The sequence below is a fragment of the Lepisosteus oculatus genome, chromosome 8, assembly GCF_040954835.1.
Source record: "Lepisosteus oculatus isolate fLepOcu1 chromosome 8, fLepOcu1.hap2, whole genome shotgun sequence".
NCBI lineage: Eukaryota > Metazoa > Chordata > Actinopteri > Semionotiformes > Lepisosteidae > Lepisosteus > Lepisosteus oculatus.
The window spans coordinates 48,121,317-48,186,341 of record NC_090703.1 but is presented as its reverse complement, the minus strand read 5'-3'; the positions used below and the strand labels follow the sequence as shown (position 1 = coordinate 48,186,341).

The 65,025-nt window shown below is 48.2% G+C and overlaps 2 protein-coding genes and 1 long non-coding RNA gene across 5 annotated transcripts; 1 reads left to right on the top strand and 2 right to left on the bottom strand.

The window, feature by feature from the left end:
• The first annotated feature begins 22,283 nt into the window (after nt 1–22,283).
• Nucleotides 22,284–30,081, top strand: LOC107077890 (uncharacterized). The gene is made up of 2 exons (XR_001478868.2): nt 22,284–22,390; nt 29,872–30,081. It is a non-coding gene; the product is annotated as an uncharacterized lncRNA (long non-coding RNA).
• Nucleotides 30,082–43,222: 13,141 nt separating this feature from the next.
• LOC102694418 (transmembrane protein 182-like) lies at nt 43,223–49,558 on the bottom strand. Of its 3 annotated transcripts, XM_069193659.1 has the most exons (6): nt 49,321–49,557; nt 48,539–48,655; nt 46,753–46,897; nt 46,304–46,402; nt 45,498–45,635; nt 43,223–43,545 (listed from the first exon to the last, which is right to left on the bottom strand). In XM_069193659.1, the coding sequence occupies exons 1-6, from the start codon at nt 49,477–49,479 to the stop codon at nt 43,322–43,324; spliced, it is 882 nt and encodes a 293-aa protein (XP_069049760.1). In that variant the 5' UTR covers nt 49,480–49,557; the 3' UTR covers nt 43,223–43,321. The 3 variants fall into 3 exon arrangements, with proteins under 3 accessions (XP_069049760.1, XP_069049763.1, XP_069049762.1); XM_069193662.1 differs by lacking the exon at nt 45,498–45,635 and having other exon boundaries at nt 49,321–49,558; XM_069193661.1 differs by lacking the exon at nt 48,539–48,655.
• Nucleotides 49,559–52,242: 2,684 nt separating this feature from the next.
• On the bottom strand, nt 52,243–64,742 carry LOC102694221 (sodium/hydrogen exchanger 2-like). The gene is made up of 12 exons (XM_015351795.2): nt 63,067–64,742; nt 61,796–62,259; nt 60,500–60,750; nt 59,514–59,731; nt 58,736–58,932; nt 57,821–57,910; nt 57,428–57,498; nt 56,662–56,814; nt 55,966–56,062; nt 54,287–54,397; nt 53,410–53,476; nt 52,243–53,082 (listed from the first exon to the last, which is right to left on the bottom strand). The coding sequence occupies exons 1-12, from the start codon at nt 63,278–63,280 to the stop codon at nt 52,871–52,873; spliced, it is 2,145 nt and encodes a 714-aa protein (XP_015207281.2). The 5' UTR covers nt 63,281–64,742; the 3' UTR covers nt 52,243–52,870.
• Between the last annotated feature and the right edge of the window lie 283 nt (nt 64,743–65,025).

The following is a 65,025-nucleotide window of genomic DNA, read 5'->3' as shown; positions in this document are numbered from 1 at the left end:
AAAGCTGAACTCCCCTTGTTCAGCAGTTATACTTACTCAGGTGAATATCTTGACTTGATCTATTGTGATGGGTGTGTATTACTATGACGTCCTCTGTATAGCACCAAAATTCATTATGGCATTATTATCACTTTAGAAACACAAGCATAAGTATAGATAAACACTGGACTGTATTGTGTGAGCTAGTCTGAAGATGAACAAGCCCCTTTCTCTTCTTCCCACCATTCGAACCCATGACCTCCTGGGTCTCCTGAAGTCCTAGGTTCATTCAGTGTGTCTCCTGCTTTTCCTACAGTTCAGTCCAATGGATTATTTTTAAAATCCCCTTTTTCCTCTTCCTTCATATGTTGGAAGGTCTCAGATCTTCAGTCCAGGGAGGTAATACCCAAGGAGCTAAATGTGTTCCTTTCGCTCTCCGCCGCTGGAGTAATAAATACACTGAAAGTCAGAGCCATTTGATCTATCTCCTCCTGTCGGCTCACCCCCTGTCCCACTGCACTCCTCCGATCCGGGCTGAGGTCGTGGTTCAATGTCGATGGCTGTGCCCGCAGGCAAAGGTCGGGAACGCTATTCGAGTGCTCCAGGTTTCACAGGAGCTCATTTGGAACCAATCATGCTGCTAACCTGCTCTCTGTCACGGGACGTGTGGCAGATGCTATTAATTTCTCACAACAAGAGTCCTCCGGAATACCTGGGCTAACATCTGGTGCGGACATTTGCAATTAAAAACCAAAGTGTTGTGTGTCGGAATTGAAATTATCTGTGCATTGTACGCGTGGGATCAGTGGTCAGAGGGAGAGGTAGCATTGATTACCGGAAAAAGGAGAGCATCCCTCAGCCGAAGGCGGCGTTGCTGTAGCACTTTCTGTGCGTGAGCTAATAATATTAGTAATCTCCTTGAATGAGATGGGTTTGAATCTTCCAGCCCTGCTTTGATCCCCTCATCCCCAGTCCTTCCCCTGCAGTGCGGTGCAGAAGGATGACCTGAGACGGCTGGCCCGTTGACCCCGAGCTGACCTGGAAGATGTTTCTCGGAGGCGGAACTTCCCCTCACACCGTTCCTCCTGCACTGAGGGTGGATGGCAACGTACCAGAGCTGCAGGGATCCCCTGCCTCCCGTCTCCTGAGAGCTGTTTTTTTTTTTTCCCTTTGCTGTCTCAGAGGGATCAATCATCCGGGGGCATACCCCGGGCCTTGTGCCAGGGCGATGAGGTTAAGCCCCTGCTGAAAAGAGACCAGGCTGAGGGGGCTCTGTCCGCCCGTCTCAGGGTGATTCATGGTTGGACAGGAGGCCCGCTGTGTCATCTGGGATGGATATAAACCATGCGGCCCGAGTTACATCATCGGGAGTGTGTGCATGGTTTTCCTCCCGCGCGCTGGTTGCCAGCTTCACTGTATGAAGTGCTTTAGGGGTCATTTATAATGATTTCAACTTCCATTATTGAAAAGCACCTGTGACCTGTGTAGAATTAGGCCATCAATTCAGTGCCTGGCGATGATCATGTGTAGCTGGGAGAACAATGAAAAGACTGGAAGAATGAAAACAGAGGTAAAAAATCAAGAAACACAGGGACTTCCTTGCTGGGCCTAGAAAACCATAGTTCTTTAGTCTATATGTTATGTTGTAATACAATCTTCTGTTATTGAGAAGTTGATATATGGGAATTGTAACTGCTAACCCGTCCACCTCCAGCTTTCCACCCCCCTCAAGTGATGCAACAGTGTCCTTTTGGAGCTTGGTCCTTCATAGACAACGTGACGTCTCATGTCGAGCTGGAAAGGGACGTGGTCACTCTGACCGTGTCGTGTCCAAGTGGTTACATGTCTTCTTCGGTGTTGCAGCGTAAGGCTTCATGTACAGTAAACGCCAAAATGTTTGGGAGTGTTGAAAAAACGGACAAAAAGAATTACGTCTGTACTTCGTATTTCAAGTTAAAGTGTAATATTGATCTGTGTCTATGTAGAAACGCTTTGGTCATGTAGTTAGGGCACTCTGCTAGCTGAAATAAGCTCACTAAATATGATGAATTGCTTTGTGTGAGAGTGCTGGGCTGCACTGTGCTCAGTAACTGGGTGAATGTGCTGGGCTGCACTGTCAAAAAGCTGTTGGAGCTGTTGGAGTGCTTTTCAGCAGTGTGTTCAATAGCTCGGCTTCTAAGTGTCGGGCTACACTGTATTCAGTAGCTGAGCTTCAGAGTTCCTGGTTGCAGTGTGTTCAGTAGCTCAGCTTCAGAGTGCTGGGCTCAATTGTGTTCAGTAGCTGAGCTTCAGATTGCTGGGCTGCAGTGCGTTCTGTAACTCACCTTCAGAGTGCTGGGCTGCAGTGTGTTCGGTAGCTGAGCTTCACATTGCTGGGCTGCATTTTTTTCATTAACTCACCTTCAGAGTGCTGGGCTGCAGTGTGTTCAGTAGCCAGGCTTCAGAGTGCTGGGCTGCAGTCTGGAATCTCATAATGAGGAGACGTGTGTGGTGGCAGTGTGGATACCAGGCTACTTCTACAAAAAACTGTGTTTTGGTCATAATCAGGAGCAGGAAAGGTCTGCGGCAGTGCTTTTGACCTTCACCTCCATTACACTACCAGAGCTTGGCCTAGTATTGATTGAATTGTTGAAGGGAGAGCCAGTCAGACTGAACCACAGTGTCAGCTGTGCTGTCCTCCATTCTCTGCTCTCTGACAGTGATGTGCCAGTGTCTCTGTGGAAACCTCTGTTTCCATAATGAAAACATGGGCTCTCAGATTTCACCTTCAAATTCAGGCTCTGGGCTCCTCTCCAGACCTGGAACGTGGCGTCACAGAGAGTGAAGCAGGCTGCCAATCTACATCTCTGAAACATCTCTCATTAAGGAGCCCAGGCACTTCTCATTAACATCTGCAGGCTGACGCTCCAGCTGAAATGTTGAGCGATGGGCGGCCAGCATCTCATGGCAAGAGCAGAATGCCCAATGCGTGGCTGCTGGAGACAGAGGGGGGGTGTGGCCGGGGGTGAGCTTGGCTGCAGAAGAAAAAAAAACCTGGGTTGTCAATTACACCACGTGTGTGTCGTGCCAGGTTTGCAGGCTCCAGGTGATGTGAGGAATCTCAATCCTCTGACTGCAAGATGTACTGTTTCGGTGCCCAGAGGGCTAATTTGTTTTTGTTAGTCAGAAGGGTCAACTGCTTTAAACACATACATTACAAGACTACCGGTAGATTGGATTACATTATTTAAATAAATACAGGGCAATTTGTCAATGTCATGTTAGGCTCAACTCCCCCCACCACCACCTCACAGCAAAACAGCAGGAAATGGTAATCTTGATTGCATTAACCTCTGTTAGAGAGAGCTGACCTGTGTTCTCGGTTTAGGTAAAGATAATGTTCTTGAAATGCTTTCCACTGTATTGTGTGCACTGTGTGTGACTGTGATGCTGTGATTTTTACAAAAGAGAAAGAAAAAGAACAGATACTCAATCTTTTACGCTCTGGAATGCAATGTCTCTGCAAACAGGGACAGACATCCCAGAGAAGTGTAAATACAGAACATATGGACTCATGGCTGTTGATGTTGTTTTTGGCTCTGCTCTTGCGAAATATATCCTTACAGGTTTCTGTTTTTTAGGCATAAAGGCATATTTAGAACTTGTGTTGAAGTATTTTTTATGGTAGTTTTTATTTTCTACAGGGCCTTTCTCTTCTGGTGCATTTGAGCTTTATACTCTTAAAGCATAACAATTCATTTGTGCAAATTCAGAGCAGGAAAAATAGTTCCACATTTGATGTGCTCTTGCCTGTAAGGTTATTGTATTTGCATCTGGAATATCCTCGAGTTTGGATTAACTCCAGATCAGACAAATTTACTTAAGCAGGAGCCCAGCTGTCTTTTCGTTTTGCTTTATTTTCCCTGCCACTTCAAAATTGTAAGGAAGTGGATCCTTGCTCTGTAATCACTGGTTTCTATTGCACAAGCATACATGAATTTGGGGTTTTTTTTGCTCACGACCAGAGGAGACAGGTGATGAAGGCTGGAGGAAGTGATCTCCAAGGGGCTGTAAGAGTTTTATTGCTGCCCTTATTTTACACAGGGGCTTTTCTCACTGTGTTGGCTGTTGAAATGCTCTGTCACTCTTTATTTCAGTTTCTACCTTGCGAGTTCATGACTGTTGTTCACATGCTGCTATGAGCTCAGGCTTCGTGCTGCCCATCGGTAATGTAGTCTGAGATCATTCTCGACATATTTAAAAGGCAAACATGCCAGCATCTAGCTTTCAGTGTTGTTTTTAGCAATTTTCCTGTGCACAAAGGGGCATGCAGAGAGCAGACTTAAATTCAAAATAGGAAAAGTGACGAGATTTTTCAATATGCACCTAAATATAGTACATCCGCCTGCAGACATCAAATTGGGATATTTCTGGTATTTCCAAAGGGACTTTCCCTATTCTTAATACAAGACAAGGATCATGCCTAAGATATACAAATATAACCACAGAGATACATCAGAGAGAAGTCACGCAGGCAAAGGAAATGCCTCCATATCCACCAAGCAATAGGCTTGGTTTGCTTACCTTTCATTGCTTAAGGATTCAGCTGCAGTTCAACAGTTCTTTCTTCCCCTTTCTGTCTGTCAGTAAAGGGTTAAAACATCATTACACAATTGCTATATTTTTAGAAAGAAGTAGAAAGCGCATAGTTACTGGAAAAAACTGTTTGATGCAGAGCCTTGGGACTTAAAGAATTTAGGCACCACAAGGCGCTGTCGAACTTTCCTGTTTTTTGTCTGCTGCAACACAGAGCTGATTCCCACATTGATGCAGCAAATGTGATAACCTGCACAGGTATACAAAGTACTGGAACGAAGAAAAAATGTGGAGAAAAAGTTCAGGAAAAAATCCGTATCAGCTGATAGCATTTAACATAACTGCTAAGTAACTAAGATTGACTCTGATTTATGCAAAAATCGCTTCTGCATTTAACAGCCATTCGCTGTGCAAATGCTGCTGTCTCATTTCTGCCTCCCAACACAGAGATGGTTGTGAGTAATGACTATAATTTTTCCTTTGTTAATTGGCCCAGTCAAGCACTGTGCAACCGAGGGGAAAAACACATTTTTTAGCTGTTTAAAAGCGATAAGGCAGAAGAGCTCGAGCACACCCATCACTGGCCACGCCCTGCCACACCCCCCTCCACACCTCCACGTCTCGGGATGCCATATGATGGCCATCGGAAAAGCTGGAATGTGTCCTGTGGGTGCACAGCCTCCTGCAGCCCTGACATGTCCTGTCTGGAGCACCAGAGGGGGGGAGATGCATTTATAATGAATCCAAACTTAAACCCGGTCTCGTTTCACCAGACCGAAATGTGCTGAACATGTGTTCCACACAACAAGAGCATGTGTGCTGCAGCTCCTGGAAATGAGAAATGTCTCCCGCAACCCCCACCCCCGCTGCACAAGGGGGAAAATTCCTTCACAGACATTCTGTTACCTAAAGCCAGTTGGTACAGGAAAGGAGCAAGATGGTGCTGGATGTGAGGTTTCCGAAGGGAGCTGGGAAAGGCTGTGGAATCAGGGATATTCAATACGAGCACGGAGGAGCTCCTGGTGAGAGGAGAGCTCGCCGTCCCCCTCCAGGATGCTTGCTTAGGAGGGGATGAAAGCGAAACCAGAGAAATTGGCAGGAACTCTGCGAGGCTGGCCACCTGTACTGGAGCCCAGAGAGGGTGTTAAAGAAAAACAAACCGAGACAAAAACAACAAGTTCTTCAGTGTAGGCTGTACTACCGCCGAGCTCCAGTTCTTGTTCAGAGAATCAAAGCTCAGGAGCAAACGGCAGGCAGTTTATTTCCACAGTAATCGGGGGAAGGGATTAGCTTTCATTGTAGGTGAGATTAGTAAGCAGTCTCTGAGCTAGCCAAGGAGACAATCGGTGCTGTGCCAGAATTCTTGCACTGTTGTCCAGGGCTGGTTCAAGGAGAATAACATGAGTGTGCCAGTGGGACGTTATGAGACACATGGCGGCCATTGGAAAATGGACATCTGAGCCAGCTTTAGAAAACAGATCTCAACGCAGGTTCGTTATTCCTGACGAACCAGCCGTTCTGTGTGGCTCCGCCTCTCCCGCCATTTTTCTTAACAGCCACCAGCGCCATTACCAAACCTCTTGTTCTATCTCCAGCCGATGCAATAAGTTGAGTGCATGATGACAACCACGTTCCCCTTCACCTCTGGTCCCCTTCCTTGTAATCCGCTGTGATTCCACCTCCTGAAAAGTGAACCTCGCTCTCTTGCTTGCATTCATCTTCCTGCATCCCTTCCCCACCCCTTGCTCAAGTCCTCACTTTGCAGGGGGTCCTGGCCTCCTTGTGCTGTTTCCAGATTCTAACTTCTCAATCAATATGCAACGCGTTGCCTTCATTTCCCGGTGGAGAAGAGCCTTGCTGGAGTGAATTCCCCTGAGCCCAGAGCAGTGGGGACCCTTTCCCCAGGCTGAGCCGACTTCAGGAGTTGGGTCCCTGTTTTCCTCCTCAGCAGATGTGTTCTGTGGTTCGGCAGAGGCTCAGCAGGAACTCGGGCTCCATTTTACTGTTTCTTAACTCCGTCATCACTCTGCCCCACCGCCCCACCCAACCCCTCAGGAGAGGAGCTCAGCCTGGCCTTCCAGCAGTTTTGCCCTTGTGTGGTGCTTATGATATGCTCACTACAAAGCAATATTAAATACCTCGCACTTTTTCCTGTATTGATCACACATAGCACCACTACTATTTTACTTAACCTGGGAGTGTCATGAGTAAATGCAATGCTTTTGTACATTTCTGTGCGTATCATCTTGATGGCCATGCTGGTATGAGACAGGTAGCTTAATAACAGGCTGTTGTATATCCACTGTGTGATGTCTGGCCACATCTGGCCACAGCAGTCCTGTTCTGGTCTGAACACACGTCACTGTGCTGCAAGTTGCTGCACAGGGCAATTAACTTGTCACTTGTCTTATGTGGGTCTTCACTGAGAGAGAATGACCAGCGGATGAGTGCATTCCATATTAAAAAACAAACATTTACTCTGACACTGCAATTTTAGACTGGTTTAGACTCCCTTATTAGTACCGGAAGTTCATATCCTCCACGGTGATGGTGAATGCCGGTTTTATTTTTTTAAGACAGGAGTGCAATTCACTGCCCGAGAATTTTATGCACTGGAATTTGTCATTGTGCTGGTTTTAAGCTGCCGCCACATGTTTGTGCTTTTCTGCAGCACATCTTTGTGTCGGCGGGGGTATATAAGCCCACTGCCAGCTGTGATTGTTGGAAGGGTTAATGTGTCCTTGCGAAGGATGGCAGAAACCCCATCATCTCTGCACCTTCCTGCCTGCTCCCATGAACCCTTGCTGCCGGCGCTCCTAATGAAACAGGAAGGCTGGCTGCAGGGGCTGCTGGGGGCTGTTGGGGGCTGCAGGGGGTTGCTGCAGTCTCCTCACTGCCTCCTTTTATGGCCGACCTGTGATGTGTAATTGGTGTCTGGTTTTACATTATTATTTTTTCCCTTTCCCCCCCCCCCTCCTTTCTCTTTCTTGTCTCCCTCGCTCTCTTCCTCCTCCCCTCCACAAAGGGCATTAAAAATGTGAGGTGGCAGGGGCCTAGTTATGCATGCACGGGAGAGGAGGAGAGAAGGAGAGGGGAGGAGAGGAAGGAAGGGGGAGGGAGGTGGGCTGGGGGGCTCTGGGGGCTGAAGGTAATTGTGTATGCAGTTTAAATGGAGCTGCGTCTCCCGCTGAGATTTCAATATCTGACAGTGCTGCTTTCTCTGCCCCTGAATCTCCCCTGCCTCCCTGCTTCACTGCACCTTGCCCGTGATTGCAACCCAGCAGCGCACCCCACCCCCCCCCCAAAAAAAACCCCATCACCACTACCTTCCAATCAATCTTCGCCCAGCTCACACCACCTCGCACCCCCCTCCTCACCTCAGTCCCCCATCCTTCACAAATAAGCATCAGTATCTCTGGTGCATATTCTTCTTTTTTCTGCTGTTGTTTCGAAGTCTGGAGTCCCTACAGGAGGGTTGCACCGCGCTCACTGGGCTCTGCAGGGCCCCTGGGGTTTTATTGCGATTAAGCAGCAGGGGTGCAGGCCACCCTCTGTTCCCTCCTAGATAGAGCGTGAGTGCATGACTCAACCCCCCCCCAACACACACACACACACACACTCACACACACAGCCTGCCAGGCCCACAGTTAGATTCGCAATGCAGCCAGAAGGAATTTTGGATTTCCTTATCACATGGGTGGGGGAGCTCTGTACGTGCGCGCGTGAGGGTTGAAGCACATGGCGGAGAGAGTGTGCGGCCTGAAAGGGTTTGATCCAGGGGTCCGGGGAGCTCAGGAATCTGGGCAGAGCCGAGGATCAGGGGCAGTGAGAGCCAGCTGTGGTGTTAAGGACAGCAGACAGGAGCACTGAACCTTTGGCCGGGTTTGATCACAGCATGCAGGAGGCAGTAGAGAGCAGTAGCAGTAGCAGTGGCTGTGGCTGGATGGCTGATTCCTCTGCTCTCCTAACTGTAAAGGGAAATCAGAATCGCCTGTTACTTTTGTTGCAGCCACCTGATCTCAAACAGGCAGTTGTGTGTTTCTTGTTGTTACAGCTACAGACGCCAAGGCCGCACACGGGAAATTGAGGAAGCGCAGGCCAGACTCCTCCACCACAGCCACCTTGGACGTGCTTGTCTTTTAACACACCACAGGCAGCAAAGCCTCGCACCGGAGGGTCAGCGCCGATCAGTGGAGAGGTCCCTCACCAGCCTGTCTGCAAGAGCCCAGGGGGAGCCAGCTGAGCTGAACCTGGGAATCCCAGTCATATCAACTAGCAATGTGACCCCGGCTGGAACTCGCGACCCTGGGGGTCCACCTGCGAGCTGGTGAACCGTGATACCTGGAGGCCCCCAGCGGTGTCCTCGTTCAGTGCAGCTCACGTTAGTCCTCTCTCAGCTGCTGAACACCCGGACTACGGACTCCGCAGAGCTGCGCTGCAAATCCAGAAAGCCTGACAGAACAACTTCCACCGAAGGAAAAGGTAAAGGTTTATTCCGTGCTGAAAGGAATAGAAAAGAGACATTTCAGCTGTGGAACCTTCTCCAGGTTTGTGCTGGAGTTGTCAGAAGAACCACGTGCTTCAGCGAAAACCCACCCACCTTACTTGTAACAGCAATACATTGTTTGATTATGTGGATCATTGAAATGCAAACTGCTGACATACAGTATGCAAGTTACAAATATTTATTTCTGAGAGCTGTACGTCACTTCTGGGCCTACTGTTTAGTCTGTATGAGACAGGTCCAGGAAAAATCTGTTGAGACAGAGATGTGTTGGTATCCGCAGAGCTCAGACACGGGGCTCTGCTGATTGTACCCAGGGGTCCTTCTAAACTACTGTGACGTCCAGCAAAAACCCATTGAAAGGAACTGTTTGCAGGAGAAATGTAGTTTGAAAGCGGTTCTGCGGGTTTTATTAAAAAATAAAAGAAAAATCAGGATCCTGGTTTCACTCGGAAGCCTTTTATACCCCAGCCCCCGTCTGTGGGCAGTGCTGCTAAAGTACCTCCCTGTCTGACCTGTCTGACCAGTCTGACCTCCTGACCCCTGTGAAAAGGACAATGATGCGCATGTCTGAGACAGGAACAGCCATGAGCCACACTGGGACTGTCTCTCTGTTGCCTTGTCCACTGTCTTCACCTGTTCTCTGCTTTTGCCTTAACAGGATCCAAACTTATTTTGATTTAAACTGTCATGTGCTGCTCATAGCAGTTTATTTGTAATATGCTTTGAGGAGCACGGGGCTCTGCTTGAATGCAATATGACTGACTGATTCAGAGATTGATTGATCTTCTCTTACATAGCCTTTACTTCCTATCTCCAATACTCATGTGCTGAATCCAGTGTGTAGACTCCCCATGCCAAATGATGTAGAAATGGATAGGTAGGCACAAAGTCTGATGCATACATAAGATCAAAGGCTTTGACAGGCAAATTAATAGAGGGTATGGTCTGCTGTGGGTACACAGCATGGCGCACAGTCAGGCACAGAGACACAGAAGCAAGCACAGATAGTGTAGATAGGCCCACAGACAGATGGGATGGATAGATCAGTGTTCCTACAGCTTCACAAACACAGAAACAGCTGTGCAGAAATGCAGAAAAGATTATTCCTAGGCGTATATGCACACTGCTGTAGATGGACACATCTACTGGCTGGAAACTAGGCAGGCAGGCAGGCAGACACATGGAAAAGGTCAATGACGAATGACAGTGGTTTGAGGGGTAGTACAGGCAGGGAAACTCTCAGGATGCAGTTGATAGGCACTGAATACAGACAGATTTAGAGATGGACAGCAGAGTGTCTGCTGGAGGCTCACACACAGACGGACAGACAGGCAGAGATTAGGCTGAATGCGTATCGCAGAGCCCGTGTTGTCATCCTGCCTCCCCTTCCTTCCCAGCAGCCCCTGCGAGAGGTGAGAGGTCAGGAAGGTGCTGTCCCCCTGCTTACTGCAAACTCCACCATGTGTTGTGTGTTTGATGAATTAAAAGGATGCTGCCAACTTAATTACACTGTAACCCCTCAATAAAGGAAGGGCAGGACTGATTAACTAGTGAATAATTGGGTCCTGATTGATGGCTTTCTCCCTCACTGCTAAAGGCTGTATAAATAATTATTTTGCCTTTGGGCCTCATTTTTTTGCCACTGTAGCTGCCGCGCATGTCATCCGCCGTAATTTATGGACGGAGCGCCGGGTTCTCCAGCGTGGGGAGGAAATGAGAAAGCCTCACCTCCCCAGATCTGACACCTTGGCTCGCCCCAGAGGCAGGCCTTGTCACCCCGGCAGCTGAAACTGTTTAGCAAACATTAACGCCTCGCCGGCGGCTCTGGCTCGACGAAGGAAAGTTCCGAGGTCCCCCCCGCCGCTTAGCAGGCGAGAGAAATCTTGCCCTCGTCCAGGTCCCGCGCACCACGTGTCCCGTCCTTCATGGTCTCTTCCTGTGCAGTGCGGGGGCGCAGTCTTCCAGACTTGAAACGTAAATCGAGTTTATTGATCGGCCCTCCGCTGCCAGGCGCAGGGATCAGGGAAGAGAGGCAGAGGCCCCCCGAAGGTGTGGAGTGAGGCCTGCCAGGCTTGTCCAGGGTGAGTCTCTCCCCAGACTTACGTCAGGCCGTCACGTCGCTCGGGTCTGCCAGACAGGCCGAAGGGTGGGAACCAGGAGTCTGTGGCGCTTGATCCAGGAGGCCCACAGCCCTGTGGGCTTTTCTTAGATAGTAAAAAAAACTTACATAGTCAAAGAGTGGGGAGACCTGGAAAATGTGCCCCAATTAAGCAAGTAATGGGTCCTGTTGTGTCTTTGAGGGCTCAGCTGGAAGGAAGAGCAGAGGAGCGCGGGGTCAGAGGCTCCAGATCCCTGGTGTCGGCCCTCTCCCTTCTGTAGCCCTGTGTCAGTACAGACCCCACTCCCTCCCCCTCACTGTGAGAGTGAGTGCCTGTGCACTCTCCCAGGTACGTAGATAACAGAACAGAACGTGCACAATTACAGACACCAAGGCAAGACTCGCAAAAGAAAACACAGCAGAGAGTCCTTAGGCAGTCAGACAGAATGCGTAATGTGATAATCCAGGGCTGCAGTACCGGAAACAGTTATTAGAAAATTATATACGGCTAGAATGAAGGAATTCAACTAGAAGTTTGGGTCTAGCACTCCCTGTTTCATTTCCTGCATTATTGAATTTGAGTCCCAAACTTTCCCGTCAATTCCAGAGGCTGGCTTACAGACATCACCTGCGAAATGATGTAATTAATTCCCGTTATCAGTAGAAAGTGGATTGTCCCACAGTGGAGTGGGCTTGTTCAAGGAAATGGCGGGTCATCCTACGTGTGTGGCACTCCCAGAGAGAGGAGTTTATTTAACGCTTTTTGGCCTTGATTTTTGTTTTCATGCAAAATAAAGTAGAAAGTACTAATATACTGTAGGCTACTATTAACATCTGGCTCTTTGGAAGACAAAATCTGGCCAGTGTCCACTTCGGATCTGCAGTTGAATGTCTTTGCTTGGTGAAAATCTTCTCTCAGTCTTCAGTCTTCAGGCAGAGTCAAACAGCAGCTCAGGAAAAAAAAACACATTTGGGTTTAGACTATGATCGCCTGTTGTTGTGTTATTTTGGAGGATCCATTCTTTTGGAAGGAGGCCTGGCTGGGTTGCAAGCTGTTAAGTGCAAAAACTGCGACAGCACGGTCAGATTGCTCTTACAAACCTGTTTATTTGACCTCTTTTCTGCATTTTGGGGAGCTCTTCACTTTGCCTTTTTTTTGGTCTCATTTTAGAAAATCGAAACCCGTTCAGAAAAGGGCACACACCAGAATGGGACTTATAAAATATCCACTGGCCTGGGTAGTTATTTCAAAATTTCTTCTGCTTTGTTGGATTTAATTCTAGGTTTGTGCCCTGATGTTTCTAATACACAGCTCTCCAGTAAACCGGAAGGCTGGCCGCTCTGTGTCCTGCGTCCTCAACTGTGGAGATTAGCGTAGGGGGCTGTGGGTTCAAGTCCTGCAGACTCTGCTGTTGTACATGTGAGTGAGATTCTTTACCCCAGTAGCTCTCCAGGTGTATAAATGGGGACCAGTACCACTGAGAGGGATTACCCTGTGATGGACCAGTATCCTGCCTGGGTTGGTGGTTCTCTCCCTGGTCCAGCTAATGGTGTGGAAACTAAGCGCTTTGAGTGGAGTGTCCAGAAAAGCGCTATATAAGTGTAAGCAATTATTATTCTTATTATCATTCCTTCCCCGGCTGTGATTATCAGCATGAAGCTCCTCACTCAGATCTGGTGGCGCCTGTCTTTTCCTCAGAGTGTTTCAGCATCATTTCCACCGCGTTCAAACTCATTCAGAAGGACTTCTGTTCTCATCGAGCAGCGCCCAGGTAGAGAAGGCCCCTTTACCCTTTGCATCGACCCCGGCTCCCGTGGGCCTGCGGGTCGAAGTCTCCAGTCTGAAAGAAAAGGCGCTCGGAGGCAGAATGGAGAGGGGAGTCACAGGTGGCGTTGTTAATGTGATCCCGAAGTGTCACACACACGTGACTTCATCTGGCGGCATGATCCGATCATTTCTTTAATGCTGCCAAGGAAACTCCAGCTGCTCAGTGCTGACTTCTGCTCGTTTTGTCAAAACCCCGATTCACATAGATTTCGACTGCCACGAATGGCACTCTGGCTGAAGGAAGGGGGGATCTTGAACACCATGTTAAACACTTGGCAGAGCTCACAAACAGTCTTTCTTCTGCCTTTCTCCTGCCCTGCCTTTCTTAATTATGTGGGCCTCGTGTCGTGGAAGTTGAGCAGTCTGCTTTGCTGCTGCGTGCACCATTCCGAAAATAAATAAGTAAATAAACCAGCCCCTGGATTTGTGCTGCTTCAGTGCACACCCAGCGGAGAGCGCGAGGGAGACCACTTGCGAGGCGGGGAGGAGGTGAAAAAGTCTATTTTTAAATCGAACGATAAAGAAATACACACACACACGATCATGCAAAAAAAAATCCAGATCTTTTTCTGAGACTCTCTCCTGCCTGCAGGCCCCCAGAGACTTGTGAAGAGTGGGGGACGGGGGGGGGGAGACACTGGGGGACCAGAGTAAGGAAGTCAGCAAGGGCAAGTGGGCACAGAGAGAGAGAGCCCGAGAGGGGAGGGGCAGTTCTTCAGAGTGCCAGTGGGCACTAACTGTGAGACGGAGCGAGGGAACGAGAGGGGGAGAAAGTGAGTGAGACAGAGAGAGAGGGGAAGGCGAGGCGAGCGAGATTGATATTTGCCCTCTTCTCTTATCTGCACTTGATTTATAAGTCAGCGCGAGTACGCAGGCGAAAGAGGCAAGGCAAAGACCTTGATTCTTCCCTGTGGAGCATATGCACCATTTGGATTGAAGGCATGAAAGGGGGCTGAAATTAATGGTAAGCTGTTCATCTGTCAGCACTGCCAGTCTGACGGCTTGGTGGTGGAAAAGGACTAGATGACATGCCCTCCAGTCAAGGGTAAAGACTGCCCGCTGTTCTCCGAGGGAGGGGGGAGGAGGGGGGGGGGGGCAGGCTTCTGGTTTCCTTGAGAATATTTTGCATTTACATGATGCATTACCGTTGACAAACACTTCCAATGCTAGGTTGCTCTTTCTGTGGGATCGAGCGCATTTTGAAAAAAGAAACGTGCTGCATTTCACTCTCCAGCACTCCAGCAGTGCAAATCCAGTGCACGGAAATTCTGCTGCTTGTCAATGTTTTCTCAGTTGAATTCTCTCTTCCAGGCCATGTGCTTACGTGCAGTCCCTTTGATTTTCTCCATTAGCGCATCTTCACATGAGAGGTCGGGGGGGGGGGGGGGGCGTGTCTTTGTGACTGTTCTCTTAGTGAGATTCAGTGATCTTCTTTGTGGAACAGCGAGGATATTCTTCTTCAAGTCCTGCTCAATCCATTTAAATTCAAATAACAATTTTAACAACACTGAAGGCTGGTCCTCTGAAGTAGTGCACACATAATAAGTTGAAGAGCTCTCCTCTGTGAGCAAAGTTGCGGCAATGGAATGTTCTCCTCCGGTCGTGTTGTTATTGTGAAGGTCGAGGCCCGTTTTTTCTGATATTCCCGATCCACAGATATTGCTGGATTGAGTAGAGGTGACTGGGACTCGACTCAGGTGGTCTCAGCCAGGGCCAGTCCCAGGCAGGAGCTCAGTGCAGGCACAACCCCACACTCGTACTGACTTCAGGATTGCAGTGCTGTTATTTCTCAATATTTGTCAACAAGTTGTCAATATTTTACCAAATGTAGTTCACACTTTAACATATACTGTAGGTGTACTTCTATTTTATGGAAATTATGGGAAACACGAACAGCCAATACGTGCAGCCTTAATCCCAATCTTCTATATATCAGTAGTTTAACAGCCTTTTCATTTTTTATGTGTTTTCTTTCTTGCGGCGTGTAGAATTTCTGAGCACTCTTTGCTCCTGGTGAAGGAGGGCCGGCATGCTCCAGATTTAGCAGCTACCTTATAATGCTCAGTGAGTAAAGACCTACAGTAGCAGCAGAGGTGATATAGACACAGTACGTGAATAGTTGATTCAAATCAAGTGGTTACGTACCCAGGATGGAGGGGAATCCAGCCTTTCAAGTCCAGGAGTGAATATCAGTGATACGGGCTGAGCTTCTAAAGGGCGAAATCTGCTGCCTGCCCATGCAGAAGTCCCAGGTTCGAGTGGCAAGCTGCTGGGAGTCCAGCAGTGAGGAGACGTAGGTCTTGCTGTTTACTCTCTCCTCTGGGAGAATCTCTACGAAGAGGAATTGAGTGCAGGGATCTTGTGAGTTTGCTCACTGAACCCTTCTTGTATTTATTAGGTTTGTTATACTTATCAAGAGACCCAATAGAATAGTCAATGCATATTATTTCCAGTAGGTATGTATATATGTGCATGTATATATCACACATGCATGCAGTACCCCATGATATAGATGTATATATTACCCTACCACAATGAGAATATGGAAAGCTATTATTTTTCCTCTATGACAACTTATCATCATGCGCTTTGTTTACTTCTCAAAGAAATCTGACGTCCCCCTCCTGCCAAAAACCCAGACGAGAGTGCGATCGCTACTTTTTTCCGCACAATGGGGTATTCTGTTTTGTCAGCTAATTCTTTTTGATGAAAATGAGCCCACTCTCTTGCAGAGGCTGATCTCTATTTGCATGGGATTGTCAGCCTTTTCCAGGGCTGGCGTATCAGCCCGTTCCATTTACATGCAGATCCCCCTGCCTGAAGCACACAACCAACTCGGCTAAACAGCTGGCGCGATTTGCATGAGAATAGGATGGCCTTTTGCGTGCGTTAATTCTTTAGAAATAAGGCGATAATCTGTCCCAAAAATAGGCAAAACAAAGTAAGATAGACACCTTGTTTAATTAATGGATATGAAAATATCTTCTTTTTTAGTTGTTTTAAATAGGCACATAAAATGGAAGCTACAAAGAATACCTGCTCCTATTATTTGTCAGCATTCTTTACCATTATTTTTTTTCCTCCGAACTCATCTTATAGCAGAAGGCCCACTTTCAGAGCTCACAATGCACCGAAACAAAAAGCACAAAAGAAAACACACAAATAAAGTTTCTGGTAATCTGGCTGTTCTGTTCGGCGCCGATGCCAGCAGAGCTTCCTGACTCTTTGTGAGAGAGACGTCTTTATTCCATTGCTGGAGCAACAAAAGGGAAACCCAAAGCTTAGTTTCTTTGCTTTTAATTTCACGTCTCATTCGACGAAGAAATGTGTAGTTTTTTTTCCTTTTGTTCAATTTGGATTTGTTGTGTAAGTCTTAATTACCGCGGTATAATTCATTTATTACATGCATGTGAGATTTAACAGGCAGCGCAGGCCTGCAAGATACTGAGTACTGCCTGAGAGCCAATCTAGAACTTTATGGCCCGTGATGTGTACTATATGGAACATTATTACTATTTACATTGGTTTTCTGTAGGTCATGTATGTTATATCTGCCCTTTCAGCCAAGCAGTCGACTCACAATGCCAAAGTTCATAAAATCCTTTTGGAAAAAGAAAGGTGAGATAATCAGTGTTATTAAAACACATTTTAACCCCAACTTTTTTATTGTTGCACAGGGCTTTAGTAAGTGTGTAACCAAACTTTCAGCACACCTGCCTTTCCATGAAACAAGGAGGTTACATGTTAGAGTTACGCTATGTCTATACTGTTGTTAGGTGCTTCTCATTGCATGCAGCTGTGATAGTGAGAATTTTCTCACACCCTCTAATACTACAAGAGATTTCAGTGCAGATCTCTGTGAACAGCCCCCCCTGGAGTGGGGTCAGGGGATGTCACAATATCATTGATAAGCTCTAAACACAAGAAGGTGCCCCACTGATGACAGTCTACTGCCAGGTTCAGCTTCACTTTGCACAGAGATGCTAACTTCCTGTACTTTTTGATGAACAGGAAGATAATTTATGTGCCGCTCAGTTTTGAATGAAGATTCCTGCCTTCCCATTGTAATGAATGTTTACGTATAAATTACCATTTTCAACAATCAATATTCCTAATATACTTACAGCTGTACTCAATCCAAAATTAAAACTTAATTACTTTTATTAAGAACTACTTAATGATACATGACAGTGCAGCCTTTTTCTCTCTCTGGCAGCTTAAGCGAAATCCCATGAATACTCATTCCCCAGTGGTAAAATCTCTTCCTCTTCTCTCAGGGGTTTTAAAGTTTTATTTTAGCGAGTTCCCCCCACTGCTGAAATAATCTCCTGTCCTGCAGGGACAGCCAGACAGTTAAAAAGTAACCCATTTTCTCCTTAATGCACACGGACACAATTTTCCCTTGCTTTTAATTGACGTCTTGTGGTCTCTAGTCAGGAATACTGAGCTTACTTTACTCTGAAGAGGGAAGCATTTGAAAACCATTTTGTAGCTTGAGCTGACTGGTTGATTAGTTAGTCAGCAGACCAGAACTGCAAGAGCCACAGGCCTCCAGCAGTTAAAAAACGAAACCAGTTAGATGGGCTGAATGCCCTCCTATTGTCTGAAACCCTTCTAATGGATTTAGCCTCTCCATCCATTTTAATGCATTCAGTGGAGGTGGGAAGCACCTGTCTTCCTTCCAGCAGTATTCCGCTGCTTTGACCCTCAGCATGGTCAGCATGGCCACACAAGGCTGCCTGAGCCCAGGTCGTGAAGGGTAGCCAGTGGCAGTCTTGTCCTCTCCCAGTATGGGCCAGCGGGAATATTCTGGGCAAAGGGGGTCTTAAGGAGACTGATTTTGAAAGGGAGGATACATTTTACAAATGCAAAGGAAAGGGCCCAGTCCAGCAGTGAGAAAAAGCTGCTGGCCTCCCGTCACCTTAATTTAATAAATAATAGAAAAGTGCATAAGAGAGGTTATATAAAACAAGAGGTCGTGTTGGCGCATCCAGCCCACTTAGCAGTTAGTAGCTAATTGATCCAAAGATCTCATCCAGCTCTTTTTGTAAGAACCCAGGGTACTGCCTTCAACAACATAGCTACGTAGTTTTTTTTCCAGCCTCCCACAGCCCTTAAAAATATGCCCTATTGTGGCACTGGCCCACAGAGAGAGGCTGAGATGGGTCAGGCGCAGGTCCTGAGTCAGGGAGAGTGTGTCTGAGCCTGCCCTCCTCATCGCTGTGTGCGTGTGAGGGAGAGACCGCACTGCAGGCTCCTCTGAACTGGTCACACAACCAGCGCGAGGCTCTGACAGGGAGAGAGACAAGGGGAGCACAGCTCTCCTGCTGAAAAGCAGCAGCTCCTCCCGTTATATTCCAGGGGGCGAGTGGATGTGAGCTGTTTGCCTTCGTAAACACCGCGGAGATGAGAGGGGCTGTCTTTAACTGTAAAACCCTGGTACACCCCACACCCTCTCCTCCCTGCTGCTAGCTTAGAAATCTGCTCTGTAGTAAAGGAGTGAGAGGAATTAAAGCTCTTGGATGTATCATTGAATCAGTTGGGAATGGGGTGTGTGTTGAGTCCCAGGTGGTCAGACTGGAAATAATAAGTAAATAATAAAATCTGTGTAATTTAATAAATTTATCGGAAAGCAATACAAGTAGGTGACAGGGTGTACATTAGTCATAGCTGTGCATCTGTTTGTTTTCAGACAGAGCCTTTTTATTGCATGTGGAAGCGAATATGATTTGTAAAAAATGTTTTGAAAATAGCTTATCCGAGTCCTCTTTATTCATCATCTAACTCATCCTGTTTATTTTGTGTTGCCAGGATTTTCACTCAGGTCTGATAACAATATTTTATGTTTCCATGTCCTTGCTCGTTTGTTTTTGTTTCGATTTTTGTTTCTGCCGTAAAAGGTGCTATATAGCATTAAGCCGGTTATCATTCTGTTTCGGAAATGAGTCCCCATTTTCCTAGAAGCAACGAGCTTCGGCAATCGGAATCGGCATCTCTTGGAGATGCACAGGGCTTCACCTCTGGAGGCCACTGGGCGGCCGCAGGCAGAGAAAAGGGCTCTCGTGAAGTCTGAATGGCTCAAGACCCGACTCAATTCCCTCGCCTTTTACATTTGTTTGTCACAGACCACAGAGGTGTCATTTAACAGCAACATGAAGGCATCTAAGAACCAACAGGGGGGACTTACTGCACAACCTGAGCTGTGAGAAGCAGCTATGCAGCTTAAGGAATTAGTCACTTAGCAAAGACTTTTATCCAGATTGAAGTGCTGCACTAACTACTCTGTGACACTTCAGTCACTTGCTAGAGACGCTCGGTTTGAAACCTCGTGCAAAGGGTTCAGTAGTTAGTTCATTCGCACTCAACAAGCCAGAGACAGTGCTGAGGTTTGGGCAGACAACTGTGCTGTGCTCTGAACCACTGAGCCCCAGGGACGCTGTGATTCCAGGACTGTGAGTGACCAGTATGGCCACTGCCGCCATTCGAAGGAGCATGGAGAGTGCGAGTCATGTCCAGTGTACTGTTCTGCACCCTGTGGAATCAGTTCTCAGCCCAAGTGTCTGCCTATTCCAGGTCTTTAGATCAAAGATAAAGGAACGCAATCAGGTCTGAGGCTTCAGGTGTAGCGAAGCAAGGTGATGTAGAAACTGTTAGTGGAGGGTGAGGGCTCAGACACAGTGACACAAGCTATAAATGCAGAACACCTTGTCTGAGCATTTATTGATCCATTATTATCTGAGGCTTGCTGAGCCGATATAGCCTGGAAACTCTATTGTATAAGAGTGAATAGCATCCATCGATGTGCACATCACCTTCCCTAACTACCTTGAGAATGATGAAGGTGATTATTAGTCAGTATATAATAATAATAATAATAATAATAATAATAATAAGTATTATTATTGTTGTTGTTGTTGTTTTATTATTATTAGCAGTAGTGGTAATATTACTATTATTAACCATTATTATTAGCAATAGAGTGTGTTTTGGGGTGGCAGAAGCCTGAATTCAAGGAGCCCACTCCCCACCAACACCACCTTTAATTGATAGAGAGGTGGGGACGTGCCACATACATTCACTGTAACACTTTAATGTTTTTAATTTGTCTTTCTAATGTTTGTAGAGAGCAACCTAAGATGGTAATTAAAAAATAATTAGGGAGGCTAAAGAAATCTTTATCATGCGAGAAAGATTCGCGCAAAATGTTAATTTCTGTCAGAATAACTGAATGCACGCACAGATGCCTTCCGACAGAGCCTGTGATTTCTGAGTGCTTTGCATGCCAAATAACTTGTTTACCCCCTCAGTGTTTGCCAAGTTTGGATACTGTCAATTTACGAATAATTTCCATTTTACTGGTTACTTCGCTGCCTTTTGATGGATATGTCTCGCAGACTTTTATCTTCTTGTGTGTAGGCAAACTAATTAATATTTTTCCCTTCAGGCAAATATTTGTTTCCTTAGATCTAAATGTGGGCTAGATTCATCTTCGACTCCATATGCTCCTTCTTGTCAATCAGCCTTTTGCCGGGGTGCTAAAAACGAGCAATCTCTTATTTTTTCAGGCGTTGCCTTCTTTGTGAGCTAGCTCAGCCTTCCTTTTGAACAAACTCTTAAAATAAATCAGATGCTTCTATTTCTGTTACATCAGAGATGAGAAAACCCGGATTCCAGACTCCTACCCCCTGTGCTTCGCTGCCGTCAGTGGGGCTGTGTTTCCTCGCTGGCGTTACCTGTGTTTATATGTGCAGTCATGCAGCGTGGCTGTGACATTAGCCCTCTTGTTTTGTTCCCTTGGTAACCGCGAGGTAGGAGCAGCACTCACCCATTCCAGTACCCACTGGCTCAGGGTGTCCCAGCCATGGTTTCCATGGCGATTTTGTGCCAGAGTTCCTTCCTGTTCCATGATTCACCTCCTGCGGTGAGGGTGTCACAGGTCTGAATGGAGCATCCAGACCAAGGGCCAGAGACGGGAGAGTTGTAGTCTCCCTTACAGCAGACGAAACACATCCATATGTATGTGTGTGTGTGCAATCATTCAATTAATTAAATCACAAGAGGACCGGGTGAGAAGCTCTGTAGCTCCAATTTGCAGAGAAAAATGGAAACATGGCAAGAGCAGCTTTGTCTGTTATTTCTTGTTAATCTTACCACGCTTGTGCTTTTACTGTGTGTGATATCCGAATAATATCATCAGGGTATTGCGCATACGCAAGTCTTGCGTGCATATGATACGTCTTTGTGAGGATTTGCAAATCAGCACAAAGGCTTGATGGTGTGGTGCTCTTACAGCAGGGACTGGGCAGATTCAGTAGATGAGCACAAAAGTTTTAGCTCTGTGGAATAAAGCTGGGTGTCAAACAAGATTGCAAGTGAGGGAGGGCCATACCCTTGGGGTGGTACAGGGGCAGAGACGATAATGTATGTCTTGTGTTATTACTGTAGTTAGCCATCGTAGAGGGGCATGGAGAGTGACATCCCCCCTCTCTGAAATCCAGACCGTGGAAAACTTTGTTGCTTTTAATTCCGGGCGTATAATTATTTTTTTGTAAGAGGCTGTCCTGTGGCTGGCTAGAGAGCGCCGCTGTAAGGCTCTAGGTCCGCTAGCGACTGCGATTGCAGAGGATTGCAGAGAGGGGTGAGGCCAGTTTTGCAAATGGCTCCCTGGGCCAGTCAATCGGAGCCTGCAGGGTCGGGCCGGTGGGGTTTTTCCTGTGGGTTGCTAACAGCTCCGAGGCAGCCGTCGCGGTGGGAGGAATTACAGGGAGAAAACCGGAAAACCGCCACTGACAAGCGCCTTGGCCCTCCCAGCGTGGGAGCAGAGGCACAGGGGCCAGCGTCAGCCCAGGGCCGCAGGGCACTGACCCCTGTGCCAGCTCGCCGCTCCTGGGCACACAGCCTCCGCCCACCTGCCAGGGTTCACACGGAGGCCAGAGCTTCCCAGCAGCCCCTCTTCCACAGCCCTGCGTCAGGTTCCGCGTTCCGCCAGCCTTTCAGAGACGGGTTGAAAAATGACAGAAATGCTTCTAGAAACAGCCTTGTCTGCACTTGGCTACACAAGGACGAGGTGGGGGGGTGGGAGATTTTACTGATTTTTACAGAGGAAATCACCAATAATCTTAGGTAAGATAACACGAACCCTGACAGGGGAATCACAGGCAGCACCATTTGGCTTTGACTTACCGTGAACTAGACTTTTACCCAAAAAAATGGTCATATGTGTGTTGTGCTTTTCGTTTCCTCTCCTCGTCTGCCTAATCTGTGCCTGTTCTACGTCGTTTTCACCCGCAGGGAGAGCTCCGACCGGATCCTTCCTTTGTCAGGTTCACCAGCGGCAGGAGTGTGGAGGGTGACGCATGCCCTGGCTGGCCTGGACTGCGCACAGCTGGTTCATTACGGCGTGGTAAGTCTTTTTTTTTAAGAAGCCGTCCCTCCGCCCTCCCCCTCCACTCCCTCCGCCCAGCCGGGTGGGACTGAGCCACAGTCTGAGGCTGGCGGAACCCTTGACTTGTTCCGGGGGGAAAATGGAATTCCTGGAGGGGAAAAAAAAAAGGCGGAACGAGGGAAAGAGACATAATTCCCCGAGTTCCCTTTCATCTGGTCTTATCTGGCACAGAGTATAGACTGGCTGCAGACCTTAATCAGAGAGCCGGCTCTGTGTGAGGAGGCCTCCTTTATGAGATTTTCCTGAGCTGCAGGTAATCTTCTAACTGGAGAAGAGGAGACTGCACCTAGAGGCGAAGATTTAGTGGAATTTGCTGTGACTCCTGCTTTTTTTTGGAGGGGGGGCAGCCCATCCCAAAATGCAGCCTTCCTTGTACCGGAGCACAATAGGTGATGGTGGGGGGGTGGGGGGGGTTCTCTTCGACTTGGGGCAGCAGGCTGTGTGGGAGCATGGACCGGGACCGTCCTTCTCACTCTCAGCCTGGGCTGCTCAGGAAGCTGACGCTCGGGTGCATGATCACCGCGGCAGCCCTGCTGTCACACGGCCAGCCAGAGCCCCTGCGACTCGGCGCGTTTTCCGTCAGGTTTTGAGACGAGGAAGTCACAAGCTTCAGAATGCTTGCAAACTGATTGGTAGATAGTAGCTACCCAATCAGAGGGGGTGATTTCTTACAGGAAGCCAGGGTATCAACTTCAGCGACACCGTGGGGCAGCTTGTGCCAGACTCCCACACCCCTCTGTGTAAAGCAGCGTCTCCTCCCTGTAGTTTCCTGTACCTGTGTCATGTGGTTTGTGCTTCACTGTTCACTCTGAGGAACGTCCGTGGTGTTGACTCTGTCAGGGCTTTGGAGGGGTTTTGAATACTTGTGCAAGGTCCCCTCACAAGCAGGCTTCTCTGTGCGGCAATAAAAAAAGTTCAGTTCTTCCAGCCTGTCAGTGTGAAACATTCCTTTGAGCCCTGGAATTCGTCTGATCACTCATCTCTGGACTGATTTCACAGCAGCAATGTGTCTTTTATAATGCGGTGACCAAACGTGTACACAGTGTCCTACATGAGATTTGAATACATGAGGAAGAACACTGAGTGAAACCAACGGGACAGCGCAGTCCTTATGGTTTTGGCATGGATGTGTGCGGTTTTGTACTGTGTACACAGTATAGATTGGGGCTTTCCAACCTTGTTCTGGGTGACTACAGGTTTTGGAACATTTATTTAAGCTGACGTGTTCAATAAAAATCTAGTGAGCTCCATCACTTCATTGAACGCTTAATTGAATTAATCGTTTGCTTAAATAACAGTTAATGGGTTTCATCTCTTTAGCCCTCGACATTGATCAAGAAAAAAGTCTAATTAGCAACGTCTGTGCTCAGTTGTGACCTCGGTGTGAAGGAAAGCTCACAGACTCTGTGGCTGTCCAGGTAGTCCTTGTACACATGGTGTCGTTGAGGAATCAGGGAAGATGACAGAGTCACCCTAAGAGAGCACAAGAGTTGAGCGAGAGGCAAGGGGATCTACAGTATGGGTATTCTGAGCAATCAGGCATTTCAAAAAGCACATTAAGCGCAGCTGTTTTAACCTCACGGTTTATTTTAATAATAAAAAGCCCAAAAAAGGGAAAATGCACATGGGAAACAGAAAACTATAGAAATGAATTGAATCTGAAAACATGAAAAAAGCCTCAGAACAGTGTGTCAGCGGCCGGTATTATTGTACTGACTGGTGACCTACACTCTGAAAGGCAGTCCCCATCACCCATGCCAAAGAAGAGAGAAAAAAATAATATTTTCCACTTAATTTCTGTTTCCAGTAATTGTTGTTTTCATTGCTGACAGTAACAAAAGTTATAAAACATGTTTAATGATTTCAAGATTTCAAATCTCAATTTCTGCTCAGTGTATTATTGTTAAATTGTTATTTTTATTATATTGAATAAACATTGGCTGTAGTATCATAAATATATGACTAATAATACTGAATCTTAACAATAGACCATAATCATTTTAATAGTTCAATGAACACATCTCTTCAGTTCTCTGGGCTACTGTGAGCTGATTATTAAAATTGATATTCAACTGTTCTGGTTCAAAGGGGCAGCACAGTGTTTAGCACTGAAACAATGCTGGCAATCACCGGCAGCCCACTGGAGCTCAGCAGGTGTGAGCCTGGCCAGTACCTGGATGGGAGACTCCTGAGAAAGCTAAGGCTGCTGCTGGAAGTGTTAGTGTGGCCAGCAGGGGGCGCTCACCCTGTGATCTGTGTGGGTCCTAATGCCCCAGTATAGTGACGGGGACACCATGCTGTAAACAGGCGCCGTCCTTTGGATGAGACTTACAAGTAAAATTGACATCCTGACTTTCTGTGGACATTGAAAATCCAAGGGCATTTTTTTCTAAAAGAGTAGGGGTGTAACCCTGGTTGTCCTGGCCAAATTTCCCTTTGGCCCTTACCAATCATGGCCTCCTAATAATCCCCATCTCTGAATTTGTTTCATCACTCTGTTCTGCTCCCCACTGAGAGCTGGTGTGTGGTGAGTATACTGGTGCACTATGGCCGCTGTCGCATCACCCAGATGGGGCTGCACATTGGTGGAGGGGGAGACCCCATTATCTGTAAAGTGCTTTGAGTGGAGTGTCCAGAAAAGTGCAAGGAATTATTATTAATTATTATTATGCTGTCTGTGTGGAGTTTGCATGTTCTCCCAGTGTTTGCGAGGGTTTTCACTGGGAGCTCTGATTTCGTCCCGGGGTCCAAAGACCTACTGGGAAGTGAACTGTCCTCTGGGTACACTGGGCCTGGTTGGAGTGTGTGCTGTGTCTGTGTCTTGTACCCGTTGCTGGCTGGGATAGGCTCCAGCTCCCCCGTGACCTTGTGTTGGATAAAGAGATTAGCAAATGGATGGATGTTCAGCCTTGAACCATTTTCTGAATTACTCTGAAGCAGCTGAGAGGTGTAAGGGTGTGTGTGTGTGTTAGGGAGGAGGCGGGGGTGGGTTGCTGTACTTTCCTATAGATGCGAATCTGTGAATCTGCAGTCCCCCCCTGAAATTTGCACGTGGGTTTCCATCAGTTAATGAGCTGGAAACGGCGTGCTATTGCATTATAAATGAGGTTTACACATGGTAATGTTGGATTTGTCATGTAAAAGATTGCTTCTTTTCAACCCATTGAAAGAGCTAAATTTACCTTTGTGCCACATGCCCAGGACTCATAAAAGGCAATACACTTTGCATAGGTATTACAATAAGTCTATAATTCTAAAGTGCTGGTGAGAGAGAGGGAGAAAAAAAAGCTGTTATTCCCATACAAAGGTAGATTGGTGTTGACTCATGAATGGTTTTATTAAAAAGAAAAAAGAAGCTGTCTACCTATCTGGAAAATAACTGGATTTATTATTCTCTGAATGCGTTATTGCCCTTTTGTTCTGTTTGACCAATGATAACTATATTATTGCAAAGCAAATGACGTGGTGCTCCTTGTAATAAGCAATCTGCAGAATCCATGTGTGTTACAGATGTTTTAACAGCACCCAGGGCTCCATAAATATCCCCGGCATGCCGAAAAGAAATCTTCACCCCATTTTTTTTTCCTTCATCGGTTTTATCTCAGGAAAAAAAAAAACTCTGCTTAAGTTATTCCTATTTGTGGATTTCTGGCTGAAGATCACCAGCCCTAGACAAACACTATATAAAACCGAGATCTGAAATATTAAATGGAAAGATGGTCTGGAGGAAGCAGCACTGTGTGAAGAACTCAGGCGCTGCTTTCTGCAAGAAGGCTAGAATCCCATTGCATAGCAGGTCTGATCTGTTTCACATTTACAAGCAGCAGGCTCTCATGACCTTTTAACTAGAGAGGCAGAGAAGCAAACGTGCGAACTTTACATCTGCCGGCGCATAATTACACAAGACAAGGTAGCAATTATCTAGCACCAGGTGTGGGATTGTGTGTAAAAGCCAGCAGCAGGTAAAAGCTGGAACGGCTTCAGCTGCTGTGGAATAGGAGTCTAGTATCTGGGACTGTCATTCCGTGCTGGGATTCTCAGTGAGTTGTCGGGAGCTGGGATGCCCGCAGCCCTTCTGTTTCAGGATGTTAATTATTATAATTATAATAATAATTGTTTACACTTATATAGTGCTTTCCTGGACTCTCCACTCAAAGCGCTTTACAGGTAAGGGGGACTCCCCTCCACCACCACCAATGTGCAGCCCCACCTGGATTATGCGACGGCAGCCATAGTGCGCCAGTACGCTCACCACATATCAGCTATCAGTGGGGAGGAGAGCAGAGTAATGTAGCCAATTCATATAGGATTATTAGGAGGCCATGATTGGTAAGGGCCAATGGGAAATTTGGCCAGTATGCCGGGGTTCCACCCCTACTCTAGTAAACCGCCCTGATCACTGCTAGCCAACAGCCACACAGATCTCGAGGTATCGGACTGACACACTAAGCACAGGCCAGAGAGACAGCCTGTGAGCAGATGAAGGACAGGCCTGAGAGCCCCACTAGTGCACAATGAAAAACATCTTGCTCTCTCCACATCAGGACATTTCTCCCCTTCCCCATGTAATGTCCGGGGGCCTCTGACCCTTCTCCCTCCTCTGCCATTTCTCTGTCTCTGCCTGTTGTTCAGGGACTTTGAAAGCCAGGACATTGGCTCTCACTTTGGAGTCACCTGTACGCACGAAGGCTTGAGAGCTATCCCATTAGGCATCAGTTTATCCACGGCTGAGGTTTTGTAGAAGGTTATTAAAGCGAGTTTTGGCACGCAGTGCTCATAAGGTGTGATTTTTTAAAGTGAGGGCTAGGTTAGGGTCAGTACAAACACTGCTGTGAAAAAAAAGTCAGATCTCAAATTTCCTTGAACCGTGCTGTGCCAAAACAGCACTGTGATGGGAGTAAAAACAGAACGAGGGGAAAGTAAGAGCATAAGAAAGATTACAAACAAGAAGAGGACACGTGGCCCACTTCACTCATGCCGTTAGGAGTCGCTGCTTCAACATCAGGTGTGGGTGGTTTGTTACAGACCCCTACAACCCTTTGTGTAAAGACGTGCCTCCTGATTTCAGTCCCGGATGCCATCTCTCCCAGTCTGTACATGTGCCCCAATGATAGCATATCAATATGCTTGGCCTTCCTTTGGGGGGGCAGCACTGGTCTTTCAAAGATGGAGGTCAAAGCACAGCCAGTGAGGATTTCCGACAGCCACGTGCGCTGCTGTCAATCTACTGACACTTCCACAGAGATTTGCATTGTGCCTCAGTGACCGTTTCAAAACCTGTTTATCTGATGAGAAATTAGAGTGTCAGTGTTGCAGCAGGGCCACTAGAGGGCGGTCCTAATTCTACCCCCTCCCCCCACCCACCCAGCCGTCTTGGGGTTCTCCTTTACACTCTGGGTGACCCTGGATTTTCATGCATCGCACTTTTAGTAAAAGCGCCTTAATTTCGATTGTTACATTATTGAGTCGCTCTCTGTTCGGTTGTTGAATACCATTAAAGGGGATTGCATTCAGACGTAGGTTCATTATATTATTCTTCTGCTTTTCCTTCGGTTTCAGAAGATCATTAATCCCATTGATTTAGTATTTGTTGTTGTTGTTGTTGTTGCTTATTTTTCTTTGCTTATTTTTATTTACAAAGGGTTATTACCAAAACGGTGAGTGACGTGTGTGTGTGTGAGCCACGTGAAGGGACGGGCCGCTTTTAGTTCTCTCTTCGTGTGCTCCAGGGGGAGGGCGGTAGGCTACCTGTTAATGGCCAGTGGTAACGTCACCTGCTGGGTAGCTGGAGGAAGTCACGATGGTGCTTTGCCCTGTCCGAGTGCCCTGCCGCATTGCTCCGGATCTTCAGAAGCGCAGGGGATCCCCACACGGAGCAGTCGCCAGTTTCATCTGCAAGATAACCTGAAGCTGCGTCGTGCTTAGGCGGCCTTTGCCCGTCCTGCAGTTTTTTTTCCCCCGCAAATCTGACGAAAACTCATTTTTAATAAGCGCCCCTCATTAGTTTTCTGCAGTAAGAGAGGTACGCACATTCTGCACGCAGGGGCGCTTTTTTAAAAAAAAAAATCATTTCCCCCCTCTTCTTCACCAAGTCTAATCGTCTTCTGTAAATATTCAAGCGATGTGATAGGAGCTAAACTTTCTTTTCTGGAATCCTGCGCTTGACATTTAGAGATATTAAAATTTTTAGCCTCCTAATCCGAGCTAAGTTAACTTTTTCATTTAAACAAATACCATCTTAAATCCGACAGCAAACTGGAATTGAACTCGTCTCTTCCTGGCAGCTGTGGTGTCTCACCCTCGCTGTCTGTGCGCTGGCGATGCTGCAGCGAGCTCCGTCTCTCCTGGTGTAGGATTACGAGTCTCTCCTTTTTTTGTCACCTTATACTATAACATCTAAATTGTTCTCTTTCAATTCTGAAAACACCTACACTGTTTGATCTAATAAAGGCATTTCCATAGCCGCGCGCTCCCCCCAATTAGAGAGTAAACGTGTTAGCTAGCTTGACTTTAGCTTACCCACACCAGCAGTCAGTATGTTCTGCTGGCAAAAAAAAAAAAGTAAAATTTCCATCAGCCAACACGAATTAAAATGAAATGCAGGAAGCCATCTTTGCAGAAGATATTCCAGCCATCAGATCCTCTTGTAAACAGGCTTCACAACAAATGATAAAATAGTGAGAAAAATGAAAAGTACCCTAAATGGATGGGTTTGGATTACTAGAAGAGTCTAGAAGATACTGTAAATTTCCTTTAGAAATACAATAGAAGACACCTGTACAGTACGTGTGGCGCTGATTATTTATTATTGATTTTCTTGCACTGACTACTTTTATTCCATGATCAGTAATAAACAATACATACCTTTCCTCTTTCCCCAACAAGACGTTTATTAGCACCCAGATAGCCTCTGTAATGAAGTAAAAGCAACTACTTTACAGGTGTCTCCTTTCCAGAAGTGTACATACAGTATAACACAGCTCAAGACCGACTGTGGCACAATTTCGCTCTTTCTGCGCCCCATTCCTGTTGAAGAAACATGACTAAATGTCTGCTCTGGGAAATATAATTTATGCTTAGAATCCTTTTCAAATTCAGATTCAAACTCAAAATTCAAGGGCGCCTTGTTGGCATGACTAAAATTAGTAACGTTGCCAGAGCAATTACATAATGCAAGCAAACAGTATGAACTGCACAGATTTTGATTTTCAGACCTAGAAATTCACATTTTTTAATGTATGCATATGCACACACACCCACTGGCTTCAGCAGTAGCTTGTAGGGTTTTCTGTAGCAGGCTGTCAAATCTGTATGTATATTTTTGACCTACACGTATTCTGATATAATAAAAATTAAATTGCTATTAAATTAAATACTGAGCTTACAAAGAGAGTGCACACGTGCTCTAAATGCTTCTTCTCATTTTTCTCTCTACACAGCTCCTGGAAATACCTTGGATCAAGAAACCCTCAGCAAAGCCCAGCATCACAAATCACAAATCAGAACTCTAGCAGCAGGCTAATTCCCTGTCTTCAACAGAGGAATGGGCACAGTGCTTGGCTGTCCGGCAGGAAATAATGAGAAAATCTGAAGAAAACAGAAAATGTAAAAATAGATAAATAGAAAATGAAAAGAACAAATTCTATTTTTTACCCCGAGTTTTTTTTTTAAATGCCCAAACTATTCAGATTGTCAGAATATTCTTCAATCTCAATGGCATTGGAATCTATGCGAAAAGTAATTACTGAAACTCTATTCAGCTGTAATAATAACCTGCCAGTGATGACAGCAATTACTGGAAAGGCGTAATAGAAATCAAAGACACATTCCTCTATGACAAGTACTCCTCTAACTCAGGTTTGTGTTGGCTGAATAGTGTTTGACAATGAGGATGCGCTGTATCATTCTTAATCAGTGTTGGCACGATATTAGGGCTCGGGCTGTGAGCTACAGTGTGTGTGTAGGGAGAGCTAATCACATGTATCCTTTGCCCTGCTCTCTGCCACACACCCCCTGCCTCCCCCAGGGCCCGAGTCAGGGGTGTAGCGTGGCACGGCACTGTGGAGTGTCTGGCACATTGGCACTGAGAGAGAGAGAGAGTTAGGGCGGTCTGTCTTCTTGTCTTCCACCACCCACATCATCCCATTTGTCTTTGGTACTGTATTCATTACATAACTCAGGGGCAGAATGACGGTGTGGCTTCACGCCTCTACAGTCCTGGGGACTTTCTGTGTGGAGTCTGCATGATGCCCCACCATGCTAGCATGGGTTTTCTCTAGGTGGTCCAATTCCCTGCCACGCAGAACGTTTCTTTCTTTGGAACCTCCATTAAAGACTAATACGTCTTACTTCTGGTAAGTAGACATAACAATAGTTGAAACAGGAATTAGATCTAATCTAGAGTGGATCATCTGTAGGGCAGTACGGGATACCTAGGGGATAGTCAACATGGATCTAGAAAATGTAGTTTTTGTTTATGCCTTTGAACAAATAAAAGCCGCACTGAATAAAGAGCATATGATAATGGTAATTTTTCAGAAGGCTTTGGATAAATTTCCTCATAAAAGATTAGTTTTCAAAATGCAGGTTATAGGCATGCACAGTAGTGCCACATGCTTGGATTGAGAACTGGTTAATGGATAGAAACAGAGAGCACAGATACGGGGTGAATAAATGGAATTAAATAATTGGAGGGATGCGATTACTGGAGTACCACAGGGACTGTACTGGGATCGCTGCTACTGTTAATGTTAATACATAATCTCTTATGTTAATACATTGATCTTCTAGACAATTTGGAGAAGCAATCATAAAAAGCACCCAGATACATAGTTAAAAGTGTAGAATTTAAATCTGTGGATTGTTATAATAAAATCATAATGAAAACTGTACTAAATACTAAATATGAATTTAGAATATTGTGATTCATTCTGGTGACATTTACCAAACAAGGAATTTCTGCTCTGGAATCAGTCTCTGGAAAAGAGACCTGGGCTTCAACACATGTTACACTATCAGGCCAGATGTGAATCTTTTCATCTAGAACAGAGACTGCGAGAGGACCTAATCTTGGCATTCAAAACCCTGAAAGGCCAAGACACGGTCACCCCTGTGGACTTCTTCAGAACCAGCTGTGAACCACGGACCAGAGGACACAAACAGAAACAAGGTGAAAAACTGGGAATCTGGGGCACTTCTTTACACAAAGAGATGTGGGAGTTTGGAATATGTTACTGGCAGTGCTGAACCAATTGCATGCCTAGTACCCCCTGACATCTGGAATATACTGTGGTGAGGCACCACTTTAAACTGAGCTTAGACAGTGCTTTGACTGACAGGCTGTTTTAGCTAGATACTCAGATTGGAGCCCAAGAGCTCAGAAAATGCCAATCAAAAGTGCAGTGTCACTCCCTGTTGTGTAGGGCTGTACTGCAGTGGCCTGATGCATGGTGCTGATGCACTGGGCGAGAAAATGCTATGGGGCAGAGCTGGAGAACGCTTCGTCCACACAGACTCACCTGTGGTGCACTGTCTGTGTGCTGGGGAGAGTGAGGAGAACTGCTGGTATTGTTTTATTTGTCATGTATTATTCAGTGTCCCCAGCAAAGTTGTAGCCCACCTCCAGCCTGGCCCCTTCCTCTATCATTCTGTCCCCTTGGAGTGCAGAGGAGACTGCACAATGCTTCCTTGGCAACGCTGAGTCAGAGGATGCCACCTCTCGCAGGGAGGTTGTGCAGAGTTATTACGGCCCCGATTTCAGACTTCTCACTATTTTCCAAACCATTTAAGCAAGGGAAGCACAACTGATTCACAATCTGGGGTGCAGAGGGCATGACGGCAGCGAGGACACGTAGTGCACCAGAATGCACCTCTCGTCAGCAGGGCCCGGCTCAGTGATGTCTGTCTGGGAGACTGATCGCTCAGGGCCTGGGCTTTCCTCTGTGATTGACAGAATGACGAGATGCCTTTTTTTTTTGTTTGTTGGAGTTTCTGTTTGAAACTCTTTGGAGTTCTTTTCCCCCTCTTGTTAGAGCTACAAAACACATTGTCTTCTCCAGTAGTGCGAGAGTGACAACTTTGAAGATCTGTTATTTTCAGTTTTACACATTTCAGTCGTCTGTCTAGCTAGTTATATGGATGGGCAGGACTTTCTAGCAGTGGACTAGCATCTTTAAATTTGATGCTGTTAAATGGTGTATTTATGGAATGATTTTTGTGACTTTTTTTAGTTTCATAAATATATGATCAGAAATATGTGGGTTGTGAAATAATGTATGACATGCTTTGAAACTGACTGAATATTAAATACATTATTATAGAAATATATAATAAATAACATACAAATATATTAAGAAAATGACCCATTTGTCTGGCTGGCTGGACTCTGCGGCCGAATTCTTCGATATTTTTACGCCAAATGACCACATTTCTGACCAACTTTTATGTCAGGCCCTTGCAGGCAGTAAAATCAGGCTGAACAAGTTCATTTGAATTCTGCGAGGTTTGAAACTATTTGCAGCTCAGCAGGTTCAGCTTCAGAAGAGGCTGTTCTGGGGGAACTGGATGTGGGATTGAACAGCGTTTCCACTGGCTCAGCCCCTGCTCACTGAACCTCAGTTGCAGAGATTCTTTCGGTCAGGGAGGGTCCATAAAGCCGCCTATGCCTGACACTTACAGTCTATTCATTGGACTGGGGAGGGATTTCTAGTATTTTGGCCAGTGTCTTGGATATCTATCCATCTCATCTTTAATGCGGAAAGTGATGCTGTCGGTTTTCATTTGAAAGATTCACCACATGAGTAGAAGTGATTCCCCTGATGTATGAAAGTTGGCCACAGAGAAAAGGATTTGCTGTACGATGGACTGCGAGCTTCAGCATGGAGTGCGGCAGGAGCCCCCTGTTTTTCTCAGGGTGACCAGGTGTCCATGGAGACATCGTAAAAGCAGGACAGCAGGCCACACAGACTGAGGAGGTCAGACAACATACCGCACCGAACCGAGGAGCCTTTCAAATATTCCTATTTAAAGTGAATGATAGCTGTTAAATAATCATGATAATAATAAATACAATACAGTACAAGAAACGAGCAGTTCTGCGCACCGAGCCTTGCAGTGTTTACAGTTTAATTTTGTTTACCCTTACGATTCAAATACGATTCCTTGTTTAATAACATAATTTTCCCTCTTTGCCCGTTCTCCTCTGTTTTCCATTTTTTTTGACAGGTAATAAACACGCTGCAAATAAATTCCTGGCCCTGAGACATTTAGATAGATTTCCAGCATAATTACTGCCATGGCAAGTAATGCAGGCCTTTTGTTTATAGGTGCTTGTTCTGGACTTATTATCTGTGAGCTACAATAGTATTTGTTAATGCCCTAAAGTACCGTTAAGAGAGCACACGAGGTTAATTTGTGAACCATTAAGTCACATTATTTCCTCATTCACATCTCATTTTTAAGGCCTACCCTTTTTATATAATCAATGACACCCTCCCAGCCGCTGTAATGTTATAACAAATGAACTGATTTTCCTTTTGTTGCAGGTGATGGGGGAATGCATTAGAGGTTAATTAGGAATTCCAGCGGAGGTGAGGTTTCCTGCTCTGCGGCTGGCGGCTGAGCTGCTGCTCAAAGCCCTGCCCTGTCTTCCCGTGCCTTTCTGTGGCCTGACAGCTGGGAGATTCAGATCTGGAGGTGCCCCCCCTCCTCCCAGCACAATCCCAGCGCCGGAGCCACGGACCTGTGTGCCTCAGCAGCAAAGAGGAACGGCCCCTCAATTACCTCTCCGGCAGCCACAGTCAAACCCCACTGCGTGTCTTAATTAAGCTTGCTGTTAGAATTCAATTTAAACATTTGTTTTTAAAGACGGTGGGGGACATATATGTGTTTGTGGCAAGGAAAGGAAATACCAGAGGACCGGCGCCTTAACTAGGACGGGTTGCTGTGCACGTTGCTGGAGTTGTAGCAGCACTTGGACTTGAGGCTGGCCCTAATTGTCTTCTGATTCATCCCGGTTATTTACATATAATTAATTGTTCTTGTTTCTTGTTTTCATTCCTCTTACAAGATAATTAAATAGTGTTTTTTTTTTTTAAATAGGGATTCGAGAGAAGATCCACAACAATTTAGACCAACCTGCTATTAGACTACCGTGGTGGGCTGGGTTGACTCGTTTTTAGACGGAACAGAAAAAAGCAGATTTTTCTTTCTCACGCCCTCGAACCCCGTGACACTCACAACTAGCACACTTTCCCATGCTTGGATCTGGGCCTCATTTCTTTCTGTTCCAGCTCCTACCGGCTGGAAGGGACTGCTGTGTTTTCGGGGACACGGGGATCTGCAGCTCTGCGTGATGCCTGCCCTGGCCAGCGTGCAGTCAGGAGGCCTGAGACAGCATCCCACGGGCCAGCGCAGTGAGGGGTATGTTGGTAGGTGGTTACTGAGTTAGTCGGCAACACTCCTGCCTCCCTGACTCACACCTGCCTGGGTGAGGACTGAGAGCCTGCTCGGATGATGTGACAAGGGGGTTTATCTTGGCCAACAGGGGGCAGTAGGAGGCTATGTGTTGTTAAGTGTCTGCATTGTTTATACCACCTAACTACGCCTTAAGGTACCACAGTTATCTGAAAGACGTAGCACCCCCTGGTACCGGGCTACCACAAAGAAAGTGATGTAGGTCCGAGGATGCCAAGAAAAAAGGGAAAATGGCGATGCCACGTTAAATTCCAATACGGTGTGTGCCATGTGTTACTTTACGTGGAAAGGTGTAGAGGTGGTATACAGCGGTTGTAAAACGTTGTCAGTTGTCTTTTTCCATTTCCATACGGCATTCGGCAGAGTTTGGGAGGGGGCCCGAGGGCTGTTCCTGTTCCTAGTTGCAAGTGAGGGGGGAAGGGTTGTGTGTGACAGCATGGTCAGGTGGAGTCTGCCCAAGCCGAGCTCCTTATCCCTGTTCATTTCTTGTACATTGTACTTGCAGCTGTGATCTGTTTTGGAGAATATTGATTCCTGAGTATAGGCAAGTATCCTGTATGTATGTATATAAATCTGTCTGCTCTGAATATATTATGCGTGGTGTAAAGAACGGCGCTGTGGGTTACCTGGGTCCACAGTGAAGACAGTGGCAGTGGCAGGAGCTGTGCCACTAGAGACATTGGGGGGGCTGGGTTGTGTTTGGGGGGCAGGGCAATGTGCCGATTGTCGGGGATAGGCTCAGAGAGAGGGCACTGCTGCCCCCAGCCTAGCGCTCAGATCTCTCTGCCTCATTTGTTCTCCAGATGGGGAGAAGGAGGGAGGGAGAGAGGAAAGGCAGGGAGCCCGCGGGCAGCGGGACGGAGAGGAAATTTAAAAATAATAAAACCAGCCCCTCTCTGTAGGAGTAAAAGGGACGAAACGGAGGAAAAAAAAACAGGAAGAAGATGGAAATGAATTGCATTCCCTCTCTCCATCATTTCTACTTTAGATTTGGCTTCAGAGTACGGGGAGAGAGAGAAGAAGCTGAATTTCAGATCTTTATTGTCCTGGCAGCTTTCTTTAATTAAATCCATTGCCATGGAAGAGGGCAGCATGGGCGCTAGCAGAGACCTGAACCTTCCCTCTACCTCTCTCTCATTTCTGGCTCCTCTCTCCACTTTTAGCACGATTTTTATTTGTATGTATTGCTAAGGGATTTGAGGTTTAATTATGGAAAGGGCTACTTGCACCTGATTATTATTATTTCATTTGTATTATTATTGTAACGCATAAGGGCCAACAGTTGTAAGGTGCTGTCCTTGGGTGCTATCTAGATCAGAGCAAGCAGACACTTTAAGCTCTGCGTCTTTGGTAGAAGAACACAGACATGCTGTAAATAACTGTAAACATCCAGCACCCAGCAAGGAAAGCTCAGCCTGCTCCGTTGGCATCGGAGGCTGCACTTCGCTGTAAGGAGCAAGAGGGCCCTCTGCTGGCTATCTGTGGTCATGGCCGCTGAGGCGCTGAGCCAATCCTGACTGAGATGAAACTCGGAGGCCGTGCCTGTGCTACCTGGGGAGCTGAGATATCAGAACCCAGGGCTGTGGGCATTACAGCACACTTGAGGTAGCTCCTGTCACTGGAAGGGCAATATAATTTCCTCCTTAAAACACGCTAATTGCCCCCGCGATGTATCTTATTAAATCAACGCGTGTGGGATCCTGTCGAAAAATCTCCATTAGTTGAATTTTACATATCTCGTCGCTTTAATTGCCTGGAGGTCAGAAAGCTTGTAAAAGGATAGGCTTAAAACATTTAACCAGCAAGCAGACCGTAGAGGCTTTCTTCCTTTAGTGCTGTGTTGAGCAGTGTTGTGCTAAATTGCATACCTGGTAATTGAAGATACCTTGTTAATGGTATAATCAGTTCTAAAGGGCCTGACAGCAGTCATTAGCTGAGCTGTTACAGTTCCATTTTCTCTGGTGTATCAGACCAGTGTCACCATTAACTGATATCCCTACATGCTAATGAAAAACCCCATTAAAATCGACAGTCCCCAGCAATACCTAACCCGGGTAGAGCTAGATCTAGCGTCGCATTCGTTAGTTACATAACAGTTGTGCCTTTCCAGGGATATAAGATGCCTCGTCTGTGCTCAATTTACCTTGACTTTGCACCAGTACAGCTGACTTTTTGTCTGCATTCACATTCTAATCCATTCATGCATCCATTCCATCTATATGTTCCCTATATTTCCTTTCATGACGTGCCTTACATTGAAACAATACAATCAACAACACCCAAGGTATCTCCTCATTGTAGGCAAAATAATTATCCATGGGAAGTTCTCAGCTGTCAGTAAAATCCCCCGCCTGCCGCTGGAATATCAAAGGTGCAAAGTGAGTCGACACTCACCTTGAGACCGCGGCCACTCCGGCGGCAGAAACGTGCTGGTCTTTCCGTTTGCGTCCTTCTTTTTGGTATCACTTTCAAACCGAGGAGATCTAGACCGTGAGCCGAAGCCCTGTAGAGAGGGAATACAGTCACGATGTCGATCAACTGAGTGCGCGGAACAGAATTCCAAGATTAGGCCTTGCTCGTACTCAGCTGGAAAAAAAAAAAAAGAAATCTGGAGTATCTGCATAATGAACTAGGGGGAAAAAATCTAAAGTCAGGAAAATAAATATGCAGGACCGGTGCCTATTGACGTGTGTATGGAGATAAGCAGACGGCCAGATCGCTTTTGAGATTCCGGGTTGTTTTTTTTTTGAAGAGGGAAGTTCCGCCTCTCCAGCCCGCTCTCCTCCTGTGACTCTTCAGGCATGGCTGACCTGAGCAGGCCTTATGCAAACGAAAGGTCTATATTATTGTTGGGGTTGGTGTTCAGCAGACCGTTGCCTCTCTTTGACTGTTTGGATTAAAGCGCCTGTCACAGACCTGACAACAGTTATCAAACCTGTCCGCCGCAGGCTGACTGTCAGAGATAGGATGGTCAAATGCTCAGCGCGCTCGACAATCAAGCCGTTTGCGTGGGGTTGGAAGGGCTGCAGAAGAAACCTGTCAAGTGCGAAATGAGGCTGAAGTCGCCCCCAGCCCTTCAGCACGATGATCCAATTATCAAGCCCCACTCACATCCTCCCAGACTGAATTTCCCCCCTTCTCCCTTTTATTCCCTTTTCTTTTTTCTTCGCCTTCCTCTCTCAGAATCAATTTTCCCATTGTAGCTCCGAGGCTGGCGGAGGAGCAGGAGGGGAGAGAGAGAGAGAGAGAAGGGGCGAATGAAGAGAGGAAGGGATGTCCTCCAGAAGCCGACGCGTTTAAGGGAAGGTCTCGAGATGCGATTACGTTTTCCGGCTTTTGCTTTATTGAATTTATCCGTTTGTTTCGTTGAGGGGATGTCTGTTTCTAAAACGTGTGCCATCGGACTGCCAAGGCGGGGTCTGTCCATGCAGTAAGACGTTCGCATGGGTCCTGGCGCTAGACTTGCTCACTGTGTGCACTGGGCTCAGGCTGGGTTTGAACTGGTAGTCTTTTTCTTGCAGGCTACAGGCACTCTGCTTTCTTCATAGGTAACGTTTTCCCTCACTCCCTCTGTCCCAGCTGGTTCCCAGGCCAATTCTAGACTCACGTGACAGGTTGAGTAGCTCAGCTTAGGGCAGTAGCTGTGGCACTAACTTTGAACGATGCTTTTAGCTAGAATGCATCACGCACACCAACGTAGCTCACTGTGGCGCAGATCAGATAGGCAGACTAAATCTGTAGGTAGGGAGATAGACGCGTCATCCCCACAGACGCTCCCACAGGAAGCCTTTACAAGGGCTCTTCTGCATCATGTTTCCCGCAGAGCAGATAACAGAGTGTCCCCTGGGGAACAGGCTGCTCCACTGGAGCAGGAGCCTTTTCCATGTTTCCAAGACACACAGCCCGCTTCTCCCCCCAGCCTCTTCCCCAGCACGGGACACTCCGGCTGTCCTCCCCTGTGACCCCGGACCGCGGGACTCGGACCTCACTGCTCATAAGGAACTGGCAGGTTTTGGGAATTTTCGGTGGATTTTTCTCACATAGAAAATGAAAACAAAAATCCTACATGTTACCAAATCAAGAAAACGCATTTGGCCCACATATATATGGTCATGATTGTGATGTTATTGTATGTGTAACTTGCTCATTCCTGTTTTTTTAAAGAACGCGCATAGGTAAACTAAACTAGCCAACATCATATGTAGCGAAGCACGTTAGCTGGACAATCCTGATTCACTGGTCGGTCCAGAGGCATCCAGCTGCTGCTTGACTCACAATGATGAGGACTACTGGATAGTCATCATAGCACCTGTCTACCTGCAGTCTGAACAGTCACTGCCCTACCTGTCTACCTGCTGTCTGAATAATCATTACAGTACCTGTCTATCTCTCTACCTGCAGTCTGAACAGTCACTTCCCTGTCTTCCTGCTGTCTGAATAATCATTACAGTACCTGTCTACCTCTCTACCTGCAGTCTGAACAGTCACTGCCCTACCTGTCTACCTGTTGTCTGAATAATCATTATAGTACCTGTCTACCTGCAGTCTGAACAGTCACTGCAGTACCTGTCTACCTGCTGTCTGAATAATCATTGCCCTACCTGTCTATCTGCTGTCTGAACAGTCACTGTAGTTCCTGTCTACCTGCTTTTAACACCTAGTCTTGAAATCAGAGGTGCTTCCAATCCAAATGCCCTCGCATTCACTGTGTTCCAAACAGTAAAGGCACAAGTGCAAACAATGTGGAAGTGTATTTAAACCCGAGAACAGGAGGCAACTACTTCTTTCAAAGGGGTTGCAGAGTCTGGAACAAGCTACCCAGCCATGCTGTTGAAGCCCAGACCCTGGTTTCTCTCTCTCTCAAAAAAAAAGGAGCATGTTGAGATACTGGGATCAATGAGCTGCTAACTACCAATTGCAGTTTTTGCAGAATGGCTGCCTCTGGTTGGTCACCCTTCACATGCTCCTGTGTTCTTTCCAATGCAAAGGGCTGTGGCCGTGCTGAGCGCTGCTGGGGGCGGGGAGCAGGGACCCGGGACCCGGCCTCGTCCTCGTCTCCCCGTGTTTGCTTGACCACCGAAGACAAGCAGGGAGTAGGGGAGGCTGCGTCGAGTGCCTATTCAAACGAGCTCTCCACGGTGGTATTAGCATGCCTTTCATCGCGTCGCTGACAACGGGTTTGATCACCTGCTACTTTGAAGAAGGCACAGATTTTTTTTTTAATTTTCTTCAGAAAAGAAAGAAAAAAAGAGAGAGAGAAGAAAAGATAATGAGGTTTGATTTTGTCAAATAAACCCGCCCCGGTTTTGCAGCCCCAGTCGTAAGGAAACAGGAGGAGGGTGGTTTGATATCGTTATGTTAATGATGCCATCAAACGGGCTGCGAGCACGCGAGCTCCAGACCACAGATCCCACGCGCCTGGGAATCTGCCCATTAACAGCCGATCCACGTTTCCTCATCGCGTATCTTCCTGCGATACATCCTCTTTCACTGAATACACTCATAAACAAGCTGTGCCTCGCTTAACTGCGATCCACCTAGGAGTTTTTGTAGATCCATTATTAATTAAAGAGTTTTTAATTAAACGATATTTACCGGAAATAACGTAGGTGTGGGTGCTGGCAAAAAAAAAATCACAAAATAACACCTCTAAACTATTATATAGACGGTTTGTATAACACAAATCTCATATATCGCTCTGAAAACGATCACATCTTTACAACTTTAAATTGCATGAACAATGCAAGGTTCTTTTTTTCGTGCAAGTCACTCCTGTGTTAAACAGCGACGCGGTGGAGTCGCGACACCCGTACAGAAGACTCACTTTTTGGTTTCCACACCGCTACAGCAGTCTAATCCCCTGGAGCGGATGCGCTGGCTCCCCGGCTCGCAGGGGTCGTGCCCGCAACACAGCGCGTTCCCGTGCCAGCCCAGGCTGCTCGGGGCATCTACCCGGGGCCGCGCCTCTCCTTCAAGGTCACCTGCGCGCGAGCCGCCCCCTGCTCCGCGCGGCGACGGGCCGTCCCGAGGCGCCGCGGCGGAAACCGGTCGAATAAGATGTCTCGGACCGCATTTTTATTTGAATACAGGAGATCATTTCGCTCTCCCCGTTTAGGTCAGAGACTGTGGAAAGGTTTCTGATTTGTTTTCACGTCTCTTTGACGTGCTGTGAGGCCACGCGTTGCTGGTGTTATTAATCCCCCGCAGGGCTGCCAATGGAGACCAATTTCTTCCCAGTGTGATTTGAACTGGCCAGTACCTTACGCGCAGCTTTAGGGAGGGCGCCTCCTGTAGGCGTGTTTGTTTGCTTTACTTTAAACTGGCCGAGAGTTGTGTCGTCTCGGCAGCTGGAGAAAATCCTTCTCGCACCCCGGATAAAAAAAAAAACAGAAAAGGTTTGCCTCAGAAACGGAAAGCTGCTTGAAGTCGATAAGGGAAGAGGGAAGGTGCACTTTGTAAGAGAAACTTCAAGCCTCCCCCCCCCCTGCCCGCCCATTAAGTGGTAATATTGCAGAAACTCACATGAAAACACCGGGGCTCGACACAGGCTGGCGAGGCTGGGCTCTGATATGCAAATACGCGGCGGAGCGCGGGGAGATCACAGGCGTGTCACACTCCCACAGACACACGCAGCAGGCACGGCCCTCAGTGCACCAGCTGACTGGCACTGAGACCCGACCCCCCCGGTAAATCACGGCCTGGAGGTAGGTGGGAGGAAGGAGCAGGACAGGTGGCCGCAGATCCGCTTCAGTCAGGCCCGGGAAACAGACTCCCATTCATGTATCAAAGCTCCTCTCCCGTTTGATCTTCTTTCATGCGTTTTCCTTCTCCCGGTGCTGCTGTTGTTGTTAGTGGTTAGTTTTCAGTTGTTTTGCTGTTTTTTTTATTATTTTTATCCGACTCCGTGCGCGGATGCGTGCTCGCTTTTACGAAATCGGGCTGTCCATTCACACAGTGTGTGGGGAGGAGAGGTAATTCTGAGGGCCGTGTTTGTGCGTGGCCAGGTTTTGAGTCTTCTGGCGCAGCTCAGGGGCTGCGAGGAAAGAAAAAGGCTCTTTGTTGGATTCGTGTTGTAAGATCGGTGCATTGCTTTGTCTTAGAACCGTACAAGTGCAGGACATGCCCGCTAATGTAAACATGCCCATCACTGAATCACGTCTTACCATTGGTTTAAAATGATCGCCAGGCAGATCTTATCTCATACAGTTACTGTTTAATAGGATTTATACAGTACAGCTTCGGAAAAAAAAACAACCTTTATAACTGTTCCACTGATTAATATTAACAATCTATGTTACCTGCGTAGTACATTTTATATTTGGTATTAATATTATTAAAGTACATTTCAGTGACTTTCCCATATGATAAATAAAATGGAATTTTATATACAAAAAACCTGTATATTAACAGTTAAATTAACATTTTTCATCATCTGAAAGCAGTCTGGCAGTCAGTTCTTCTGTCGCCCACATGTGAAAAGCAGATGACAATATAAATGTAATTTTACACTGTTTTTTAGGTTTCTTGATGCAATTAATAACAGGAATCTTAAGTGGTCTCTCCTTCTACGGCCCTTCGACTGCCAAACACTATTTCTAATCATAGAATATAAGCACTGTGCTAGCAGATGGTGGGTAACCTTTGAGACTGTAGCATTGCCACCTTGTAACCTGATCTTTTCAGATCTTAGTGGCTCAGCAAGACTGGTCCTGGTGATGGCACGAGTAAGAGATCCCCAAGAAAACCAGCTTGCTGCCTAAAGTTCGGTTGATGGACCAGTAAGTGGCGCTCTTCCTCCAGAGCTAGAATTTGTCAGCCACTGCCTGACTGTGGTGACCGCCAACACTGTTGTAGGAGGTGCGGACTCTCAGAGGAGACATCAAGGTCAGAGATTCTGACCACTGGGTCATTGAAGATCCTGTGGCACGGGGTGTAGAGTGGGGGTGTAATCCCAGTGTTTTGACTAAATTTCACACAGTGCTTGCATGATCCTGCCTGACCTTATTTCAAGTGGTGACATCATTTCTCACTCGTCCACCCTGTCTGCTGGGCTTTGGGCTATTTCTGGGGGATGATCAGCCGCATAGAAATGTAAGGAATTGACTGTTCTACTGTTTGCAGACTTTTAAGGGTCCCCCGTCCCATGGATAAATTCTTTGCGTAACTATCGAGGCTAAAGACACATGATTAACCAGATTAAAGGGAGTTAAAAGCAAAGGATCATTTGCATGGGAAGCCCTTTTTATCACTTACCCTCTCCTTGGTAAATGTCACTGTCTAAATCCAGCGTGTTGAAGAAAATAAAATAAACAACTATTTGGAAAGCAACACCCACATCTTAAAGTAAGTAAACAAGTCAAACAAGAGGAAGTAGATGGGCGGTTTTGCCCTGTCCCCTGTTCCCTGATTGGTTAATCATTGGTTCCTCTGGATATGCCATCCAATGAAAAAGAAGAGCAGCCCAGCGAGGAGGACCAATGGGATCCCTGCGGCAGCAAACAGGAAGGACCAGCCGTAGTGGGCGTTGACCCTGGCGGCGGGGCAGCCCTCGCTGCGCTCCAGCAGGATGTAGCGTGGCACGTCCGCCACCAGCTCCTTCCACAGGGCGAAGAGAGAGAGCAGCACCAGGAACAGGCTACCTGCGGGACAGACACGCAGCTGGCATGGGCAGGGGCGGGGGCACCTCTGCATGTTTCCCTCAGCCCCGAAACACAAAAGACATCACTGCTCTGCAGTCAGGCCAGAGAGGAGCGGCCCGATGCATACTGGGACTTCAGGGAAAGTCCTACGCTGACAGGCGGAAGGAACTGAGAGTCCTCAAGGGCATCCAAACCCCAGCAGACAGAGAAACCTGAACCATAGGACACAACAAGTGGAAACTACAGGGAAGAGCATTTAAAAGTGAGATCAGGAGTCACTTCTTTATTCTAAGGGTTGTAGGAGTATGGAACGAGCAACCCAGACGTGTGGTTTGCTTCTGTCAAGGGACAGCTGGGTGAGATCCTTGGATCAATTATGTATTGATTACCAGATGGGTCAGAAGGGCCAAATGGCCCCCTCTTGTGGGCAGTCTTATGTCCACCCGCGGCACACAGTCCCCCTGTGCTACCGGTCTCTTTAAATCACAGCCTGCTTCACACTGGGGAGAAGGGCCAGATTTTCGTTCTGTGGAAAAATGTGCAGCAATCAACAAGCCAAGAGCCCGCTTGGCCCCCTGAGGTCCTTGTTAAAACAACAACGCTGCACGCGACCTGTTCAAACGTTTAGCACAGGAGCAGCAATGAGAAACAAAAACAAAAAATCCAAACTTTGGTTATCAGAGATGATGAAACTCTTGTCCGGCATTGGACTGCCCTGCAAGAACTTATGCAAAAGCCGCGGCCTCTTCAGTGGCACAGCGAGAAACTCCCATTTCATGTCCCCTCTTCCCCGCTGGCACTGTAGCTCTGTCACTCAGTTTTAAGGTGCCTTTAGAAAGCTTCTTTCCAGTAGCAGAGGGTAAAAAGGGATGTTATACGTTTCAGAAGTATTTTGATCATTGAATTGCAGCATGTAAACATTCCGGTTTTACTTCCAATTTAGTGAATTTCAGTTGAACACGACTAATTAGATCTGATCCCTGTAAGCGGTGTCTTCCCACAATGGGTCAGTTGTGGCAGGGGCTCTGGACACACCGAGGGCAGACAGCCGTGTCAGGTCTCACTGTCCGCTGGGGCTCTCGCCCTGGGCAGCTGTTAGCGGTGCTCCCCACAGACTGGGCGGGAGAGCCGGGCTGGGCAGATTCCACTCCAGCAGAAAGGCACCTGGCTCTCCCAGCCTCGAGGTCTGGGCTGAGCTGCTTCTTTCTAGGCCTGTGGTCTCTGCTTGGCGCAGGCGTGTTGTGAGCTGAGTGAAAACTATTCACAGGGTGGGCTGACAGTTAAATATATTTGGGGCTATATTCTCCATTGCATAAACACACACACGTTGTAAATACACACACACAGTTCGTGCATGGTGCATGTGAGTGTGTTTGGGTGTGCACTCGTATTTATAGACTGCCGCGCAGTTGCCGGCGCTGGGAATGAACGGGAGGCTCATTCACAGATCTGCTTTTTATAGCTCGGCCCCAGGCAGGCAGTTCCTCACAGCCCTGGCAGAGACACAGCCAGAGGGGCGCTCAGAGCAGGCCTGAGCTGTGGCTGTCTCCAGGCCTGCATGAAGCAGCTGTCCCCAGGCCTGGCTGTAGCCCCTGTCACGCCAGCTGCCCCTTATTGATAGATATTGTGCCTGGCTTGAGCACCTTGACCCTGTTACTCTCAATTTCCGTGAGCAGGTTGCGCCCTGTACCCCGAGCTGCACACACATGAATACACGCTCTCAATCTGCCTTGCTCTTTTTTCTCTCGTCAGGCTCGGGGAACAGGAAAGGATCTGGAAGGACTCGAAGGGAGAGTCCAGCAGCCACAAGCAGTCCCAGACCTGGAGGGCCACCTGGAGCTGCTTTTATTCCTCTGCTTTCGAGCATTTGTTGGTGCACGGTCGTCCCAGGCTCTAGTCAGCATCAATACGATGAGAACCGAAGGGGAACTGGCAGGAGGTCAGGCACTTACCGGCTGTGATCAGGAAGCCCCCCCCCAGCCTGTAGAGCTTGGCGCTCACGAAGGGCACGGCGCACACCAGGAGGAACCCCCCTGCCAGGCAGCAGACCACCGCCAGGACGATGAACACGGTCCAGAAGCCCCGGAACACTACGGAGGCGCGCGGCCAGAAAACACAGAGCACAGCGCCGTCAGGCTTAGTAATGGAGCGTCACAGAGCTGCAGCATGGCTATGGGGGGGCGTCACTGCAACAGGAAGGGAGGGTGTATACATTTGCGTGTTCGGAGTGCCGCTCGGTCACGTCACAGCACCAAGACCTCAGATCAGGTCGGCCCTGGCCGTCAAAAACACCTTGAGTGTTAAATGCAAGGAGCTTGTCTTGAATGTGTCTTAAACTCCGAAGAATCCTGGAGGGGAAAGCTGTCTTAGGGCGTCTGTGCAACTGGTCAACCAGAGGATCAGACGATCAGAGCGACACAAGAGCATCAGAGGCCAAACCGAGCCGCGTGCTGCTGTCTGCTGCAGTTGCTGTCTGGGACTCTGTTTCCAATCTTTTCTTTCCTGTGGGCTTCTTCATTCATTGCTTACCTGTGATTTAGCTGTCTGGGACACAGCTGCCACAGTCTGCTCCTTGGTGGCAGAAACTGTGAGGTTCCTGCACAAAGCTGGGCGGGGGGGAATGAAAAAGTCCTAACAGAGGAGGACAGAGCTACAGCAATCCTTTACATCCCCCTAGACTCATTCCTGACTTGCCGAGAGAGGAGAACCCAACCCAATCATTCCCATTCTGAGGCTGGTTGACTGAGAGAGGGCTCACCTGCTGTGGCATCGTAGGAGGGGTGTGGAACTGGCCCGATCGCAATGGGCAGCGGAAAGAGGTACCCATGAACGCAGAACTTGTGTGGAGGCTGATTAGCTGCAATTACAGAGAGGCCTGTGTCAGCGGTTGGCTACAGTAGATTATTAAACAACTGGTTCACCATGAACTGTTCGATGTTAGTCTTTCTATCCGTAAGGATGTGATTGGCATCTTTCAGGTGAAACACCAGCTATCGTAAAGAGCGCTGATGGGCACAGGGCATCTGGTCGTGATTTGCAGTAGCAGAAGCAGCAAAATGTCTGTACCTTAGTGTTATTTCAAGGATAATTTTAACATTCACATTACAAAACAGTCTGTGCATTCAGGGCATCGAGGCCGCCTCTATGTCCCTCTCTGTCTGGCTGTCTGTCTCCCCTGGTGTGAGCGCGTGCAGCGCTGAGACTCACTGAAGAGGAAGGCCCAGAAGGTGTGCCAGGAGCTGTCCTCTCTGAACCAGCAGCGCCAGAAGAAGCCCTCGTGGTGGAAGATGAGAGCAGAGACAGTGTCTGTTCCCGTCGTTATGACCTTCTCTGTTACTGTCCGGTTTTCGGCCTGGGAGAGAAGGGGGCGCAGAGACTGGTGAGCATTAACACAGAACTGGTGAGCATTAACACAGAACTGGTGAGCATTAACACAGGACCCCCAGTAATCTTGGGTGTGGCTCTGTGAGGCAGGGGGCTGCACTGAGTCCCCTGTGGCCTCCATCCCCTGCACTGTAACATCCTGACTGCCTTCTGTTTGTCCTGTATATGTCACCCACAAACCTGCAGAAACAAGCGCTGTGTCTGTGCTGTTCCATTCTGGCTGCTCCCTCAGCTCTCTGCTTCATCACACTGTACCATCGCTCTGTCTCAGCCAGGGGAGCAGCGCAGCCTACTGGCCACTGTAGAGAAGTGTGTAAGTGACGGGCAGCGGTAGCTTTTATTTGCGATTGTAAAGTTGAGCACAGTTCTCTTTGTGCACAGTGGCTGGTGATAATCTGGACCGTCCTTTGCAGTGCAGCATGACCCCAAGCCAATGATAAGCAGAGCCCTGGTCATCATAGCTATATACGGCTCTGACAGGCTCTGGCTCACTCCTGCTTGTTGATGGGAAATGTGAATCATCACTGAGCATGCCACTGTGATAATGATCCTCGCTGCTCACTAGTTCCAGTCCGGCACTGTCTTCTTCCTCAAAGAGGAAGTGGCTGCCAGCTGGGAGACTCTGATGAATCTGGGTCACAGTGACAGCTTCCCTCAACACCACACGGAGGAGGGAATTAGTGTAATGAAAATTATGGAGAAGTACAGAGAGAGAGGGTGTATACACCAGCCCTGCTGTACAGATTGCCTCTCACTGTGCTGCTCCTGGGAGCGCCCGGGCTTTCTGATGTTTTCATGGTGTCTAGCCAGATGAGATTTGGCAGGGAGCATCTGTCTTGATTAAAAAACTTTTCGCAGGCAGAGCCAGAACGCCTGTTGAGCTGGTCTTGTATCCTGTCAGAGCTCTTTTCCCCTAAGGCTCAGTTAGTCTCATGCTTCAGCGGGGACCCACTGCAGACAAGTGCAGTAGACTTTGATTTACTCCTTCATTTGCCTGGCCCAGGGGCACCCCTGCTGCGCGCGGGGGCCTGTCGTCCAGGGGCGTCCTTAAAAGAGGACCAGCAATACAGACAACTGAAAATTCCCGTCAATAGAAAGTGCCGTCACTCCTATAAAGGAGAACGCGTTCATGCAAACCTAAAACGGAGACATCTGCATTTTGATCCGTCTTGAAATCCATGCTTTGACATCAACATCTGGGTTAATCTGCTGATCTGCTGTCATATGCAGTTCTCTCTGGTCAAGACTCTTCTCCATCATAGAGGTGACCACTGACTGACCACATGAGAGCTTCTTTTAACCATACTGTCCCTTTGCACTGCGTTCAGCTCCAGTGGAGCCATAGAGAGGGAGGCGGTTGATAGGATGAATTTTATCCTCTATCTTTGTTGCAAGCGTGGAATATGGAGGTATTGCAATAACAATTGTACAGTACTTTCAGTTCAGGCAGTGGCACGGTCTGCTGAATGACATATTCGCTCGTTTTAAAACTTTGCGGCAGGTATGGGAATGTGTGTGTGGGAAGGGTGTGGCAGCAAATCTAGCTACTTCCTCGCTTAAAATAATCCCTCCATCCACTTGTTCCCCAGTCTGTCCGCCCATCGGGTACCTGGGTTGTGCTGGAATTCCAAGAGGCCAGGTGTTTGTGCTGGGTCTGGGTCACCTCATTGTTTGTGTTTGGAGTGGGTGTCTGTGTTCTCTGTAAGACAGTCTTCTGGCTGAAAGGCTGAAAGTAATGATCAATTACTGAACAGCAGCCCATTTGTTTTATTTTCAGTATTTAGTAATCCGATCATCCTGATGCCACAAATCACTGACCGGCAGCTACAAGACTGTTATAACTCAGGATATTGCAAGAGTGCTATTTTTTTGTGCGATTTACTTAGGTTTGCTCACAGAGGCTACTGACATAAGTAAATCCTGGTAGAAAGTTTTCTAAAAGGCCGGCCCTGGTGTGGAGCACAGTTAATAGCAGCGGGCTGCCGAGCATTGTGCAACGCTGATTTGGGTCCCCCCGGCAACCACCTACTGTAGCAATCAGCTGCGTGGGGCCCCTTTCTCAAGAAATCGTCTCTCTGCTGGTTGTTACCCGTCCTGTTGTGACGAACGCCGCTCAGGAAAAGCCCAGGTGCCAATCCCACACCAGTGATGTGCTACAGCAGGCCGGGGAAGTCACAGACTGTCTGGGCTTCTCACAACAGCCACCCAATCCTGAGGCAGACCCCTGAAGCAGATCTGTTTGCGCCTTAACAAATATAGCAATGAAATCCTAATAGCTAACAGGTCGAAAGGCCGAGCTCCGAACCGGGCTGGAGGCTGGGGGGCGATTTCCTTCTCCTTACCGCCCGAGGCTGCCGAAGAAGAGGAACACCGCCCCCCCTCTCCCCTTACCTCTGTGGCGCTGCTGGGGCCCGGAGCCCTGGGGCCGGCTGTCCCCCTGCAGTCGTCGCTGGCCAGGAGCCAGTAGTCGGTCCCGAAGGCTGTGAGAAAGCACAGGACCCCGAGTGCCCCCACGACGCCCGCCACCAGCGCGCAGATCCCCACTCGCATGGCGGAGCTGGAGCGAGCGCAGACGCTGTGGGACCGAGTGAGGCAGAGAGGAGCGGGGCGGCAGGGGCAGGGAGGGGGACGGGACAGGCGTGGGTGGGGGGGCGGGGGCTCTATTTTGGGAGGCTGAATTAACAGGGGCCAGCCGGCCCGGGGGCAGGGGGGGGCTGGTGTGAGTTTCACAGGGGAGTGGAAAGAAAGCGTGTGCACAATGAGCACAGATCACTCTGAGGGTGAAAACCCAAGCAGCGTGCACCTTGTGTGCACCAGCGTCTGTGCATGTCGTGCATGGCAGACAGAATGTGGCCAGTGTGGCTTCAAAGACGTATCCGTTTTGCAATTTTCCTCATTACTGTGAACTTTTTAGCCCCTCTGTGTGATGTGGTGGTGGGGGTGGAAAAGAAATTAGGCAGTGCATGCCAACTACATAGTTAACCTTCTCTGCATAGTTAGATAGAGGGTGTGGGGCTGGGGCTCCTGGTTGCACAAGGGTGTGCGGAGTGCTTGGCACTTGGCCGACACAGAGAAATCTTTTCTCCTGTGTTTTGTCAGAAGCCCCTGCCACCACACAGCGCCTTGCCTTTGAAAACTACCATCTCCTCAGAAATGTGCAACTCATTTTCCTACACCTACAGTAAAAATACTCTTGGTGATTGTTGGCACAGGGCTCTTCATGAGGCCCAAGAACCATCCCATTGATGCCAGTGGCTTGTTGGTGTCTTCTCCATATTATGGTTGGTATTTTGCCACAGCGTGTCCATTTATTTTAACATGCAGCACTCATTGGGAAGCCGTCATGAGGATAAAGAGAAGGGCAGCATGCCAGGGCAGGATTAAGAGAAAAACAGCCGGAGGAAACAGCACAGGGAACAAGTCCAGGCCCAGTCCACTTAGTCACGATATCGTCCCACAGAAGTACAGCTGTAGTTTTTCCCAGAAGTGTCTTGAATTGCTGAGGATCTAGCTAGCAGTGGACTCAAAAGGGTGGGGCACCTTGGGAAATGGCAGACATATTTCTATCTGCGTGACAGATATGTAGGATTAAAAGAATATTAATGACCGTTCACAACCAGCCTTTGATCTTGCTTTGTTGAACATAATTGAAGCAGCATGCTTCCTTCTGTACAAACACTGTGAGAATTTGATTGTGTTCCCACCTAATGCGTTATTACAATTACCCTGTTCCTTACGTTTGTGAAAATGTTCTTTGTAGCTGTCCCCACCCCTGTCTTACACAGCGGCACGAGAAAACCTGATTCCTCTTTTTTTTTAATCATTTTTCTTCTCTTGCATCTTTGCGTGTCTTTCCTGCTTTTCGGGTTTAGGCTAGGAGCACAGCGACCCTCCCCCCTGACACCTCTCCTCGGAGAGACACTGAGCTGAGAGCTTCTGTATGATAGAAGCCTATCTTACAGAGCAGCCATATCATCCTGCAACTCACAACCGGCACCCCACTGATGCACAGCAGCTGTGAGCCTGGCCAGTACCTGGATGGGAGACTCCTGGGGAAAACTAAGGCTGCTGCTGGAAGAGGTGTTAGTGGGGCCAGCAGGGGGTGCTCACCCTATGGTCCATGTGGGTCCAAATACCCCAGTATAGTGACGGGGACACTATACTGTAAACTGGTGCCATCCTTCGGCTAAGACATAAAACCGAGGTCCTGACTCTCTGTGGTCATTAAAAATTTAGAAAAGAGTAGGGGTATTACCCTGGAGTCCTGGCCAAATTCCCCATTGGCTTTTAACAATCAGGGCCTCCTAATAATCCCCATCTCTGAACTGGCTCCATCACTGATCTCCTCTCCACTGAGAGCTGGTGTGTGGGGAGTGTACTGGTGTCGCATCATCCAGGTGGGGCTGCACACTGGTGGTGGTGGTGGAGGGGAGCCCCCATGACCTGTAAAGCACTTTGAGTGGAGTGTCCAGAATATAAGTGTAAGGAATTATTATTACAGAGAGCACAAACACCCAGCACAGAGGAGACAACTGGTAGGTATTGTGTTTCATTGCATGCATTCAGGTTTCACTTTCATTCCGATCACAAAGTAGACAAAATAGTCTGACGTGACTCCAGTGCTGTCAAAGTATGTCACTCACTTGGAACCTTGCTCTCAACTTTTCACTCCATCGAAACTTCAATCTTACAGGAACACAAATTATATAATCACCCCCCTCCCCCCATATACCAGACTGCCAGCTGTCTGGAACGTTACTGGGTAATTCTGCACTTTGCTGTACAGAGGGTCTCAGAAAGCCAGAGTATCTTTCTCCCAAATTGTTTCACATTCAGAACCCTACAAATGTGACTAATCCACCCTTCAGTGCTGCAGTTGGGAAAATACGGTGCAGAGAATGACTGCATTTACAGCACAGGTTCCTACCATTTTGGTTCCAGTTCAAGGTCCCCTTGTTAGGTCATCTTGGGTGTGGCAGCAGCCAGGGATTTCATGACTAACAGTCAAAATGATCCCTGTCAGTAAGCATGCGGTGCAGGCACAGTTCAGAGAATCACACAGGATCTCTTAACTCATCTTCGAGGTAGAAATGCCCTTCCTCTTCCCATGTCTTCCCATTGTGGAAAACCATCTGGCGGACGCAGGAAGGCCAGCCTTTCAAATCTGGATTCACTGAAAAACACCCCAATATGCTAAAAATGCCCCAATATGTGCCAAAAACACCCTAATACCCCAGCGGTCTGAGAACAAAGAGACACTTCTTCACACACAGGGATGTTGAATTCAGCTACTAGATACAAAACGGCTTCCTGTCATTTTTAACCATTCTTTATATTCTCATGAGGGTCTGTCAATAACATTCCATGGATACAATATATTGTACTTGCTATGACAACAAATGAACACAAGAGGGAAGTGTTGCCTTAGCATTTGCAAATCCTTAAATTGCAATTGCTACTGAGGACGTTGGTGACTCCCCTCAGAACTTCACTTCACTTTGAATATTGGCATTACATTTACAGTACAATTTAAACACATCAAAATAATAGGTAGATCTGTAGATTATCTCTCATTTTTCCTTCAGGTTCCAAATTGCAATTCAGTGTGCCTCTGCAAAGCACATAGGAGCCATCAGCACTAGAGACCAGGGGTGGTTTGCTGGCTCCGTGTACTTTTGCACTGGAACTGGGAGCGCTGGGTATCGTGCCGTGCCTGGGAGCTGGTCCTGCTGAAAGGAGCTCTCTACAGTAAGAGGTGACTCACTGCCTGGCTCCCGAGTAAGATCTGCACCAGGGGGCTCACCAGTCACATGGCCCTCCTGTCCCGTAGCTTCTGGCTTTGTGCCCCAGTGACACGGTGGTCTCTTCGGGTGCTTTTTAAATCTTCTGGGGGTCTCCTTGCAGGAACTCGTTTCCCTCTCCGGCTCTTCGCGAGAAGCGATCAGCAGCTACCACCCCTCTGCTCGTTTTCCAGACAGAAGCTGAGAATTTTTGGAGGGGGGCGGACCTGAGTGCCGGTTCCTGGCAGGTTTGGGGTCCCCCTAGCCTTCCCCTCAGATGTGTCCCCGCAGTGCCCCTGGGGCCCACTTGCGCCCCACTCTGAGGGGTTAAGGAGGGACCTGGGTCCCACAGCAGGCCCTTCGCTGGAGCCCTCTGGTCCGAGAGAGAGGGAGGGAGAGACAGGGTGTGGGTTCAGTCTGTGTACCGCAGGGGCATCAGAGTCATAGAGTTGGAAAATACTCCTGCCAGGGATTTCATGACTAAAAATCACAATTATCCCCGTCAGTCAGCATGCATTGCAGGCACAATTCAGAGGATCACACAGGAAGGGACTGATTTAAGAGGCCAGCCTTTCGTATCTGGATTCACCTCTTTAAAACACATGGCAGAGCTGTGAGGATCTAAAGTGAAGCGCAGTGTTGCAGCGCAGCTGAGCTCGCGGGGACAGAGGCAAGTCAGGTAACAGTGACAGTGACGTACCTGTCAGAGACCGGGTCAGACCTCTGGCTGTCTGCGGCTGTCTGCCAGCGTGGCCTTCACTGCCCCCCTGTGCACAGAAACAGGTACAGAACACACTCGCTAGACACGTCCCAAAAGCACCTTAAAGTGTACAAGCATTTACAAGATGCACCTAATAATAATAATACTTAACACTTCTATAATGCTTTTCTGGACCACTTCACTCTGTGCTCTTTACAGGTCACGGGGATCCCCCTCCACCACCACCAGTGTGCAGCCCCACCTGGATGATGTGCCAGTCTGCTCCCCACACACCAGCTCTCAGTGGGGAGGAGAACAGAGTGATGCAGCCAGTTCAGAGATGGGGATTATTAGGAGGCCATGATTGATAAAGATCAATGGAAAATTTGGCCAGGACACCGGGGTAACAGCACCACTCTACTCAAGAAACATCCTGGGGTTTTTAATGACCGCAGAGGGTCAGGACCTCGATTTTACCTCTCATCCGAAGGATGGCACCTTTTTTACAGTGTAGTATCTCCATCACCATACTGGGGCATTAGGACCCACACAGACCTCGGGGTGAGCTCCCCCTGCTGGCCCCACTAACATCTCTTCCAGCAGCAACCTTAACTTTCCCAGGAGTCTCCCATCCAGGCACTGGCCTGGCGCACACCTGCTGAGCTCCAGTGGGCTGCCAGCTGTGAGCTGCAGGGTGATGTAGCTGCTGGCTATACAATGTCCAGGCTATAGATGGCACCATTCTCCTTACCTGACCTCGAACACAAGCACAGCGCTGCATGTACAACACCAGAAAGCTTGCCTGTGTGGCAGCTCTGCCAGTGAAGGAAACGAGGCCGCGCGGCCCGTGTGTCTCCCCAGGCGCCCAGCGCGTTACCTGCCTGTCCGTCCCCAGGCTGCAGTGCCTCCTCAGGGCGGGCCGGCCAGGCAGGTCCCGGTCCGTGGTGACGTCGGGGTGAAGGGTGTGCCGGCTGTAGGTCTGCGTCTGCTGCAACACAGCGAGAGCCTCAGGTGACTCAGGGCTGTGACTGGGGGGGAGCAGGGACACAGGGGACGGGGAGCGACATCTCTCGTCTTGTTTCCCTGCAGCTTTGCCATTGCATGGAAAACATTATACTTAATCTCGTTTTTTCAGTAGCTTCCTCTTCCTTTTTTTACTGCTCATTCTATACTTAAATGTTTTTAACGTATATATAATAATAATTGCTTACACTTATATAGCGCTTTTTCTGGACACTCCACTCAAAGCGCTTTACAGGTAATGGGGACTCCCCTCCACCACCACCAGTGTGCAGCCCCACCTGGATGATGCGACGGCTGCCATAGTGCGCCAGAACGCTCACCACACACCAGCTCTCAGTGGGGAGGAGAGCAGAGTGATGAAGCCAGTTCAGAGATGGGGATTATTAGGAGGCCATGATTGATAAAGGCCGATGGGGAAATTTGGCCAGGACGCCGGGGTTACACCCCTACTCTTTTCGAGAAACACCCTGGGATTTTTAATGACCACAGAGAGTCAGGACCTTGGTATTACGTCTCATCCGAAGGACAGCACCTGTTTACAGTATAGTGTCCCCGTCACTACACCGGGGCATTAGGACCCACATGAGCCGCAGGGTGAGCGCCCCCTGCTGGCCCCACTATCACCTCTTCCAGCAGCAACCTTAGTTTTCCCCAGGAGGTCTCCCATCCAGGTACTGACCAGGCTCACACCTGCTGAGCTTCAGTGGGCTGCCAGTTGTGAGTTGCAGGGTGATATGGCTGCTGGCCAGCACAAACTCTGGCAGTGGTGCAAACATTCAAGTTTCCATGTGATAAGCCACACAACAGAAATACTTACAAGGAACATTCTCAGTTAGGTATATCTGTGTGTAATATAAATATACTTATGTGTATAGAATGCATGAGGGAGGTAAATCTCTGGATTTGTGACTGTCTGGTTGTGGGTTCGAGTCCCTGCTGAAGGCACTGCTTTACTACCTGGAGATAAGTACTTTACTCCAGTAGCTCCACTCCGCCCAGCTCATAATAATAATAAAAACTTTGATTTATAAAGCACCTTCCCAAATCCAAGGACACTATACATAGTGATAAAGAAAAAGACCAGACAGGTACAATAAAAACTAAAAGGAATTTGTCTCTCGAAGAGTAGGAGGAAGGGCGTTCCGCAGCAAAGGAGCAGCAACGGAAAAGGCACTGTCTCCTACGGTCCGAGATTTAGTCCTGGGTATAGTGGACAAAGGACCAGCCGCAGCGGAGGGGGGGGAGTGTAAACACGGAGGAGTTCAGAGACGTCAGATGGGGCCAGAGTCAGTCACAAGATCCTGTGAGTGGAGGTGGCGACCAGCAGGGGATAGACCTGCGATGAACCAGTGTCCTGGCTGGGCACATGTTCACAGCCTGCTTTACGCTATGAGCTCTGGTGCCTGCTGTTGCTTACCTTCAGACGCCCACGTAGAGACGCAGGCTCATGTAGACTCTTCGGGGTCGTCGGAAAAGCTAAGCATGTGCTCCCCCTCCCTGACAGGGGGGCGCAGTGCTCCCCGTCTTCCTCACCTTTCTGCTGATGCTGTGCAGGTTCCGGGACAGGAGCTTCCGGAAGCTCTCCACCTCCTCCGGCCGCAGGTGCTGGCTGGGGGGCGCGGCTTCTCTTCTGCCAGGACGGGAGGAGCAAGAGAGGGGCGATGAGGGCAGGAACTGAGAGCAGTACAGCGGGATTGTGGAGTATGGCCCTGAGCGTCACAACCCAGAGCCACAGAGAAACAGGTGTCAAATCCACAGTGCCTACAAGGTCAGGGAGTCAGGGAGACTGACCAGAGGAGGGCATTTGGGCATAAGGCATTTGGGCATTTTAACCTAAGGCTGTTTGTAGGTCGGTATCTGTCGTTGCTAACAATCAATGGAAGTAATGGAGCCCGATGACGGCCTCCTTTGGGAAGCAGGCGGGGACTGAGCTGCAGTCAATACATGGCACCCAGCTCTCAGATAAGCCAGTGAGGCAGATGCCTTTCTAGTTTTCTGGTTCAAATAAGAAAGAAAAAAGCGATTTTCAAGATTTTGCTGCTTCATTTTTGCTGAAAGTAAATGTGAAAATAGTAAGTACAAGTCTAAAGATCTGAAGCTCGAGTTCCAGTGTTTCAGGGCCTGGATGCATAATGCACTTTCCATGACGGTGAAAGTTTGTGTCAGTGTGTCTTGCACATGGCAGGGGAAGTGGGCGTGGCGCGGGGTGCTCTCTGCGGCCATGCTCACGGGGGCTCTGTGCTCTCCCCGAGCCCCTCGGCGTCTGGCCCCAGGATGTCTCTCTTCTCCAGCCTCTGGTACACCTGCACGATGCTGGACTGGGCCTGCTTGTCCGCCCGGATCAGATACCTCCTCAGGTACTTCTTGTTGAATTGCTCAAATCTAATGAGGACACCGGGAAACACGTAAAGGCAAGTTAAAACCAAATTCTCCCTGTCACTCCCACGGCTATCGTTCTGTGCAAGCAAAGCCACAGCACAATGAGACCCAGTGCCACAAACACTTTTCAAAGAACATTGTTGTGTTTTGTGGCAACAGCACAGTAAAAGCATGGTAAAGCATAAGGAAGTATAGTATAAGAAGGTGCAATGTGTTCAAAAGCATGGCAAATTTATAAGCATGAGGGAAAAAAACAGTTCTGTGAAACTGACCATGTTGATCGCTTTTTAAACCCTTCACACACCTCTTGTGGCACAACATGCTGGTGACCCCCCCCTCCCCCCCCGTCTTCCCCGGTCTCTAAACCCCCCAGCAGAGGAGGCTGCTACTCATTCACCATGCTGATAGGACTGGAGCACAGAGGGGCAGTTCCGAATTCTCCTGCAATCAGAAGCCCATGGCCACCAGACCAGTGGTGCCGCACTACCGCACCGAGCTGCAGGACTTGACAGAAGCTGCTTGGAGTGGTTCCAGATGTCATGAGCAGGTAAGAGCAGCCGTGGGTCTGAGCACAGCAGCTCCAGGGGCCTCCTGGTGTCTGAAGATGCTCCCTCACCTGTCCTTCCAGTAGTTCTGTCCCCACTGGGCAGTGATGTCCTCTATCCCCACCAGCAGGTGGTCCAGGAGCTGTGGGCACAACAGCATAGGAAGTGTCAGCTCATCAGCACTGTGGCTGCTGCTTCCTGCTGGTGACATTGGCTGATTTCGTATTAAATCACAGTAAGTTAATTCGAATTATTTGCACAGTGCCTTAAGGGTGCTCTGTGTCCTCATCAGTTATCGTACACATCTTTTCCTTTTTACACGCCAGCGCTCGGGTGTGAGCGATTTACAAATGTGCAGACTATGTCTCCTCGTGTACTTTCTGAATGCCCCGATGCTGGTGGGCATCGTTTCAGCTGTCGAGAAAGACGTCTGCCTTGACCACTGCGGGCTCTCTCTCAGGTACCCGGATGTGGATCTCCTCGCTCACAGTAGGGGGCGCCTTCTTCCTTCTCTTCACCTCCAGCAGCTCCACCAGTGGTTTGATCGTCATGCCCTGCGACAGAAGAGCACTTCCTTTACTCAATGACACTCAACGTCCCCTTATCCATGTGTTTCTGTTAGGAATTTAATATTATCAGTTAATTTTCAGGAGCTACTTCTGAGCACTGTAGATGTTAAAACATTCCATTTCCTCCAGTGTCCTCTGTGGACGCTCACTGATCGCAGACTGTGCTGTAAGAGCAGTGATAACTGTGTATTTCAGAAACGATTCAATTTCATTTGAAAAGTGCATTATCTCACAGTGCACTGACCTGGGTCCCACATATTCCCCTAAGAGGAGTCGAAATGGAACTGAGAGCGAAAGAAGAGGTTTAATTTCACAGCAGCACTGCCCAAGCAGGAATCTCACTTCCTGTGGTTTGGTACTCGCACCTAGAACAATGACCGCAGTGTAAATGCCCTGTGTGTGTGTCACATGTGTAAATGTGTGTGTAACGTGTAGCTCCGCCCTGCCCATGCTGGGATTCGGTCACTGTCGCTCAGGTGCTCAGAGTGGACATGGTACCAACCTGTACTGCACCAAAAGAGCAGGTCTTCTGCTGCAGCAGAGACCCACACTGAGTTTCAGGGGGCTCGCTTCCCTGCACTGACCTCTGGCACATGCGCCAGTAGGGTCGCTGTGCTGAACCGCAGCTCCGGGTTAAATTTTCCACGACACGCTGGGTCAGAACCAGTCTCAACGAAGGCAGTCTTGTGCAGATGAGTTTATCTATTTAAGAGTGGGGTTGTTATTCTTCCTCCGATTCACATATTATGATAGAGTGGTCATATGACGACTGGCTGGTAGCCCAGCGAGAAAGAGGGTGATGCAAAATACCTGTACAAACACAGTGAAGAGGATGACCACGATGGTGGTGGTGATGAAGAGCCTCTTCTTGGGGAAGTCATCAATCAGGAAGACCAGGGAGAAACAGATCGCCCCCCGCAGGCCGCCGTAAGCAATGATGAACTGGTCCTTGAAGGTGACAGGGTTCCTGCGCAGCCGGTTCACCAAGGCGGTCAGAAAGAGCACCCCTGAACCACATGAAGGAGATGATTAGACTAACACTGACCAGGCCATTACTGGACCTGCTGCTTTGCACCTGTGAATGACGGATATCTGCACTATTCCTACATCAAACCCAATTGCAGAGCTGTAGTTTCCACACCTGGTCTACATAAATAATCTGATAATTGGGTCAATTAAGCAATTGAGACCTAGTTGGAATGAAAGTCATAAAACCCTGTAGCTCCCAAGGAGAACTGGAGACCCAAGTGGGCACACATATAGCATAGTGTAAATAAGATAGCATAGTACATCTTGGTGGGAAATACAATATGAGCCAAATTAACTTTATGCTAATAGTCACACATACAAGTATCTTCATCGCACTACTGTGGAACTCAGTGCTCAGGACCTATGGCTTTTATAATGGACTCAATCCCATTCCAGGTAGCTGGAGCCATTCCAGCTGGTGTAATGTAACTCAGCTGTGACCCAGAAATACACCTTGGTGAAGTCCATGCCTGGCTGTCGCCAAGCCACTCTCTTCCATGCATGTCTGTGTGCAAGGGGCTACATGCGTGTGGGTGCCTGTGTGCAGTAAGGCACGTGCCCAGAGCCCTCCAGAAGAGGCAGAAGAAGAGAGTGAAGGAGACGAAGGCCCAGCTCCACATGTGTGCGTCCTGGATGGTGGACACGCCGAGGAAGATGAAGATCAGGGTCTCGCTCACGCTGCTCCACATCTTCAGGAAGTACTTGATTGTGGTGTGGGACTTCTGGGACACATTGGCTTCGACGTACTGCTTCATGGTCACAGCACAGGTCACGATCCTGCGACAAACATGGGTGAGCATGACTTAGCCACCGATCACAGTCAGAACCATAACACCAACAACCTGCTCCTCACATGGTTGATGAGGACCTTGTAACAGAGCCATTTGCCATGTCTCTCACAGGCCCTACAGGAGAGTCAGGTGCAGGCAGGATCAATCCACAACTGTCCAACCTAGGCAGCATTATCACAGGTGTGTGGTTGTACTACGCTAATCACTGTCACAGAAGCCCCGACTGGATCAGGTGATATTGGGCCCTATGGGGCTTGACTCTTGCTAGCACCATACTGCCTTTTTAGAAGCTCTTCTTTCACGTTTTAACAGCAAGAGTTTGCGTTTCCTTTCCTGAAAGAGTGTGATAGACGCACAGTAGCTGGTGGAAAAGGCTTTTGTCATACGGCTCACAAAGACACAGGCAGGCTGGGGGGCTGCATTCCCTCTGATGAAGAACTGGATACGATGCATTGCCTGAGTACGATTACATAAATGCGGCTCAGCAAATGAGCAATATAAAAATAAACTAGCTCTTCATTATTAATACCCGGGTCGTCACTGTACCGCTCCTGGCAGTTTGCAATCAGTTGTTTAAAACATGCTAAATACATTTCAAAACAATTGTTTGCTTCAATTGCTCGAAGAATGCAGTTGCATTGCAAGACTGGCTGGGTTTGAGCTGTTTCAGCTGCTGGCAGCGGACTCTTGGGTCGAGTCACATGGGTTGCCGGTGGCACCGAGAGCCGGCGTGTGAAGTTCCCTCGGCACTCACGCCACGATCCCGGAGAGGCGGAACATCTCGGAGGTGAGGTAGGACAGGTAGCTGTAGAGGAAGACGAAGAGCGGCGCGATGACCTGGACCCGGGCGGTGCAGCGCGTGGTGAGGGCGGCCATCAGCCCGAAGGCCAGCCCCACGCAGAGCCCGCCCAGCCCCACCAGCAGGAGCTGGCACACCCCCGCTGCCACGTCCGCCCCCGACACGCTCGGCAGCCGCAGGAACGACTCGAACAGCTTGTACAGGACCTGCAGGGCACACAGGGGACAGGCAGCACTGCTCCTCTGACAGCACCGACCTGGGGCTGCCATTGAATCAGCAGGAAACAAGTCGGAACAACGAGTGAGCAAGGCCAGCATCTCCCCCTGAATTCCTCAACTTAGAAATCTCCGCTGTTCCCAAATGCCTCATCCTACACCCCCACCCATTGAACTGTGAGTAGGTTCTTTTCCCTCACTGCTGTGTTTGTGCTCAGTGGCAGCGTGTCGCTGTTTGTCTCTTTATCCAGCCTGTGTCGGTACATCACTCAGGGGAATGATAGAAACATGTTTTCGGAAACAGGTTTTTTTGTGTTGTTTCCTATATGCTGTGTTACTTAAGGAATGAATAAAAGTGTTCGCTGTCAAAAGCTATTCTTCAGTTTTCTGCATTAGGAGTGACGTCCAACACCTCGCCCCTATTCCCTGACCGTAACCAGCGCTCAGAAATACCCCCATCCCATCCTTGTCCTTTGCTCCCTCTCTTCTGCCTCCCTGCCTCTCACAAAGAGTTCTGCATCACTGTCTTGTAAAAATAAAGGAAACAAGCCCCCCGTCTTTACAAAATCAAACACCAGTAATGTGCTGGATGAAGTTGGTCCCTTTCTATATTTAAAGTGCTTTGGGATCCTTAGGGATGAAAAGTGCTATTTAAATGCAAGGTGCTAATTAATTTCAGAATTCTGTACGCAATGAAAAAACGAATCTATCTATCAACTGATTGATTATTGTTATTTTAAAAATTGTCAAATTAAAGTAACTTTACAAGTTAGCCTTCAAGTTAACTTGTAAAGTCAAGCAACCATTTGATTGATTATGGTTATTCACAGAAATTAACTTGTACACTGAAAGGGGAGATTTGGCCAAGTCTATTGCTCTTGAGCCCAATTTGCACTCCTTTTACTGGGAGAGGACTGAGAGACTTGGAGGTACAAGCCCGACGAAACACAGCTGGACCATGGGAAAGATCTGGGCCCCATCCTGGTCTGCGGAATGGAGCCGTTTTAGGGATGCGGGGCCCACCGCCCTCACGCACCACGGTGACGGCATCGTTAAGCAGCGACTCCCCGAACACCAGGATGTGCAGCTGCTCGTTGACGTGGATCTCCTCGAAGACGGACAGCACCGCCACAGGGTCCACCGCCGCGATCAGGCTCCCAAACAGCAGGCTCTGCAGCACGGACAGGTCACCCAGACCCCAGGGACCCGCCTGGCACACGCCGTACAGAGACAGCCCGATTCCCAGCGCGTTCCACAGTGTGCCCAGCACTGCATACCACAGGATGGTGCCCAGGTTCTCAAAAAACAGGCGGATGGGCAGGAAGTAGCCGGCGTCCAGCACAATGGGTGGCAGGAGGTACAGGAAGAAGGCTTCCGCGCTCAGGAGGGGCGGGGCCTCGTGCCTCACACTGTAGATGACCCCGCCCACCAGCAGCCCCACCATGATGAGCAGGCAGCTCTCGGGCACCACCGCTGGCACTCGGCCTGACCAGTGGAACCCTGCCAGGGTAGAGGTGGGGAGATGGTCAGGAGGCGGGGCACACAGCCTAGCCAATGAGGGAGATGGTCAGGAGGCGGGACACACAGCGTGGCCAATGAGGGAGATGGTCAGGAGGCGGGGCACACAGCGTGGCCAATGAGGGAGATGCACAGGAGGTGCGGCACACAGCCTAGCCAGTGAGAAAACACTCAGCCCATGGGAAAGTCTTGGATTAAGCAAGAGGAATATTTTAAGGCTGTGATACTGATTAACTTCAAATATCAGTGTTAATACATACAGGGTATGTATGGCTATACAGGGTACAGACAATGTGAACCTTTGATTGAAAAGTCCGTATAGCAGATCAAGAAAAAAATGTATACTTTTATTTAACAAGCCAAGTCAAGTAGCAATGGTTAAACATTTTTATTCCTTTATTTTACCAGGTCTGTCAATTTCTGAGAACAATTTCCCATTTCCAGTGATGACCTGCAAACCCATTTATACAGCAGGGCATTTACTTTAGCAATGTAGAACCTTGCTCAAGGGCACAACAGAATCCCGCTCTGGAAATGAGCCTTCAGCTCTGTGCTCCAGAGTCTGTAGCCCTAGCCATTCCAAACTGCTGCTGCCTAATTTATGGGAGAATATTGGACAACCCTATGAAAATGTCATGCAATACGACTGCATCAACATAGAAATCAATACAAAAACAATTGTGTTAGATCTACGTGCAGTGCAGTGTTGCCTCAGAACACTATTTTTGTGGAGATGCAAAAAGTCCGCAAAACAGCCCCCCTTTTAAAAATCAAGAACGCCTTGCTTACCAAGTTTCGCCAGGGACGCCAGCATGATCCAGAGCCCTATCTCAAAGGGAGCCTGCACATGATGGTAGTCCACGCTGAAGACCCACGGCCTCCGGGGCTCCCGGTGTGTGGTGGTCAGCGGGGGGCCGCTGGTGTTGCTGTAGGGCACAGGCGGGCGCTGTTCCGAGGAGACAGCCAGGGCAGCCTGGAGCAGGCAGCACAGGAGAGGGAGCATCGCCGCTGTGCTGACAGAGACTGGCCCGGGCACAGCGCAGGAGCTGGGGAGAGTGGCAGGTGGAGCACTGCTGACAGGGCATGCCCACCTCCCCACCGAGCCCCCCAGGGACGCTGCTGTCCAGTGCAGCAGCTGACTAATTGATGCACTCAGACTCTAATGTGCCCCTGTGCTGACTGTATCGACAGAGCCGTTCAGTAATGGGCTTTTACAGAGCCTGCCAGTTCATCATGCCATCACTTTTCACGATGGAAAACCAGATCTCAGTGCTGTATTTGTTTGTCCATTAGCTCACTTGAGCTTGTGATATCTTTGTGCTTTGCTTATCTTCAGACAGGCAACTTCAAAAGCCACATCCAATCCTAACCTGTTACTTTTTTGTTGTTTTGCACATTGCCTGTTGTTGTTTTTTTGCACATCGTCTGTTGTTGTTTTTTGCACACTGCCTGTTGTCTCTGTCTTTCTTTTGCTACACAATTGTATTGTTGTTGTTTATTTTTTCTCTTTGTACTACTTATGTCCAAGAGCTAGCTAAATAGCATTTCGTTATACCATATACCATGTCTATGAGTTTAATGACAATAAACTTGAAACTTAAAACTTAAAACTTAAACTTTAACTTTAACACATCTCTCATCGAACAACGTTTCAGCTTGGGAGAGGAGGAACCACAGAGTTACCAGAACCTTTTAGCGTGATGTGAAAGATTTTTCAGCACACGTCCCGGAGGATGGAAGAACATTATCTCGCCCACTTCCTCCTGCCGATAAATAAATATCCCGCTTCCTGCTGACTCGCTGCTCCTTTCGGTTTCGGATCCCTTACTCTGCCCCATCTCCGCCCTTGCTGCAGCTCCCAGACTCATCTGGCAGGACAGAGAGGGAGGTGCTAACAGCTGCAATTATTACAGTGTCTTTCTCCTCAGCCAGGCAAGTTACCCCAGTAAAGCTCTAGATTCAAAATCACACCTCTTCTCCCTCATGACTGGGTTTTGACCCAACCTCCGAATTACAATTTGTGTGAAATCAGCATTTGAAAACTATCCCATATACCACAGGTTTTTGTAGCACAAAAACATGCAATCATGTTAGTTGTACTGTGTCTCTCTTTCACTGTGTCTCTGACTTCAGCTGACCTTGACCTTTGACCTCAGTGACCTCTGTGCAGCCAGAGCTAGGGTCAGAAAGAAGGAGCAGGTGATACATGCCTGGTTGTTCCGCAGAGACTCAGGATGACCATCTGTGTCACTGGGCTGTAGGTAACACCCCAAACTAAGGACAGCACAGGTCTCAGAAGGTAAGAGATATATCGTATAACTATCTCCCAGATCTATGAGTCAGGCTGTAACAGATTTACTGTTCTGAGGTTGGATTCATGCTGATAGCTCATAGTTCATCCAGAGTTTTGAAGATAATCATCCAGTTATAACCATACTGTAGACAAGATCTACACAGAATGCAGTGTAAGTGTGTAAGTTAAAAGGTAAGTACATAAACTCAACAACATAAGAAAGGTTACCAGTAAGATCAGGTCTTTCAGCCCATCCAAGCCTGTTCGTAGCTAATTAATACAAAGTTCTCATACAGCTGTTTCTTGAAAGAAACCAGGGTATCAGCTTTGAAAGCATGGCTGGGCAGCTTGTTCCACACCCCCACCACCCTTTGGATAAAGTAGCCACCTTGACTTAAAATTTGGATTTTGAAAAAGAGTTTGAATATTTCTTCTCCCTGATGTACGAATTAGTT

Bases quoted from the DNA above. Each gene is read 5' to 3' on its own strand.
- LOC102694418 (XM_069193659.1), bottom strand. From the start codon at position 49,479: ATGCGAGTGGGGATCTGCGCGCTGGTGGCGGGCGTCGTGGGGGCACTC. The intron at 48,656-49,320 runs GTAAGGGGAGAG...CATTACTTTCAG, and splicing joins GCCCCAGCAGCGCCACAGAG to CCTTTCAGCCAGAAGACTGT. The intron at 43,546-45,497 runs GTAAGTGCCTGA...TCTGTCCCGCAG, and splicing joins GGGCTTCCTGATCACAGCCG to GTAGCCTGTTCCTGGTGCTG.
- LOC102694221 (XM_015351795.2), bottom strand. From the start codon at position 63,280: ATGCTCCCTCTCCTGTGCTGCCTGCTCCAGGCTGCCCTGGCTGTCTCC. The intron at 60,751-61,795 runs GTGCGTGAGGGC...TGTGCCCTGCAG, and splicing joins TTAACGATGCCGTCACCGTG to GTCCTGTACAAGCTGTTCGA. The intron at 57,499-57,820 runs GTACCTGAGAGA...TTGTGCCCACAG, and splicing joins GCGAGGAGATCCACATCCGG to CTCCTGGACCACCTGCTGGT.